At 39.6% G+C, this 72,089-nt stretch overlaps 1 long non-coding RNA gene across 1 annotated transcript; it reads right to left on the reverse strand.

The window, feature by feature from the left end:
* Positions 1-19,033: 19,033 nt before the first annotated feature.
* LOC121401355 lies at positions 19,034-42,461 on the reverse strand. The gene is made up of 3 exons (XR_005966180.1): positions 42,292-42,461; positions 31,123-31,275; positions 19,034-19,115 (listed from the first exon to the last, which is right to left on the reverse strand). It is a non-coding gene; the product is annotated as an uncharacterized LOC121401355 (long non-coding RNA).
* Positions 42,462-72,089: the final 29,628 nt, after the last annotated feature.

Raw genomic sequence — 72,089 nt, forward strand, 5'->3', positions numbered from 1 at the left:
TTGGCACTCTGCATATTAACCCAATTTTTACAGAAAATGGAAAATCAGCATATTAACTCCAGACTAGTCCCAGGGATGTACTGGTATGTGATCAGAAATTTGGATCCCATTATCCAGATAGCTCTGAATTACGCGATGGCCATCTCCCATAGGCTCCATTTTAAGAAAATAATTTTTAAAAAAGTATGTCCTTTTTTTGTTTGATAGTAAAACTGTGCACTTGATCCTAACTAGGATATAATTATTCCTTATTGGAGGGTAAAAAATCATATTGTGTTATTAATGTTTAAATTATTTTTTTATGTTATAAAGTTATGGTGATACAAATGACAGAAAGATCCTTTATCCAGAAAGCCTCAGGTACCAAGCATTCTTTATAACAGGTTCCATATCTATATATGATTTTCAATTCTTTGTTGGAATGTCAGGCTTGGATTTTACCAAAGGACATGTACTATGAACAGTCATCATTATAAATAACCCTTGGCTATGTGGTGCATTGAACAAGTTGAAGTTACCAGATATTTAGGACTTCTAAAAGGACCCAAGATAGCTGTACAATTTATAACACAGTTAAAATAAAAAAAATATATAACGGGAATTTTAACCCCAGATGGAAATTCGACATTCTTCATCAGTTTTGGACCATTCCCCTCTCCCGATCAGATTCAGGAAAAAAAGTTTTTTCAGGCGCTGCGCAGCACCATCTGTGCATGCGCGTGGCACCTGTTGATTTAGGAGCGCCGCGGCGCCTTCATGAAGGCGTGCGGGGAAGTGCCTTCATCCATGCGTGCTCGGTGCATCATAGTAGGGGGGTCGGCAGGGGGTTGGAGGGGGCCCTGAACATTAGTCCCGGTGGGCCTTGGGCCCCCCAGTCCAACCCTGTTCTTCATATTACCCCAAGACATGCCAGTATAATTTGTACAGAAAATGGTTAATCAGTAATCAGTAAATTAATCTAAGGTGTGGTAGTATAGTTTTTGCAGAAAATAATTGAAGATAATTTGCATATTAACCCATGACAAGCCAGTATATTTACTACGTAAAATGGATAATCGCATATTAACCACAGACAAGCCTTTATAATCATTGTAGAAATTGCCAGTGAGAATTCTATTAATGCCAGACATTCCAGTAAGATGAATACAGAAATGAATAAATTGAAAGCATTGCCTCACCTATGCTTGCACAAGCAGAGCAACAACAACAGCTACTCCCATGTTGCTTCTCTCCCTCTCTCTTTGCATCCCTCTGGATGGCTCCTGTAAAAAATCCAAGATACGTTCCACAGTGGTACACACAGCCATGTTGGATGTTTTGTTCAAGAAGCAGGGAACTAAGATCCAAGAACAAGAAGGGCAAGGTTGAACATTGAAACAGCGTTCTGGGCTGTGATGTATGCAAAATTCCTGCGGGGGGGGTCAATTTGTGGATGCCCGTGTTCACCCATGAACCTTTGAGGTCTGTGGGAAGTAAGAGAAGAGATCATTTGGTGTTGTTGCACATCTGTCTACATTAGAGCTTTCAAGGAAGTAGACTGAGACCTATGAAATGTATGGGGTGGGAAATACTTATTTTTCTGCGACCAAGGATTTGACAGATGCCTTTAAAGTTTATTGCTGCTGTTTGTGATCATATCACGTATATTTTAAGCACATTAAATTATATCAAACTATGCATGTGCTTATATTTTTTGTATGGTACTGTTACTTGGTAGGAAATTAGATGAGTGCATGGTTACCAATACAAGTGGAGAGGGAGTGACATTTTTCTTTGGGTACACAAGTACTATTGAAGCTGTTCTGTAACAAGTAACAAATACAAATATCACAGCACATAGTTTAAAATGCAACATAGGTAGGTAAACAGTTCCACAAAATTCCCGGACAACCTCCATATCAAGCCTTCTCTATACTAGCAAGCAATACAAAGCAGTTAGCAAATAATATACGGCCCACAGAATGTTTCTCAAACATTTGGTTATTGCCCTTTATGACTGATTAGAAGCCTACTTGTGAAGAAGTAAAATGACAGTTGACTACAGTTCTCCATTTTATAGATATATTGAAAGTTAAAGGCAATAAAGGGACATGGAATTCTATTTGCCATTCATTAATAGTTTACATAGGAATAGACCTATCAAGACCCTTCATTTATATATGCCATCCACTAGCTAGAAGGAAAAGTCAAATGAGCATTGCATAAAAAGCAAAGAGCAACTCTTGTTTGTATGTGATCCTAAGAGATAGTTTTTAATAGTATTTAAATTGCATGTAAAAAAAAACTTTTTCCACCAAAGCTCAGACTGGAAGTTTTGCAAAGTTGTGATCTTAAACTTTTTGAAAAGGCAAGTGCTTTTGTTCTGAAATAGAGCAGCAGTAGCTCAGCAGCAGATAGATAACACTTGAAATAATCAGTTATAACAATTATTTCTTTGCCTTTTTTTCTAATCTTATATTTATAACAAAATTCATTCATTAGCAACTTGAGCCATCTGGATATTTCCAGCAGAGTGCTAGCATGCTACCACCTGCTAATAAAAATGATTATTAAGGTCTTTGATAAAACTGTATTAACTTCAGAAAACTTGGAGTTAGGCCAAAGGAAAGCATCCTGACTTTCTAGATGTATGGGTTTCTATTAAGAGATAGTCATTTGTGCCATTTTGGGTATGTTCACTAATTAATGAACCTAAATTAACAACCGTATATTGGAAAAAATTAAAATGATAAAGGTGAAGTGCCAATATGAAAAAATAAACTTTCGAACATCGTTTTTCTCTCATTAACATTAAGATTATATGGTGTATAATGTACCCTCTACTGTAATTTAAACATATTATAAGTCACTGAGAAGTTATGTGACCATATAAAGGCACAATGCTGCAGGCCGTGTGCTATTATACAGGACATGCAAGAAATGCCTAGGGGGGTTCCTTCTCCTTTAAGCCTTCATCTTGTTTATTGCAGACATTGTGGCTCAAGCTTTCAGGGACAAACCCCCTTCCTCAGGTGCAAATGCTGCATTTGCACCCAATGAAGGGGTTTGTCCCTAAAAGCTTGTGCCACAATGTCTGAAATATGCAAATGCTGCATTTGCACCCGAGGAAGGGGTTTGTCCCCAAAAGCTTGTGCCACAATGTCTGAAATAAACAAGATAAAGGCTGAAGCCCGTGTGAATTGGAGTGCTTCTTCCCGTTACATAGCTTGGATACTATTCTACAGGTCATGTAACTCTGTGGTGACTTTTAATATCTCTAAATGTTATTCTTTCATTATAATCTACAGTTAAATGTATATAGGTTATTCAAAAGCTTTCTCTCTTGGTGCATAAAAATGGCTGGTACAAATGTAGCATATGGTATGAATTTCCAGCCATTTTGTTTACAAAATAATTACTTATATTAGGCTTTTAGACAATTGACATGCAGTGTTTAAGGGGAGAGATTTCTAGAAGAGATCACCATGTATGTTTATAATGCTGTAGGAGTGTACTGTTTATATACTGAATAAAGTACCCCCTTTTGTAAAATATAAGGATATTATAAGTTACAGAGGATTTCCATGCCCGTTTAAAAACACAAGGCCGAAGGTGGAACTCTCATACAGATATTGAAAAGATATACCTTTAACGCTCTCAGTAAAACATGAAAAATACAGCAATATAACTGGAATGCACATATAGCATTTCAAAAAAATACTTTAATATATACGGCATAGCTGATTTAAATTGAGAAGGCCTTTTTTTACTTGGTTGGTATCTCTTATAGGGGCTTTCATTTAAATTCATAACTCTCCCTGAAATGGAATTTTTTTTTTCAAAGAGAAAATGGTCCTTTTATAACCATTGCTGCGCATCAGTAAAAAGGTTACAAATTACTGTTTTAACATTATATCACATTGAAGCTAGGTGTTTTTGTACCATGAAATAGGTTTTTGTTTTATAGTGTACTTTATTATACTGCACAAATATGTCATTTGCATTACAAACATGCAATTATGCAAAACACCTAATAAATCGACTGCTTTCATTAGCGCATTCGTCAGTGTATTCGGCCCTTCTAAATAGGCTTCAAGATGGGGTCAAAAACCACAGGGATGTTCCACAAACAGATCGGTTTGCCCCTCAGCCTGGCACCTCATTCAGGTTTAAAACAGGGGCAGAGAGTAATTTTGACACTGTTAAACGTATTGCACCATTATTTCTCTGAAATGTACTTAAATGTTGTTCTGGCATCTGTTATTTTTAATTTAAGTTTTTGCTAAGAGCTTTTCTATATAAAAATATTTGTTTTAAATTTAAAATACACAGGTGGTGCAGTGTGTTGGAGGCATGTGGAGAAGCATCCCACACTCCCACTTTGGAATGGTGAGAGTAGGTGAGGTTGGGGGCTGGGAACTTGTTCTTCTTACAACCTAGATGTGTGAAATGCTTAAATGCCTAATGGTAAGGGGCCAGGATACCCTTGCTTAGTACTGTTCAGTTTGGGTCCCAGGATGTAGGGGTTCAGACTGAGAGCTACCTTGCTATTACTTCCCAGTTGGAAAACAGCTGTGCTTGGTGAGTGGCATGTTCACTGTTTTTTGCCAAGCATTCCCAGGGTGATTTTTCACCACTAACTTACTATTTTGTATTGCAATTTTTAAATTTTAGATTGTACAATTCATCATTGTTATAATGTAAAAAAAAAGATGTGGCTTTTACATTCACCCACCTTTCTGAGATCATGTATCTATTAACAGAAAAAAAATAATTTGTTTGATATTAGCTTGACTGTTATTTTTTACTTTAAAAATTAAATCTACAAAAATTATGTTTTCAGAAGGCAGAACATCAAGATTTTTTTTACATTTGTTTGTATATTTGTCAACATATTGCAGATGGTGACATCATTTTTTTAAAAAAAATAAGAACAAAAGATTTCACACACTTTACAGAGACTGCCCTCTCAGTCAACAATAAAGCTTTATTTTCCTACAGTACTTTCCATTTTTTTCGTTTTCCTTGTCATTTTAGTAAAAGTTGGATTTTTTTTAAAAATTCCATTCCAAAATTACAATTTTTAAAAAAAAATCTCTATGGATTTCTTAGCACCTGATTTTCACCTCTATTCAAAGAGGGATATTGTTCTCAGTCCAGTTAGTCTGACCTCACTGGTAGGAAAGATTTTTGAAGGGTTAATAAAGGATAAGATACTGGACTTCCTGGTTGGAATATTTCTGTCAAATCTAAACAAAAATAAAGATTATAAAAAGATACTGGACTTCATAGCAAATCATAATACTATGAGTTTGTGCCATAATGGTTTTATGCATACTAGATCTTGCCAGACTAACTTTGTATGAGAAGGTGAGCAGGGACCTAGATTCTGGGATGGCAGTGGATGTTATTTACTTTGACTTTGCTAAAGCATTTGATACAGTGCCCCACAGAAGGTTACTGGTTAGATTAAGGAATGTTGGCCTGGAACATAATATGTGTCCCGGGATAGAGAATGGGCTAAAAGAGAGATTTTCAAAGAGTGGTGGTAAATGGAACATTTTCTAATTGGACCAGGGTTATTTGTGGAGTTCTGCAGGGCACTGTACTATGTCCTTTGCTTTTCAACTTGTTTATCAATGACCTGGTAGTGGTAATTGTACATTTTCTATTATGCTGATGATACAAAATTGTGCAGAACTATAGGTTCCATGCAGGATGCTGCCACTTTGCAGAGTGATTTGACTAAATTGGAAAAATGGAAAATGAGGTTCAATGTTGATAAATGCAAGGTTATGCACTTTGGCAAAAATAATATAAATGCAAGTTAAAATGTATGTGAGCACATGGAGCAGTGGGTGTATGGATGCTGGGTTTCATTTGGAGGGGTTGAACAAGATGGACTTTGTCTTTTTTCAACCAGATTTAACTATGTAACTATATAACATGGAGCAGCACATTTTCAAGTTACAATGATAGTAAGGTAGATGGTTAGAGTGCTTCTGTATGCGGTCATTTGCTGCATACAACCTGTGTGCCAAATGTTTATCCAATGTTTCCAGTTTGGACTGGCATAATTGCTATTATCTTTGTATTTTTGTAAATGTGTGTGCCTTCTAAAACCCTCAACTAATATAAAAGTGTCACAGAAATTGATCTTTTCTGAAAATAAAGTTATACCTGTATATGGCAAAACTAAAAGCAGTTGAACTTGCATAGGGTACGGCTGAACTTGCGCAGGGTATAGAGAATCTTAGTAATTTATTTTGCTTCATTATGTAGAAAACATTCTACTGAAAACAATATGACATATGGCAAAACAATGTTACTGGCTATAATAGAGAATGTAGTTTTATTATTTGAAAAAAGTTCCAAACTTCTCTTAAATGTATTTATGGCATGATAATGAACTACCCATGTTTGTGCACTGTGTTTTTTATGTTTGTGATTTATCAGGAAACACAAGAGCAGGAAATTTCCTGTAGAAAAGTATATGAACCAGGTACTAGAGGTTCCAGTAGGGTTGATTGTCCCTATTAAATGAGAAAATTATGCTAGGTTACATATGTTAAATGCCCTACCAACAAATAAAGATGAGTAAATAAATATAGTGGCAATTACATGGAATACTTGTACAGTAATATAAGTAAGTAATTATAAAATGTTTTGTTATAGTTAATTTTTTAAGTAATGCTTGTAATTATGTAAGTATATTGCTTATTTGTTTTACCCCCCATGACATTGTTATATTAAGGCATATATTAAGGATAAGGGATCCTTATCTGGAATGCCATTATACATTAAGCTTCAAGTTACAGAAAGTCTATCTCCCATTGAGTCCATTATAAGCAAATAATTATGATTTTTAAAAGTATTTCCTTTTTTCTCTGTAATAATAAAACATGAACTTTTATTTGATGGTAACAAAGCTGCATGAATCCTACTGGATTTATTTAATGATTACATTTTTTTATTTTTCACCAGCCTTGTATGGAGGTATGGAGATCCAAATTACAGATGAATCCCTTATCTGGAAAATCCAGGTCCCAAGCATTCTAGGTAATAGAGCCTATTATACAGAATACAGTACACCTAATGTATCCTTCTCCAACACATAAAGAACATATTCCAGACACATAGAGGTAACAAGCTTGACTGAATGATCAGCGTCGGACTGACCCACCGTGATGCCTGGAGAAGTCCCGCTGGGCCAAGGTGTAAGTGGGCCCTTATGCTGCTAGACATTTGGCATATTTCATGGCCATTCCCTATTTCTATGATAATTAAGAGGCTAAATAGATGGAATAATAGACTATAGTATGTAAAGAAAAGAGACTAGGCGAATAGAGGTTGAGTGAGGAGAGGAATAATAATAGTACTAATAGTGGACCCCTGGTCTACGATCAATTGGTGGGCCCCTAGTCGAAGGTTTTTGGGTGGGCACCTGATGTCCCAATCCGACACTGTGAATGATTGATTGACTTTCACAACTCTACCCCACAGCTAGAACATGGAGCTTGGTGCAGTGGAGAGTAGATGGTGTGAGAAAGACACCAGCAATGTACCAGAGAAATAAAAATGTATGTAGATTAGGGTTGAGATAGGCAGCAAAAGTTCAGAAAGATACATGGCGAGTTGGTAACTAGGTAGGCTTGGGGGCCTGGGGGGAGGTGAACAGCTTCGGTTGGAGACTTTGAGAGGGGACCACTGTATTAATGTCAAGGTACGAGTGGTCCTGTTACAACAAGTTATGGTTTGTCTCTTCCAAGGTGTTTGTGTGGTGGGGGTGGAAAAATGGGGACAAAGGGAAATAACAGATCTCAATGCTGCATTTTTATTGTACATGTCAGTAGTACCCCTTTATAGCCTGCCACTAATCACCTCTGGGCAGTTTGGGAAGTTCCCAAACCATCTTGTACCGTTGATGGGTCAGAAGAATGAGGTATGCGCATGCCTCAGTTGGACCAATTAGTGATCTGCCATACTGTTGGGTATGATTTTATTTAGGCTCTTAAATACCTTCAGTCTAAATGCAACATGAATATGAGCTCTATAATATTTTCCAGCTGCAGAATAATAATGCCAAACCTTTAAATCTACAACAAAATATGAAATGTAGAGACTTAAACCTCTTTGACAACAGAAGTACTGTATATTAGGGTTGCTAGTAAGTGGATAAAAGGTGTACATTATTATCAAGAGACCACAAATAAATGCTGAGTTTGCAAGCTCCAGAAAATAAAGATCTTTAAAATGAAGATCAAATGGAACAAGTAGACATAGCTAAGAGGCCTTATAAAAGCTTTGCAACATATACTATCATCTATATTTATTTGCCATTTGCTCAGATAAGCAGAAATCAGGGCAAGCACAAATTTAAAAACTAGGGGCTGCAACCAAGAATTATTTTTTACTTTTTGCACAGTAAAATATAAAGTTTAGTGATAAATATTACTCAACAATAATGTGCACAATAAAGTCCTTGAGTGACTCAAGGACCTCTCAAAAAAAAAAAGCAAACCGCCACTTGGAAGTTTTTTTGATGGGCGATAACCCCCGAGCTCCCTTTCACAAATACATCTTGCTCGCTTACATGCATATTAAAAAAATGAAAGCATTTCCTCTGGTAAAAGGGTTAAATAAGCGTGTTAAACTTATTTTTTTCTGTGTTGGTAGTGATCTTGGATTTGTACACTTGAAGAGAATCTCATTAAAACTAAATTCAGATTAAGCCTTTAACATTTACTTGCTAATAAAATGAAACCATGTTATCAATATTTAAATCCAGCACCTTTCCAGTTTTCCTAGAGGATATTACATAATGTTGTAAAATACCTTGCCAAACTGTGCACTGTGTTTGTCCCATTTTTATTCTGCAGAGGACATAGTGATTGAAACTTTGTTACAGCTGAAATGTTGCCATGCGCACAGTGGCATAACTAGATTTTACTGAGCCCCACAGCAAATTCTTTTTCAGGCCCCCAAAATGTCCAGAGATTGACCTGTTTTATCAATATTGATTGAAATTGTATAAGAAATAGAGCCCCATGGGGCCCTTATACCTCCTGAAATGGAAGGAATGTTGGTCATTGAGCCTCCTGTCTACACACAAAAAACACACCTCTTAGAGCTTGCTCACTACCTTATACCTTGTTATGCTACAATTTTAGCATCATCTTTGTTCTAATCCCTATTCAGGGCTATTCAGGTGTAAAGTCACTAACAAGAAATTCACTGTAGGGCAGGGGTGTCCAAACTTTTTGCAACAAGGGCCAGATTTGGTGAGGTGAAAATGTGTACGGGCTGACCATTTAGCCTGACATTCTTTGAACCATTAACATCATTTAACTCATTTAAACAAGGAATCGCATAGCAGTAATATTTGGGCACATTACTGAAATGATCTGCCACTTGGTCAATACTGCTGCCTGTGTACTGAAGGTGTTAGCAATAGACATGTACTGGCACGTAGTAACGCAACACTCTCACATACTTCTTTAGTTTACTGTACAGGCACGTCAGTACGTCAGTACGTCTATTGCACCTTCAGCCCTAAAGAAGTATGTGACAGTGGCGCGTCACTACGTGTCAGTACGTGTCTATTGATAACACCTTCAGCACACAGGCAGTAGTATAGACCAAGTGGCAGATCATTTCACTAATGTACCCAAATATTACTGCTACGGCTACGCAATTCCTGATTGCACTGTGCTGACGGGCCACAATATTATTAATTTCATGGTGGAAGCTGAGGGCTGGTGTAAATTTGAAAACGGGACACAACTGGCCCCTGGGCCTGACTTTGGACATGCCTACTGTAGGGGATGCGGCTTTCATACTGAAAGTGTCTCGAACACTTGTAACAAGGAGGAACCAGGAACAAGGCAATCAGGAACCAGTATCAAAGCAATCAGGAACTAGGATTAAAGCAACCAAACAACTCACAGACCAGGTCCGAAACAGACAAAGAGCACCAGTGACTGTAAGGGTTGTAACAAGATTGCTTGCCTAATTACAGAATAATTTAACTGAGTGTGGCACTAAATCACCCACATTTAATCAAGTTAGAAGCACAGGGTGTACAAGATAGTGATAAGCATAAAAGACCAGTATAGATAACCCTATCCTTCTCACTGTGATTAAATACTAAGAAGCAGAGTATGGTGTATCCTGTAGCTACGTCTTAAATAGTCCAACAGGTAATGGAGGTGTGGGGGACAAATGCAGAATAACTGCTATAGTGTAATTTTATTGCAAACCACACAGCATGTTTTGGGCATCGTATTTGAAGAAGGGCCCATGGTGCCCCAAAACATGTTGTGTGGGTTGCAATAAAATTTGCACTACAGCAGTAATTCTGCATTTGTCCTTTTTGTCGCCCTCACCTAGATAACCCTATCCTACCCTATTGGCACATGCACACAGACTGTATAGTGCATGCACTAGTGATGTGCGTTTTGACTAACCTGCTCCCAACCTTACCTGGCAAGGCACCACTATGTATAGACCCATGCCTGCCCTGCCCCATGTCATGAAGGGGTGGGATAGGCAGGTGCGAGCCTATAAATAGAGGCTGCTGGAGGAGGAACCTGGGGAGAGTAAGATTGCGGATGGAGACCAACACACATCACCAGCATGCACAGATGAGTTATGGGAGGGGTGGGAGCTTGCCCATGCCTAAGACAGCACAAACTGAGCATATTTCAGACCATCTTAACACAGTGCATAACTGTGGAAGGAATGCACTGTTGTGCCACTTACTATTCTAGAACTTGTTTCATAGTAAAGAACTCCAAATGCAAAAGGAAGCTGTTAAAATGGTAGATGAGGCTCAGTTTTGATAGGTAATGACAGATAATATGAGGCTCTAAACAGTGATCTATTTATATAGTAATAAATAGTAAATAAAAACTCCAGAGTTGATCCTGCTCTTATTGTACAAAAAATATAATAATGCTGTAACTGAAGGTCTGGAATAAACTGCCTTGTCCACACTAATAGTAAGTGATGTGGAACAGAGCAGTGGCAATTCATTGAATATGGAAGGCAAGGTGCATAGTGCCAAAAAATGGAATTTTGATAATCTCTACTGGACTTTTTCTGTGTATCAGGTGCTGGAAATGAATTGGTTCAAGTACCACTGTGCTTTTTCTAGCCCAAGACTGAGCACCATATTATTATCCAAATGCTATACATTTTTATCAATATGCTACATAAAAGTTGTCATTGATCAAAAACTGATAACAAGATGGTGCTACAATGCATGGGTCAAGAATGTCACTCAGTCTTGCATTTAAATTGTCATTGATCTGAAACCTTACATTGACATAATTACTGTATCTATCGACTATCTACACTACAGTATCTCCCTGCCTGTGTATTTACCTACTTGCATGATCTCAAAGGTAATTTAAATGTTATTTGTTCAATGCCATGTAAAATCTGCAGCTCTACTTAAGACTGGAAAAAATAAACTTGATTTTAGATTAATTACAATATTATTTTGTATATGAGGAGAAACAAATATCCCAGGCTTTCAAACAGCATTTTCTGTTTTTCTTTATTATAAGATGTAACATAAGATTAAAAGCTACCAACACACTTATTTTTAGATTTTTCTCAAAGTAATTTGCTGTCTACAAACTCTCAAAAGACATGAACAGTCATAAGAAAAGGAAGCCTTTTTTCCATAAAGTGGGTCATTAGTGTGCATTAGCTCTTTATATAATACTTTGAGACATCACATTAAGGTCTATTTAGTCCAGTGGTACACACATCTTTGAACTTCAAGGAATACTGGGATCAAAGTGCTCACTTGTTTTAGATTGAAATGAAATCAGCTGATTACATTCTTTGCCAAGAAAAATGTATAGTACAAATGCCTTTGAACATTGGCTGACCAAAGTCAAATTCATTAGCATTTCTTTGAACTTAATACATTTTCTGATTTGTGGTCAGGAAAGAGCTTTAGATATGTCAGCTTATCAAGACTCATATGTCATTTTATTTATCATGTCAGATATAAAATATTAAGAGCTGCATACATTCTAATAAATATGGTGTCCTGTCATTGGGAATACTGTCATTGGGGAAAAAAAAATTCAAAATGAATCAGTTAATAGTGCTGCTCCAGCAGAATTCTGTACTGAAATCCATTTCTCAAAAGAGCAAACAGGTTTTTTTATATTCAATTTTGATATCTGACATGGGGCTAGACATTTTGTCAATTTACCAGCTGCCCCTGGTCATGTGACTTGTGCCTTCACTTTAGGAGAGAAATGCTTTCTGGCAGGCTGCTGTTTTTCCTTCTCAATGTAACTGAATGTGTCTCAGTGGGACATGGGTTTTTGCTATTGAGTGTTGTTCTTAGATCTACCAGGCAGCTGTTATCTTGTGTTAGGGAGCTGTTATCTGGTTACCTTCCCATTGTTCTTTTGTTTGGCTGCTGGGGGGGAGGGAGGGGTGATATCACTCCAACTTGCAGTACAGCAGTAAAGAGTGATTGAAGTTTATCAGAGCACAAGTCACAAGACTTGGGACAGCTGGGAAATTGACAATATGTCTAGCTCCATGTCAGATTTCAAAATTGAATATAAAAAAATCTGTTTGCTCTTTTGAGAAATGGATTTCAGTGCAGAATTCTGCTGGAGTAGCACTATTAACTGATTCATTTTGAATATATTTTTTTTTCCCATGACAGTATCCCTTTAAGTTAAATTTCAAATATTTAGAGGTGTTTCTGTAAAAGGATATTTCATGCAGTTCAATAAAAAGGATCCAAACATTTGTGGGGGGTTTCTTATCCAGAAAATGTAATAGAATAATAGTTCAGGGGAAAAAATCTATATTTTTTACCCTGTTCATTGTTATGGGAAGAATTAATTTAAAAAAAAAAATCTGTCTATGAATAAATATGTGTACTTGAAATTCAGTTATGCAAATAACCCATATTTTAGTTGAATTAATATCAATAACAAGATATCCAGATTTGTATCATGGAGTTTTGTACAATATAGATTGATACAGGTGGGGTTTATGATCTGTGAAAATATTTCCTGACTTTTGAAGAAAACTTTTAAAAAGTATATCTGTATCACTCATAATGGAACCATAATTGAGTGAACATGTCCATAGTGCCTTAAAAGAGGAGACAAAACACACAAAAACTTAATTTATTTCAACGGGCAAAAGAAAACCAGAAAATAAACTGAACTCACATCATAAACAACTACTTTACAACTAACTATCACCAAACATGGAAAAATACTTGGGCCCATCCTACACAAAATCACAAAGACAAACAAAAACTCAAGGATAAAAAGGCGACACGGGAATCTGACCCAATGTACTCAGAAACTGAAACCAACACCCAAATATCCTCAACAAGAGAAATTGGATAAAACAAAACAGCTAGTTGATACACAACAAAGAGAAATCAGCATTTTGGCCGACAAAGTGGTTGACCTTGAGAACAGGAGCAGACGGAACAACCTCCATATAGTGGGCATCCCGGAAATCAATCAAAGCAACAGAACTGGAACTGTTTCTAAAATCCAAATTACCATCTATGATGGATGACAAAACCTCTCTGACAAAAACAATCTCACTTCTTAATCGAAAGATTTCATAGAATCGGCCCTCCACTGACCACAGACTCAAGGAATACTATGAGAAGAAATACAAAGATAAAGATCAAACCTAATCTGACAATTACACTAAATATGATGCACATGCAGTGGAAATATCCACACCTATATTGTAACACATGAAACTTGTAAGAAAACTTACAAATTACAAACTATATTCATCTTTAAACCTTGTCTCCTCACTATGAGTGAAATATTTAGGTTAAAAAATGCATACAGGGCAAGATGAGAAATGTTTATCTTTTCTTAACTTCTTTTCTTTTCTTTACTTAAATAATAAACTTTTGTTTTGTTAAGTTAAATGCTTGATAATTATTGTTTATGTCAGCTCAACATGATTTTAGATATTATTATTAACATGTATTTATATAGCGCCAACATATTGTGTAGCACTGTATAAGAAACTGACATGTGAAATACTGCCTAATTCAAGACCCTATGTGGATCATAACCAGAGGGTTCGGCCTGTTCGCTGGACAGACCAATCCTCTACTGCACCCAAAAATCAACTATTAACCATTTGAGAAAGGGAGTGGGTTAAATCATGTACTGTATATGACAAATACAGCATAAGGTAATAACCTACCTGAGAAACCCACTAATTATCTTAAGATAATCTCCTGGAATGTGGGAGGCCTTAACTCTCAGATAAAGAAGAGAAAGGTATTAGATAACTTATAAAAAAAAGAACAAATAATTATTTTACAGAAAACTCACTAGAAACGAAAAAATAACCAGACGCTAAAAGATAAATGGATACAAGTAGTATTACATGCTTCTAGTCAAGTCAAGATGGGTAGCAATACTAATTAACAAAAAAAGTGTGTCATGAATGGAGAAATGGTAATACAGGAATGGGACCTATTATCCAGAATGCTTGTGACCTGGGTTTTTTTGGATAAGGGATCTTTCCATAATCGCCATACTTTAAGTTAGGGATGCACCAAATTCAGGATTTGGTTTGAGATTCGGCCAGGATTCGGCCTTTTTCAGCAGGATTCGGAGTCGGCCAAATCCTCCTGCCCGGCTGAACCGAATCCAACCCCTAATTTGCATATGAAAATTAGGGACTGTGAGGGAAATCAAGGAAGTAAGAAAAATGTGCCCTTCTTACCCCTAATTTGCATATGTAAATTAGGAATCGGATTTGGTTCGATATTCGGCCAAATTTTTCGTGAAGGATTTGGAGGTTGTGCCGAATCCAAAATTGTGCATTTGGTGCATCCCTACTTTAAGTCTACTAAAAAATTATTTATTAAACATTATATTAACCAAATAGGTTTGTTTTGCCTCCAATAAGGATTAGATATATCTTAATTGTGGTCAAATACAAGGTACTGTTTTACTGCAGAAAAAAATAATTTTTAAGAATTGCAATAATTTTATTAAAATGGAGTCTATGGGAGATAGCCTTCCCTTAATTCAGAGCTTTCTTGTTAATGGGTGTCTGGATAACGGATCCTATACCTGCTCTGACAAACCTTCTCAACAATGTGGCCCTCTCAATCTAAAAAGTTGGACAGTACTATTTTAAAAAGTTCATTGTTTACCTACTGGTTTCCACCATCATAAACAAATAAAGACCTCATGCTTCCTATAACAACAACCACTGCTATACACTAACTCCTTTCCCCGTCCAGACAAATATATTGGAAGCATTAGTAGTAAGATCCTATGTACTCATGATAGCTTAGTTACCATGAAAAAAAAAAGAGATTTAAAAATGTCATTGCCTAATACGGGAGCTTTTTGAATAAAGATCTGAAACCTGAATGATTACCATTTCAATCTTTTGTAAGTCTGCCCCTGAGTTTAAAAGAGATATTACAGTTAATAAAACAGCAACATCCGGAACTTCCGGGGGGCGGACCCATGAGATGGTCACTTTTTACTAGAGCTCCGTGTCGCTCTTACAAACATTAGACTGAGAAACAGTATAAACCAGATTAAAAGTCTCCAAAACATCGAGCGACGAAGAATAAACTGAGGGGAGAAGAGCAACATCACGATTCAGCTCGGCCTCGACCTTGCAACCCCGGGAGAACCTGCAGTTAAATCCGGACCCAGACAGGCAAAATCCTATTTCGCAAAATAATAAGACAGCTTACCGACACCAGAAGCTGCAAAGACTGTTGCGCCACTGAATCTGTAAGTTCGGGCATGGGAGGGAGAGTGTGAGAGACATGCTGCGGCTTCCCCCACAGATTTCAATAGGCCAAACTGTGCAACTCAGACCGAGTATTAAATTGAGACGCCATTACACCAGCTGATTGTTTCAAAAACAGCAGCACTTACGGGACAAAGGCATAGAGCTGAACCTGATTATATAGACCAAAAACTAGCTTCAATAAAGGTATCAATTTCGGAAGTCTTACAACAAGTAACCAATCACTCACAGAGACTGACGGAGGCAGAGGACCGCATATAATCTTTGGAGGATGATCTTGATAAGGCACAGAACACAATTGATACACAACAGAAAGAAATCTCTATTTTGGCGGATAAAGTGGAAGATCTTGAAAATCGCAGACGAAGTAACAACTTAAGGCTCATAGGGGTTCTGGAAACAATTAAAGGTAAAGAACTGGAGGACCATTTAACAGATTGGCTACCCTGAGCTCTCCAACTAACACTTTCACCAGCTCCATTTCATATTGAATGCTATCACAGGATCGGCCCACCTTTGAAAGATTCCGTAACTCGACCAAGACAGGTGATTTTTCATATAATTAACTTTGCAGATAAAAGCAATGTCCTGGAAGTGTACAGGAGAACAAAAGAACTGCAATATGATGGCCACAGACTTGCCCTTTTTCAAGATTATTCGGCTATTGTTTTGGCAAAAAGAAGAGAGTTCTCACCAATATGTGAGACCTTATTTTCCGCTGGATGCAAATTTTCTCTCCTCTATCCGGCAAAACTAAAAATTCTCAACAAAACAGATGGCAAGCCACAATTCTTTGAGGATCCAAAAAAAGCATTGGAGTACGTTAAAACCCACCAGGATACCCAGGAAGGCTGATTTTCCATTCTTTGAAAAGTGACCAACAGCCACACTAAAAATGATGGTTAGATATTTATGACAAAACCCATCAAGATACCCAGGAGGATTACTTCCTCATAATCAATCTCACATTCAATATGATTACTAGCCTCATGCCGGCTTCTCCTTTCAACTAACCACGGACATTTATTGATGTAGTTAAGATCAGACGAACTTTACCACTGTAACACAAACTAATCCTCCTGGAGAACTACAGAATGAAACATCGAGACCAGAATAAAGTCGAGACTTACTACAAATAGATGGTATTTTGTGGGGGTAAAACTCAAGTTACATGGACCAGATAAAGCAAAGGAACAGTTTAAAATGTTAATTTAATTTTGAGCACTACAAAATGTTGCTAGTACTGCTGAATCATTCAATACCACAGTTGAGTTAACTTGGTTACTCAGTCATTGGGTTTATAGCTTACTCAATAGTTTAATATACAGTGAGACCATGGGTGTGGTACATTAATAGCATCTGAGAATGCTGTCACAAAACTCTGAGTTACATAAATTGCTTAGTTATTTTGTTTATTATGCTACTTATTGTGTTTACTTTGATATATCAGGGAAATTGGAGGATGACTTATACCTAGCTGATCCAAATTTTCTCGCACTACATATCTACCTCAGATCCTGGCCTGCTTGCTGGGACAGCTAGACCGGGAATTATGTGAAATTCAAGCATGTATTCTTTAAACAGGGTATAGGTTAAGTTAATTTGTATTGTACACATGATGGTACAGCTACCGTAGCTGACAAATATCTCAAAAATATTAAAATCATCTCATGGAATGTGGGGGGGTTTGAATACCCTCATGAAAAGAAATAAGGTGTTAGATCACCTTAAACGAGAAAAAGTATATACTCGAGTATAAGCCGAGTTTTTCAGCACCCAAAATGTGCTGAAAAAGTCTACCTCGGCTTATACTCGAGTCAGACGCAAAAGGCTGCGCTTCAGGACATCTTCAGCAGAACACACACTCCTGCGTGTACTCTGCTAGGGAAGAACTCGCCTCTTACTCATGCTGCTGTGCTTCTGGTCTTTGTGACATCACTTCCGGAAGTGATGTCACATAACAACCGATCATTACTGGGACGCGGCTTCAGATTCTTCAGTTGCTACTTGCGCTTCTTTGAACAGGCATGGAAAGGAGTCTGGACTGTGCAGCACATTGGGATCCTGGGGCTACTGAGGGTGCTGCTAACTCTGTTCAGACCCTGTGTGTTGTAATGAAGCCCCCCATCTCCCCCAAAAAAGGCTGAGGAGTGAGTCCAAGTTATGAGGTGGGAGATTACAACAGCAAGTGTGGACAGCACAGAGGTGTGACTGCAGCCTCTTCAGATCAGTGAGTAGGAGCGTGTGTTCTGCTGAAGATGTCCTAAAATGCATTTCTCACTCTAGGCTTATACTCAAGTCAATAAGCTTTCCCAGTTTTTGGAGGTAAATTTAGGAGATTCCTAACATCATAACAAAAAATTTTAGAAACTATCTCAAACAAAATTGGGCAAACGATAATTTAACACATTGGGATGATAAACATTTACTTTCAGCCACAGCCAAACCAGTACTACGAGGTCACATAATATCATATTTGATTAAGCGGAAACGATCATTTGATGAAAGGTATAGAGTATTACAAGAGGAGCTTACCCAGGCATACAAAAGCTTTAAAATCACTAACTCATCGACAGCTAAACAGAAGTACACTGACACAAAAGCTCTTTTTAACACTTTATTGACAGAACAAATGCAACATAAACTGAGTCATACAGCAAACAGATATTATCGTTGGAGGAATAAATCTGGGAAATTATTGGCAAACATAATCAAAAGACAACAATCAAATACAATTATTCAGAAGCTCACAACACCCATGGGATGTGCTAGGGACACTTTAGACATCGCCAAACTGATGACAGATCATTTCAAAACACTATATCAACAGACATCTGATAATCCTGAATGTGGTCTCAGATTCCTCCAAGATGCCCATCTGAAGAAATTGACAGTTCAAGATAGGGTGATCCTAGATACACCTATAACAGAAACTGAAGTCTCAATGACCATCACTAAATTCAAAAATGGCAAATCCCCAGGTCCAGATGGTTTAGGAGTAGAATTCTATAAATTATTACTATAAAACTACCCCATTATTAACGTCCCTATACAATGACATCCTACAAGGTGATCTTTGGGATAGAGCGACAGACGCTAGAATTATTTTATTACATAAAGAAGGTAGGAACCCTATGATACCATCTTCATATAGACCTATATCCCTGTTAAATCAGGACTTTAAGATCATGACAAAAATAATGGCAAATAGGCTACATAGAATTCTCCCCTCCATACTTACCCCTAACCAGATGGGCTTTCTCCAAAACAGACATCCGGTTCAAGCAATCAGGAAGGCCATAGCGACAATCTATCAATGTAACCTAGAAAAAGAGGACAGGGTTTATTAATAAACTGGGCAGCAAACTGGAAAATGAGGTTCAATGTTGATAAATGCAAGGTTATGCACTTTGGCAAAAATAATATAAATGCAAGTTATACACTAAATGGCAATGTGTTGGGAGTTTCCTTAGATGAAAAGGATCTAGGGGTCTTTGTAGATAACACGTTGTCTAATTCTGGGCAGTGTCATTCTGTGGCTACTAAAGCAAATAAAGTTCTGTCTTGCATAAAAAAGGGCATTAATTCAAGGGATTAAAACATAATTATGCCTCTTTATAGGTCCCTGGTAAGGCCTCATCTGGAGTATACAGTGCAGTTTTGGACTCCAGTCCTTAAGAGGGATATAAATGAGCTGGAGAGAGTGCAGAGACGTGCAACTAAATTGGTTAGAGGGACGGAAGACTTAAATTATGAGGGTAGACTGTCAAGGTTGGGGTTGTTTTCTCTGGAAAAAAGGCGCTTGCGAGGGGACATGATTACACTTTACAAGTACATTAGAGGACATTATAGACAAATGGCAGGGGACCTTTTTACCCATAAAGAGGATCACCATACCAGAGGCCACCCCTTTAGACTAGAAGAAAAGAACTTTAATTTGAAGCAACGTAGAGGGTTCTTCACAGTCAGGACAGTGAGGTTGTGGAATGCACTGCCAGGTGATGTTGTGATGGCTGATTCAGTTAATGCCTTTAAGAATGGCTTGGATGATTTTTTGGACAGACATAATATCAAAGGCTATTGTGATACTAAACTCTATAGTTAGTATAGGTATGGGTATATAGAATTTAATTAAAAGTAGAGAGGGGTGTTTGTATGGATGCTGGGTTTTCATTTGGAGGGGTTGAACTTGATGGACTTTGTCTTTTTTCAACCCAATTTAACTATGTAACTATGTAGATGCAGATAAAGCTTTTGATAGAATATCACATATCACACATACGGAGACTCCTAAAATTCCAACACTTTGGAATACACATGCTCAACCTCTTCAAAACCTTATATGACTCGGCTCAAACCTTCCTTACAGTCAATGGATACAACTCAGACACATTTACAATTCAACAAGGGACCAGACAGGACTGCCCACTTTCCCCTTTACTGTTCAATATTGTGCTAGACCCCCTAATAAAACATCTTCTCCTTAATAAAACCTTTACGGGAATCCCCCAAGGACATTTAAGACAGAAAATAGAAGCTTTTGCTGATGACATCCTGTTGTTTATCCATCATCCCCAGAGGGAATTACCCATAATATTGGAAACCATCCAGCTCTTCAGTACGTTTGCAGGCTTTCGAATCAACCTAGAGAAATCAGAAGCATTGGATCTTGGAACTCAGGGAACAATAAACAGGAACATCAAATTTCCCTTTAAGATAGCACAATCATATATAACTTATCTAGGGATCAAATTAACAAAAAAATATACCGACATATACTCACTCAATATCCGTCATACTATAGACAATATACAACAGGAACTAAAAAAATGGGAAATATTGAATTTAACCTTTCTGGGTAGAATTCATTTAATAAAAATGGTTTTCTTCCCCAAAATATACAGATGCTTCCTTATAACAGAAAGCCTTCTGATTACAAAAGGCTACTCCAAATGCTACGTACCTTTATATGGAAACAAAAACGACCTATGATAAGCCTGTTTAAGCTGCAGCTAACTAAAGAGCTGGGTGGGGTTAATTTCCCAAATATACAAGAATATAATGATGCATCACTATTACGCTTTGCGGGTGACTGGATTTACAACAGAAATGTCTATACCACAACAGAATTAGACCAACTACTGACAGGAGGACTTTCACGTAATTTCCTGATTCATTCTCCATTAAAGAGATTCCCCAAAATATGCAGGAACATCCTTTATTCATAGACACTTACAAAATTTGGAACACGGTAAGACACAGGTTTAAATTTATCTCAGGTTATTCTATTTATCTTACATGGCTAGGTAACCCAACATTCCCAACGGGGAAAAATAAGAAAACATTACTGAACTGGCACAATAAGAATTTGAGGATAGTCAAAGATGTTATTACTGAAAATTTCACCATACTAACTAAGGAAAATCTATTTCAGAAATTCCCCTTTTAGCTGAAGATCATTTACTTTTCATTCAAATTATTTATTATGCCACAAAAGTTTTACAACACCTATCTCAATTTGACAAAAGTAATCCTATAAACACATTGTGGCCCAGAGATACCTCTGGAAAAACCACATCTCAAATTTACCGTACAATTAGGACCACATTGTCACTCGAAACACCAGATACCTGGATGGATCTCTGTAATCCAGCAAGCAGATGCCACCAACATACTTCAATATCATGCCAAAACTATGCAAACATTATCTGCCAGCAAATACCAAGAAATGTCTTTACAGATTTTAAATCACTCTTACCTTACACCACTTCGGAGACATTATATGGGTTCCACAAACTCGACAAATGTCTGAGATGTCAACAACCCAGGGCTGACCTTGTTCACTGCCTTTGGTTGTGCCCCAGCATCCAACAACTAGGGGGAGAAGTTCAGGAATATTGGGAATCCCTAACGCAACAGACAGATGCTTTCACGTTGACATGGGCAATCTTTGGAATACCTCCCCACAACTGAAACTCACACATTCAGAAAGGCAAGTAGCAGAAATATTAACAGCAGCAACCAGGAAAACTATTTTTCATCACTGGCTTTCTTCGTCCTCCCCTCCACTCTCATTAGTCAAACAAAAACTCCACCATATCTTTTATATGGATTGGTTGGAATCGATGACAAATAAAGAACAATATACTGTATATACTCGAGTATAAGCCGACCCGAGTATAATCCGAGGTACCTAATTTTACCTACGAAAACTGGGAAAACTTATTGACTCGAATATAAGCCTAGACACAACTACAGCCCTGTCTCCCAGCAGCGCACATTCCGCCAAAGCGACCCCCCCGAGCAATCAACCGGACTTCTTTGTAAGTTGATGGTGACAGAGAATTGACAAACAGATTACTGTGTGCATTGTCCCACTGTCCCACTACCATGTGCAGAGGGTGCTGTGTGATATTGCCATCACTGTTAATCTTTCGTATAACCAACAGAGGGCGCTGTGTGATATTGCCATCACTGTTAATCCTTCATATAACCAACAGAGGCCGCTGTGTGATATTGCAGTCACTGTTATTCTTTCATATAACCAACAGAGGGTGCTGTGTTATATTGCCATCACTGTTAATCTTTCGTATAACCAACAGAGGGCACTGTGTGATATTGCCATCAGTGTTAATCCTTCATATAACCAACAGAGGGCGCTGTGTGATGTTGCAGTCACTGTTAATCTTTCATACAACCAACAGAGGGCGCACTGTTATTCTTTCATATAACCAACAGAGGGTGCTGTGTGATATTGCAGTCACTGTTATTGTTTCATATAAGCAACAGATGGCGCTGTGTGATATTGCAGTCACTGTTATTTTTTCATATAACCAACAGAGGGCGCACTGTTATTCTTTCATATAACCAACAGAGGGTGCTGTGTGATATTGCAGTCACTGTTATTGTTTCATATAAGCAACAGATGGCGCTGTGTGATATTGCAGTCACTGTTATTCTTTCATATAACCAACAGAGAGCGGACTGTTATTCTTTCATATAACCAACAGAGGGCACTGTGTGATATTGCAGTCTCTCCCCAAGCGAACTGTTGGTATAGGAATGATTATAAGTGACTGCAATCTCAGCTACTGCCCACTGACTTGAGTATAAGCCGAGGTAGACTTTTTCAGCACATTTTGGATGTTGAAAAACTCGGCTTATACTCAAGTATAATTCTTCTCAATCTGGATGAGTTACATTGCCTCACTCCCTACGCACATTAGACTTCTTACTATATACGCATTTAGACATATGGCCTGGTTTGACACCGAATTACTATATGACACTAACATCGTACAAGAAACGGATGTATACATCCAGAACCTTTACTGTTCAAGGGAGCAGAATCTCTGATCACCCCCCAGGAGTCACCACATCAACCGGATGCTGCATACAGCTAGTAATATCCCTTAACTATGATGAAGGAAGTATTGATTCAATGTTTATCACTTTACCGATGTTGACTATACTAACCTGTACTTTTGGATAGGATTAGACATTTGCAAAGAATGTGTTAACTATGGAAATTTCTTTTATGTACCTCCAATTTCCTCTATGTTGTTTACGTTATGTTGATTTGAAAACTAAATTAAAACATACAGTATGTTAAAAAAAACAGCAATATCCTTTATTATTATTAATTGTAATAGTATTCATCCTGTTAAAGTTCACATTTATGTCTTTGTTTTATATCCGTCGACAAAAAAATCCCAATTTAGTTTACAAATGAAGTTTATCTACTTCATGCTTTCAACACTGTTGACATGCAGATATAACAAAACAATATTCTCTTAGCTTTATTAGAGTCCCTCAACATTTGAAATGGTGCCACTTGCTATAGAGGCTGATGAATTCTTACTTACAAGTGACATTCCCAATTGACAATTGTTATGTTTTGGTAGCCGAGGATGAGTATAACAGTGCTTTATTAGCAGGTTCAACAGTAGCTTCAACTCTAACACTTTAAGTAGTATTGAAATTACTATGTATACATAGTATAACTCTTGTGCACAGTGACACCTACAGGCCATTTGTATAAATACCACATATTCCCCCTATAGTAGGAAAGCATTTGGGCAAATGTAATAAACAGCAACAATTAAACAGTATGCATTATTCCCATCACATAGTCCTTGGTCCATGCAGGTAGTTTTCTGATTCTCTCATTATGCCTTATAGGTTCACTTTCTTCATGTCTATTGCAGTTGGCATCAGGAGTAAGAAAATGTCCTTCATCAAATGGGGCTTCTCCAAAGTCACATCTAACAGGAGCAAGATGACTTGCATTCCATATGTGCCCATCAGACAGTTCATATGTGTATGGTCCTTGCTGGTGTCTCACTTCAAGTGGTGTAGTAAATTTAGATTGTCCTTGTTTCAGTATTCCTGGTTTCTTAATTCTGACTAAAGATCCAGGCTGAAAGTGCACTTCTCTTGCACCACTTTTGTCTGTCAGTATAAGCCTTGCATTTGGCTTGTTGACATTTGACAATGTCAGCAGTGGACGATTTTGTTAGCACAGTATTTGTGCTAAAAATGGAAGTTTAATATCTGCAACATGTAGTAATGTCTGCAACATATAGTAATAATTCAGCTGGAGATGATTGGGTTGTTGCATGGTGCGTTGCTCTGTAGTTATGTAGGAACTCTGTTGTAAATACTTTCCAAGATTTCCCAGTAAGATTTGCTGTCTGTAGTGCTTCTTTCCGACTTCTGTTGAATCACTCGATTTCTCCATTTGCTTGTGGGTAATACACTGAAGATTTCCTATGCACAATATTTCTCTCTCTCAGAAAGAATTCAAACTCAGATGAGACAAACAGTGATCCATTGTCTGATATTAACTCCTTCGGATTACATTCTCTGCTGAAGACTGTAGACAGAAATTTTATTACTGTAGTTGGTGTGAGAAACACATGCAATTTCAGGCCATTTACTGTAATAGTCTATCAAGGTTATAGCAAATGTACAGTCTATAGGAGCATCTGCAAAAGGACCCACAATATCAATAGCAAGTTTTTTCCCATGCTGAATCAGGAAATGGTACTGGCTGAAGTGGTGGTGTATGTGTGATAGCTGTTTTGTCATGATTATAACAAGTAACACAAGAATGAATGGCAGTTACCACATCGGCATCCATTGCTGGCCACCAGTATAGTTTGCCTAGTCTTTGTTTTGTACGTAGAATTCCTTAATGACTCTCATGTGCAAGTTGTATGAGCTTTTCTCGCAAGGTCTCTGTTACTAGTAAGTGGTGAGCTCCACGGACCACATAGCCATCTACTAAGGACAGTTTGTGTCTAATCCTGTAGTAAGGTTGAAGATCAGTACTGAGTTTCTTCTCAGCATTTGGCCATTTGCTTTGTAAGATGTCCCGTAGTTCTACTTGAATTGGACATGTGAGGCAGGTAAAGGTAAACGTGACAAACAATCAGCAGTAACATTTTTCAAACCTGGTTTGTATTGCATTTTGTAGTTGAAATTCAGTAGCCTTGCTGACATCTAGCTATACACATTCCAGCTCTTCCTAGTCCCTTTGTTGTAAGCAGTGTAGTTAAAGGGCTATGATCAGTGCATAAGGTAAATTCTCTACCCCATTATCCATTTTCCTGTTGCCCAAACACATCTTTTTCAACAGTTAAATACTTACGCTCTGCCTCTGTAAGTGTTCTGGATGCAAATGCAACAGTTTTCTCTGTATGATCAGCATGATCTGTGTGAGAACTGCACCAACGCCATGGTCTGAAGTATCTGTAGTTACCATATTGGGTAGTGCAGGATCAAATAAAGCTAGCGCTGGACTGTTCCACAATTAGCTGTTTCACTATTTTCAAAGCTATGTTAAGCAGTCTCTGACCAAACCAGGCTTAAAGTTCCACGTAGTAGTGCTCTAACTATTGAGGCTTTTCATGATTCACCCCTTCATAAGAAAAATCAAACCATTGGATCCATATTGGTAAAGTCAGATATAGGAGGTAAAAAGTTAAAACAAGGTGTACTACGTCCAAAAAATAATGGCACTTTCCCCTGTTTATCTTGTAACTGCTGTTCCAACTGCCAAAAGGGAGATATATTATATCATCCACGAAAAGGGAACCCCATTAAGATCAGGGGATATTACACATGTACATCTACTTTGTAGTATATGCTATAAAATGCCCGTGCAGATATTTATACGTGGGACAAACCACACGAATGATAAGAGACAAAATAAGGGAGCACAAATCTGCTATTAGATTAAAGAAAGTGGAGCAGGCGGTGGCATATCATTTCATTGAGAAGGGTCATGGGGTTTAACAACTGAAATTCCAGGTTATAGATAATGTTCTGATATTCCATATTGGAGGTGACAGAAACAAGGAGTTACTTAAAAAAGAAGCCTGGTGGATACGATATTTAAAAACAATGGAACCCCATGGCCTGAATCGGGAATATGATTTACACTCTATATTCCGATAAAATGGTTTTTAATTTGGTTTTATTTATGTTTTGATTTTATTGATATTGGGACAAAGAATCTTCTTTATAACTAGTGGACGGAATTGTTCCACCAACTAAATGTGAATAATTGAAAATGTATCTGTATTATAATGTTTTTTCAGTATTTTGCCACAAGTTGGCGCTATGATACATAGTATAAAATGTCTGAACATGTGTGTAACATTAGCTTGATAAAGGGCCATTGTTTGGCTTGAAACGTTGTAACTGTCCTGATCACAAAGCCTAAGAAAAGCATAATAAAGGCTTTTTAAATAAATATTCCTGTTGGTGCTGTCTGCTACAGTGTGTGTTGATCATCATCATCATTTATTTATATAGCGCTGTCAAGATACGCAGTGCTTATTGATATTCAAAGTAGGTTGGAGTGGACCCCAAATGACGTGCACCTGATTACTAAATGGGAGATTGGAGTTCCTGGTGAGTGCTGGCTTAATTGTATTTTTCTTACATGTCATGAAGATCCATAGTTGGAGAGTAGACAATTATATCATCCAAGTAGCATTGTACACCATGTATGCCATGGAGTATAGAAGACATCAGTCTTTGAAAACAACTCAGTGCTGAAACCAGTCCATAAGGTACACAAACCATCATGGGTGATAAATGCAGTGAGGTCTCTGCTTTCCTCATGCAGTAATACTTGATGATAAGCACTCTGAAGATCCAGGGTAGAAAATAATTTTGCTCCTCGGAGTTCTGAAAATATATTATCTATGTGTGGCAAGGGATGATTATCCATAACAACTGCTTTATTTGGTTCACGGAGATCAACACACAATCAAATAACTCCAGTTTTCTTCGTTGTTACAACAATTGGTGAAACCCATTCGGAAGATTCAGATTTTTCACATCTTGCTCTACCATTTTCTTTAGTTCCTGTGAGACTTCCTTATAGAGGCAATCTCCTCAATTTCTGGCATACTGGTTTTGCATCTGGTCTCAACTTAACTGGGTGTACAAAGTTCTTTGCACAGCCCAGTGAAGTATTGCTTTGTGGTGAAATTTTAGACACAGGCTGTGTGGCAGGCACTGGTGCTGTAGTAATGAGACCATCAACTAATTGTAGGTTTAATGCAGCAAAGAGATCCTTTCCAAGTATAGCAATACCCTTATTCACAATGTAAAATTCACATTTTGCAGTATTTGCAGTATGGACACTGACAGTGCATATAAACTTGTCTGGAATAAATGTATCAGCTTTATCCACGTTACATTTGAAGCAGTGACTTCATGAACATCTTTAGCAGAACTACGGCAGATCTTAGCAAAATGTCCTACTTTTTTGCATTTGCGGCACTGTACAGCTTTTGCAGGACATGTAGCATAATTTGCAGTGTGTTGTGTTGAACCACAGTGGAAGCAGTATTTTTTATTTGTATTTGGTGCACGGTTTTGCCGTGTAGGTGAATCCCTTTCCCTAGCAATGTATTTTGCCTGTGACTGTGCATTATTTGGCCACATTGCTGGATTCACAGTCTGTACATTCCCAGCAGTTCCCTGACTGAGAGATTTAGCTTCTGCCACTGCTGTTTCAATTTGGCTAGCAACTGTAATATCCTTCGCAAGGGTTAAATCCTGCTCTAGGAGCAGTCTCTCTCTAATGTGAGGTGAATTTGTTTTTTCCACTATTTGGTCTCTTAGCATTTCATCTGTTAGATTCCTAAAGTCACAGGTGACAACCAGCTCTCTCAAATTGTTCTGTGGATTCACCATTACGTTGTCCACGTTGGTGGAATTTATATCTTTCAGCCACCACATTTACTCTTGGAACAAAAAAGTTCTTTATAGCAGTAAGAGCAGTTTCATAAGTATCATCAGCTGATGGTAATGTATAGAATATACTTTGTCCCTCTGCTCCCAGGCAGTGATTAAGTAAAGCACACTTTCTAACAGCAGAAATCTCCCCTTGGTCAGCAGCAATAATGTAATTTTCAAACATATGAATACAAGCAGTAAAAGGTATGGTAGGCTCACCAGGGTTTGGGAGAAAAGCTGCAGGCTGCTGCAGATGTAGAAGAGACCTCTCATCGCCAATTTGCTATGTTTTGGAGGATGAGTAGAGTATAACAGTGCTTTATTATAAGGGTCATGCAGCCATTACACTTCAACAGTAGCTTCAAGTCTAACACTTTAAGCAGTATTAAAAGTACTATGTATACAGAGTATAACTCTTGTGCACAGTGGCACCTACAGGCCAATTGTATTAACACCACAACAATCGTTCTGTATCTGTATAGTAGGGTGTAGTCTTAATATTTTTTTTACAGTAGAGACGGTTCAGTTGCAATAAGAAGGAAGGGTTACCACTAAAACCTCAGCAGTGAGTTTAAACACTCAATTAGCCTTACTATACTGTTTAATGGATCATTCCCAGATGAAGAATATTATTGTCCTGACACTCACCATTATTATGTGACCACATGAACCACTGATTTTATTTTTCTTGTAAATATCAATAGAATGGTGAATGCATTAATATATTTGGTACATCCTTGAATATACATCCATATTCTTTACAAACCGTGTTATTGTGGAACACTAAACTGGAAAGAGAGATGGGTTGAGAAACAGGCTAATAGGCTATCAAAATAGAATCGGTATTTGCAGCAGAGGCATATGAAAAGCAAAACCAGCTGACCTTCAGCCACTATTCATAAAAAACGTATCTGGTTTTTTTTTGTTACCTGTTGGTTTATTTTTTCATTGACAGGTGGGTACAGGTGGATGAAAAATTTGCTCCATTGTCTATCTATGAGGCACACACTGGGGCAGATTTATCAAGGGTTGAATTGAAAATTCTAATTTGAAATTTGAATTTTCGAGTTTTTTATGGTCAAAACTGTCAAAATCGACTTGGGAGCTATTCAAACTTGATCAGAGTTTTTCAAAAAATTCAAATTCGATTTTTGAGATTTACCATTTACTGACACTTTAAGAACTCAAATTTGACTATTTGCCAACTTAAACCAGCAGAATTGTTGTTTAAGTCAATGGGAGATGTCCAGGGATCAAATTGGAGTTGTTTGCAGCCTTCCTGACTTTCGAGTTCTTTTTGGGAAAAAAAAACTCGAATTGAGTTATTAAAATTTGAATTGAATATGATTCTAATTCAAGTCTAGTTTTCGGATCCATCCTATTCACCCGAGTTTAAAAAATTAAATTTTTATAATAAATTTTGATTGGTCTAATTTCAAGTTCATGGGCATTTATGGGAGTTCGAAATTTGACCCTTGATAAATGTGCCTCTGAGTGATTCAAATGCTTAGAATGTTAGAATATAAAAATACACACAATTGGGGAATGTATCTCCTGAGCAAGAGACTGGACTCACAGGGATTGATCCTCCCACTCCATTAGCTTTTAAGAGAGAGCCCAGACCAACACCCATTTTTAAAGGCATAAGGTCTGGGCAATCTCTCTTGGTCCTGGCAGTCTCTCACCTTTAAAAGCCAATGGCATGTGAGCCCTGTGAGACCAGTGCCTTGGTCAGAAGACACTTATCCCAAGAAATTCTGTGCCAGCCTATGAAAAATGTCCAGAGGTAAATATTTAGGACCACCATATGGTGGCATGGTATGGTGGCTTGTCAGATTTATGATAACATTGTAACTAAAAACCCTGTTTTTGAAAATTCATACACTTGCATAGATACAGTACTAAATAACGTATGGAACAGGGGACCAGGGAATGTGCATTGATCAATCCCCTCTCTTTTGTATGTTAAAATATATCATAACTATTTACTGAATTATGAAAAAGTGACACCAAGATTCAGTAAATTTTACCAGTTGGTACTGATAGTTTGATATATGTGTCATTTAATTAACATTGATTAACACAGCACTGTCAGTTCAATAACCCCATGTCTGACATTGGCCTTACTGACATTTGAGTTATGCATCTTTTTTTCATTATGACTTATAGTTAACCTGCCCTTACTAACCCCAAAGTGATAATTCATACTGTAATTAATAAATTTGTGTTTTTAAAAGTATTCCTTTAGCTTGCACTGCTCTATTTTGGTTGCTGTTCTGCCTCTACCTGCTAAATGATCCCATAGCACTGAAGAGCTGGCTTGCAAAGAGAATTTTTAATACATGTTGGTTTCTGTTTTTTTTATTGTATAAAAAAATATAATGGAATATTATTTTAATGTGTGTAGTCCAGGTAAACATTTAGTATTTCATACACTATGACTACTGAGTTCATTTAAGCTCATAAAGCAATAATTTTTTAGATAGTTATTATAGAATAAATGTGAAGGATGCATATGCTAATTGCTGTGGCAGTTCTGCTGAGTGCTTGTGCACTGTGCCTGCCCTCACAACAGGAACACTAACTATATACAAACATGGAGTACTTAGAGCTCAGTCAGGTGCACTCTGTAAAAGGAAGTCAAATTACAAACATTTATAAAGATCTGTTTTTACACAGGTGGTTGACAAAAACAAGCCACTGCTATTTGTCATAATCACTGTCACCTGAATAGACAAATCATCCCAGATTATATTCCATTTCAAATGCACAATTTCCTTGAATCATTAAACTGCGCATAATTATGATCTCTTGCAAAGGGTGGAAGATTACTATAATGAAGCTTAGTACATTCTAGCGAATAAGTTGTTAATTGTGTATGTTTTCAGTTGCCCTATTACATTTCTTTTTAAGCTTTTTAGCCTTAAGGGGCTCAAATGAAAATACCGACTGTACAAGAGCAGTTGTGTTCTTGTACAGTAGGTGTTGCCACCTCAAGGGCCCCTACACCTCCCTCCCAGCCCATCACCCCAGCTGCAACCCCCCTATGGCAACCCCACCCATCCCACGTACCTTGTTTCTTCTTCTTCTTCTTGATCGTGGCTAGTAGTAAAGGTCAGGGAGCAGATCGTGGCTAGTAGTAAAGGTCAGGGAGCAGATCAGGTCTTGGTTGTCGAGGCTCACAAGGGCCAAGGCCTACTGGATTTTCCCATTTTCCTGCCAGCCCTATTAAATGAAGCACAGTGGGAATTGTACAATGCAGCAACAGTTTGTATATGATGAGCAACAGTGTCAGACCGGCCTGCCAGGGTAACAGGATTTTTTCTGGTGGGCCCAGACCCGTGTGGGTCTTTTGCCCTTTTTTTGGATCACAGACAATAAACTCTACCTTTTCCAGAATACTTGTTTTTTCAGTTATTTTAAGCAAAGTGAAAGTGTTAGTTTAGGAGTCTGTGGTCAGGGAAAAGGCAGATGCCAAATGTATTGCTACAAATAAGAAGGAGTATCCAGGGAGATTGTAAATATTTAGGGCTGGCAAGGACATTTTTCTGAAAGAATTTGCAAGAAGAAAACATTGAAAGGCTCCAGTTGGTGGGCTCTTGATGTCATGTTCTCTGATGGGCCCTTTATGCCCAGTCTGACCAGGCAAATAACTTACAAAGGGGGAAACAGTTACAAAGGCAGACAGTTACAGAACACTCAGAGGCTGGCACCTGTGTAATTGCATCTAATGTTGTACATTAACCCCCAACTGTGCATGAATGAACCAATACACCTCTTAGTCCAACTGCCTTTTCTAGCTCTAGTGTAATGGTGTTTAAAACTCTTTGGTAAATCTGTATCAGAAAGTTGAAGCTTTTAAATTACACACATAATACAGTTTCATCCAGATGCAAAAATGTTTCAAGAAGAAATTAAACACTTGCTTGTATATATAAATATATATGTATATTTCCCCCCCCCTCATGTTTATGTTTCTCTTCTTTCAATAATTATCCAAGCTGAAAGCTTTCCTTTTTAGATCTATTTATTGGATGGATGGACTTATTCCAAAGATTTCAGACGTCTGCAGTCATATAGCAGAATGTATAACATATAAAAGATTTGGGAGGGATGTACATGCAAATGAGCTTCTGTTAAGAAATGTGTCACTTTGATAGTTACTTCCCCTTTTTTTCTAGCAATATTTGGGTTTTTACCAAGTTGCAGCGGCACAGACTTGCCAGCCTGATGGTGTTTTTTTTAAAACTCCAGATTTGTTTTCTGAGAAACATAAAAGACCAAATGCTGTGGGTAATTACCAACGTGCAATTCAGAGCTGAGGTGTATATGCAAAGTTTGCTTGCAAACATGATAAAAATGCGAAGAAAAAAAACAAACTTGCTATAGCGCATATGGTGTATATGTCTTCAATCTATTTTCATGTTCATCTTTAACAGTCTTAGTGCTTTGTCTCAGTGTTACACTTATAACGACTCAGCCACGAGCAGAGAAATTGGAGGACTAGACATCCTGTCCCTTTCTTACTGCAATTATTTTCCCTGGCATTTTCTTTACATTTCAAGAGAGCTAACTTTGCTCAGCTGCCAGTCAGTCTGTAATGCAGTAGATACAGTAAAATCACTTGGAAAGGGTACATCTGCTGATTTTGCAGAGTGTAACAAAGTGTATCTCAGTTGTTTACTCTTCCTGCTAATTTAATTATTTACAGCATCATAGTTAGATTCAGAATATGAAATGACATTGAATCTATTTCTGTAGCCCTGCACATACATATTTCATCTACTTTCTGTCATCTTTTAGATGTCTGATGCTGTTTTTCCTGCTGCTACACAGATAATATGCAAGGATAGTTTCATATTCTCAAACATACAAAAAAACTAATATTTATTCATGTTTTAGGCAATCTCATTGTATTTTGTATCTTGGCTTATTTTGATATGCTGACCCTGTCCGTATTCAGAATTCCAAATGCTTCCAGCACAACGTTTGAAAAATTCCCAAAGGCTATTTATATGTTTAGTTTTATTGATATACAGTAATTACTGGATCTATTCAAATGCAATACAATGGAGGTTTTATAATAACAGCAAGGTAGAATGAATACATAGATATATTTTTTCGATACTTTCTTATACAGATATATTCTTGGCTTTGTCTTGTTTAACACTTCATAAATTATGTAATGCAAAAATGCAAGCATGGTTGAACTTCATCCAAATATACTTTATTTTAAGCTCTATTTGCAATAGTGGATGAAAAGGGGAATGAACAATGGCAGCATTACATTCAAAAAGCTTTTAAAGCTTTTTGGCAGGCAACATTAATGATCAAGAGTTAACATTAAAAGAGGCTATGATCATAAAATTGGTAAGCCACCATACCATGTTAAGGTAAACCCAATACGGTGGTCCTTAACTGTTTACCTCTGTCATAGTATAAAAGTAGCATTCCTTGGGATCAGTGTCTCCTGGCCTTGGTGGCTTGCCAATTTTATAATCATAACTTTGTAACTAAAAACCACTGTTTTTATAAACACTTATATACATATATACTGAATTACTTGTGAGACAGGTGACCAGGGAATGTGCATTGATTAATTGGACAAATCAGTTGCACTTCCATTATATTTGAACACATTTTTACTTAGCCTTGGAGTGCTCCCACAACCCCCTTTGTATTTTTTGTTTTGCAGCCAGAAGCAGGCTAGGCTTCCATGTGGTTTCTAGCACCCCCACACTCGCCCCTTCAACAAAGGTGGTCTCATGCCTTTAGAAATGGGCATTGGTTTGGGCAATCTCTCTCTTGAAAGCCGCAAAAGTTAGTGTTGGGAGGATTTAGCCCTCTGATTGAAACCAATGCCAAGGTCAGGAGACACTGATCCCAAGGAATGCTGTTTTTATACTATGACCAGAAGTAAACAGTGTATTTAAACACATTTTTACTTAGTCTTGGAGTGCTCACACAACCCCCTTTATATTAACTGCTAGTTGAGCCAGGGGAGGGTAAAAACCCCATCTAAAACCTCAGATGTTTGAGATGGCAATAAGACTAGTCTCTGGATCAAATTTGTACTGTACTAAGAGCTATTTTCAATAACCTTGTATTTTGTCACATCACGTGCAACCTCTTATTGAAGCTATCTAATGTATCTGCTAGTACATCTGATACAGTAAGAGAATTCTAAAGCTTCACAGCTCTCACTGTAAAAAAAAAATCTGAATTTTAAAATGGAATTTCCTTTCTTTTAATTGGAATGGAAGCCTACTAGTAAATAATAATACATGCAACAGCATTCATGCTTAAACACTGGAGTATTAAAATGGTCACAATGTTGCGCTGTGAATAATGTTAATGTATGATTGCAATGATCTATGCTGTTGTATTACTGCACTCTGTTGTTTCTGTTTCCTTTTTGTTTATCCACCATATTGTCCTTGATCTTCCACACTGTTAAATGTGCTCTGTATAATCCCTGAGTGATACACAAGTAAATCCTTTCCCAAGTTGCTGTGCTGAGTGTTCCCTGCGTGATCATCATAAAGACCACCTCTGCCAACAAATAAGGCCACCACTGGCCACCAATTGTAGTCAGAGAGATAATCACGTTTGGGAGTTTCAACCCTGAAAGCAGAAAGTTGCAGGTAAAACTTAGTCCCTATGTAAAGTGTGTAATGGTAATGGGTTGAGATAAGTGGACCTCTTGTATTTGTCTGTAAGTAACAACAGACCTGCATTGCACCTATTGGCACCTAGCTCTGCACCTTGAGCTGGAATCGTAATCCTGTGCAAAATGCAGAATCAGTTATGCTTGGATGATGTGCCCCTTGCCTTATGTCACATAGTTGTAGTTTTGCACTAGTTCATTAGCCCCTAGCAGTCAAACAATAGTCATTCAGTCTACATCAGTAGGGATAATACAAGGAAAAACCTTGTAAATTGATATGGATTAATTACATGGATGGAAAGATTACTCCATCAGTATATTATCCCCATAGCATATTGAAAGGAGAACTAAAGCCTAACTAAAGTAGTAGGCTAGAAATGTTGTACATTATATTTTGGGCTTCTGTACCAGCCCAAGGCAACACAGCCTTTTAGCAGGGAAGACCTGTGCCTCCAAAGATGCCCAGTAGTTCTCCATCTTCTTTTTCTGCTAATTTGCTGCACATGCTCTGTGCTGCTATCAGTTACTGAACTTAGGGACCCACTCAAAATATACAGTACCCTTAGAATATAAATGTCATAATATAAGACTGATTAGTAATAATACAGATAATTACTACATGGCAGCACATAAACCAGTGCTACTAGCATGAGAATTGAATAATCAGCCTTGTAGCATCAGCTTATATAACAGGTCAACTTAATTTTCTGCTAGATAATTTGCGACGACCCCTAAGCTTAGATTCTTAATAGCTGCTCAACGCCCACTGAGCATGTGAGTCGCAGACCCCCTGTGACAAGTTTGAAGTCCTGGTCCTGGATCATTGCTGCTATTGAGAAGCTGAAACTTTAGGCTGGTGCAATAAGTTCAGTATATAAAATAGGGCATTTTTAGCCATATTCACCATCTAGCCATAGGGTTTATTTCTCCTTTAAAAAAGGGGAAATGCCAATGCCCACTGAGTGTCTGAGCACATACATGCACTAAACACATTTGAAAACATATTTTTGAACACATTTAAAAAAACATTATCAAAAGAAATAAATTTTTAGATGTATGATTTATTGCTTTTGAGAGCTTTTAGAAATGCTAAGTTATGAATCCTTTGTATACTTATTGTGTTCATTCCGTTATTTGAAGAGGAGATAAGGCTTCTGCTGCAAATAAATGTTATCTTAATATATGCCTTTTTCATATTAGCTTTAAAGGAGTTTATATATATAAACACCAAGAAGTCTGCTAACTGCCATAGTAACAGTAATAGTAACAGTTGGTGTTTTTTTCTAGGTGGGGGGTTATTTAGGTCTGCTCTTTGTTCAGCACTGTAACCTTGATAAAGGTCTCTGTTGAGACCAAAATGTCAGTTCAATAAACTTATATTTCTTTGTTCATCACCAAAAACCTGTGAGTGCAGTATAATATGATGTTTTTATAATCTACAGGCACCCAGGCATTTAACCTTGTTTAATGGAGCGCACACTTTTAGCTGTTATATATAGATATACTGACCCACTGTTCCAGTATATCAGTATGCACCCTTCTTCATGAGCAACTACAAAATATTGTCTCTTTTGCTATTGAGCTCAAGCTTGCTGACTTTTTGATAACTCCCTACAACCTATGCATTTCTGATCAAGCAATGGAAAAGCTGGAATTTCAGCACAAGTGGACACAACTTCTGAATATGAGTTTCCAGTGGAAGCCATTGACCAGATTCTGTTTGATGTTATTGTCCCAGAGGACGCAGTAAGTAAGGTACCGCTTGATATTTGCCATAATTTTCTACATTTAAGAAAGAGGGTAACTGACTTACATTTGCATAGACTTTATTTATCAAATTAGTACCGTAAGAAACAAATCCCTAGGGGGTTCTGTATAAACAACATTCCAACATTACGTCGCTCCTCCCCCGATTTCTGATTCCTGGCTAGATAAACTATAGATCTCAGTAGATAAATACAAACAGGAATTGATTGTGTTTAAACAGCAGAAACTCGTTTAGCAGCTTACTATAAGGACAGACGGGTATACATGTGGTTACTGGGACAATGGGGTCCCAGTATATGGGATATAGATGCAAACACACTATTAATGTTGATACTGTTGATAGTTTTGTACATTCATTTAACTCTGATACCCCCAGCACTTCACGCAATACTGACACTACTTTTTTAGGCGTAAAAACAAGAGCCCAAAAAGGCAGAGAACGCGCACCAGAAGAGGGGTAACGGTACTACAACAAAACAAAACTTCCAAGAGGGAGGAAACACTTTTAATTTAAGCCATCACCCCCTCTACTGGTAAAACATCTCTCCAACAGAGGGGGCCTCAATTTTGTCCCCACTGTGGCCTCTGATACACTCTCAGATCGATATTGCAAAATGTAATAAACAGCTGAAACTTTGGGAACTTTTTGAATTACAGTAGAAAGAAAAAAAAAGGAAAGCGTTACATAGTAGATAAAAAGAAAATTCTGACGTGTATTAGTGACGTATATTATTGTTAATATTAATGTTATTAAAGTGCATATGCATTGATGTGATATATGATATATATATATAAGAGAGAGTCCAGTCCTATAGTCCTACACAGAGAGAGTCCAGTCCTATAGTCCTATACTTGGTTCAGGGACCGAATAGCTTGAGGGAAGAAGCTCCTCCTCATTCTCTCTGTGTTTGCCTTAAGGGAGTGGAAATGCTTTCCTGTCCTCATCAGTGAGAAGAGCCCATTATTGGGATGGGAGAGGTCTTTCATGATCTTCTTGGCTTTTGTCTTGCACTGCTTAGTGTAGATAGACAGCAGGTCAGGAAGCTCATGGCAAATGATGCGTTCAGCCGAGCGGACCACTCTTTGAAGAGCTTGTCTGTCCTGCTTAGTGCTGTTCCCATACCAGGTACAGATATTTCCCGTCAGGATGCTCTCGATGGTGCATGTATAAAAATTCTTAAGCACCCCCAGAGGCAGATGGAAATCTTTTAGTCTTCTGATGAAGAAGAGTCGTTGACGGCCTTTCTTCGCCAGGGTGTCGATGTGACAGGACCATGACAGGTCTTGTGTGATGTGAACACCCAGATACCGGAAACTGCTCACTCTCTCCACTGGCGCTCCACAGATGTATAAGGGCTCGTAATTCCTCACCTGCTTTGTGCTAAAGTCCACAATCATCTCCTTAGTCTTGCTGATGTTTAGGAGGAGGTTGTTCTCCTGACACCAGTTCTCCAGGTTCCTTATCTCCTCCAGGTAGGTCTTCTCTGAGTTATCAGAGATCAGGCCCACCACCACAGTGTCATCAGCAAACTTGACAATGGAGGAGGTGTCTGCTGTCGATACACAGTCATAAGTATACACTGAGTATAGAAGAGGGCTTAAAACAGCCCTGAGGTGCTCCAGTACTGAGCGAGATGGAGGGAGAAAACGTGTTCCCCCACCCTCACTGATTGGGGTCTGTCTGTGAGAAAGTTGAGGATCCACTGACACAATTGGAATTATTGTGTTGAATGCTGAGCTATAATCTATGAACAGCATCCTAACATAATTCCCTAGCACATAATTTAATTTAAACATAATTTACCTAGCAACTGCATCCTTGCTACTCTTGACGTAAAAAGCCATATACTGTCATTCCACACAAATGTGCCACCTGAGTCTAGGTGACTCAGGGAAGTGTGTAGCAGGTGTGATATGGCATCACATGTTGACCGATTTATCCGGTATGTGAACTGTAAAGGGTCGATGGTGGCAGGGAGTGTGGAAGTGATGAAGTCTCTGACAAGTCGCTCAAAACACTTCATCACTACTGAAGTCAGTGCTACTGGACGATAATCATTGAGAAAAGCTGGCTGTTGTTTCTTCGGAACAGGAACAATAATAGACTGTTTGAAGCATGCGGGAACCACTGCTTGAGCAAGGGAAAGGTTGAAGATCTTCGTGAACACCGGTGCCAGCTGGTCAGTGCAGGCTCTCAGGACTTGACCTGGGATTGCGTCTGGTCCTGCTGCTTTCCTGGTGTTTACCCTCCTGAAAGCATTCCTCACAGCATGCTCTGTGATGATAAAAGCTTTGTCTTCACTGGTGCACTCCGTACGCATGCAACTATTTGTTGTGTTTTTTGCTGCGGCATCGAATCGAGCATAAAACGTGTTTAGTTTGTCAGCCAGTGAAGCATCAGCATTCATCATCGGAGAGGCTGATTGTTTATAGTCAGTTATTTTCTGCGGTCCCTTCCATAGGCTCCTAGAGTCACACTGTTGTAGCTGTGACCTTAGTTTTTCTCCATAGCACCTTTTTTACCGAGCAGCACACATGGTAAGATGCAGTTTTGTATTGGTCCATGTTACATTCTAAATGCTAACATTTATCATCCTCCACATACTATTAAAGTGGTACCTTACCCGCAGTTCTGCAACACGAATCCCGATACATACCCTATATACAGTACCCCCTCTGGGTTTAAATGAATCATTACCCATATCTGTTTTTTTCTAATGTTGTAATCAGTTCTACAGCCTACACAACTTCCTGTAATTTCATGTGACGCTAAAGGTGGCCAAAATTTTTGTACGATATTGGGTGCGTGTATGGTGGGAAAAGAGCCGACCAATATCAGCAGAAGACTTTGCTATTGGTGGGCTCATCGATCGGGCTGGTCAGAAAATTTTGATTGGGTGGCACATTTGTGTGGAATGACAGTATATGGCTTTTTACGTCAAGAGTAGCAAGGATGCAGTTGCTAGGTAAATGTTTTGTGTGGAATGACAGTATATGGCTTTTTACGTCAAGAGTACCAAGGATGCAGTTGCTAGGTAAATGTTCGAGTTGTACCAGGTGCTGAATCAGATGGCTAGTGTCTCTAGTGTATAATTCCATTTGGGTGCCTTTGATGGCACCCAAACATCGGCCATTGTTAGTGCTGAATCATCAGATACAGATAGAATTCTATTGTTTCTACCTGTATATCTGGTGATTCAGCTCTACACATGTGTATTGAAAGGAACGATCTTTCTTGGAAAGATCACTTCCAAGAAAGATCATAATTGTTACGTCTATGGCCACCTTTAGTGTATTTAAAAGTGGCCAGTAGTCGCCCTGACCAGTGGAATTCATAATAATTATGGCATGTTGGTTAATCTGATGTTCTACTAAAGTCCCCACTTACCTGCAGTAGGTTTGTACTGACTGCCTATTAAGTAATAACCTTTTTGTTTAATCTTTTTGTTTTTTTGGGTGTAATTGTCTATGTTCCTGATATAATTATGATAATTATGAGGCACAGTTGGGGAATTTTACATTCTGGCTCTTGCCATAAAAGCCCCCCTAGCCTCCTCACTGTCTGTGAGCCCTGTTTTTATATAGTAATACCCACGCCTGACATTGCTACTAATACATAGTAGCTTAAGCTACTTTGCAGGTGTGAATCTATTCAATGTTACATGTTATAACTGTACTGCAAATAAGTAACACAGCTTGGTGGTACCACACCTCTAGTGTTGGGCGAATTTGTGCGATTGTTGTCTCACCGCAAATTTAGCAAATTTCCTGCGAAATTCATGAAACGGGTGAAAAATTAGCGAAACTCAGATTTTGACACCGACGACAAATTTGACGCCGCAAATTTGGAAATCTATTGACTGGCAGCAAAAAGCACAAATTCACAATGAATAAATTCGCCCATCACTACACACCTTGATAACCAACTAGCCTTACCCATGTTCCCACATTACTGGTCTAGGTAATCTACACCAGTAATGTGGTAATCTACCCTTCTACAACTAAACACTGGACCGATTGTTACCCATAGGTTTCCTTGGCCGGATTTGACGAAGTGGAGCCTCGAGGCTGCATGGTCCCAGCACTGGCCGCTTCCACTCATTCTGCCCCCGCCCCCCTCCCCCGTGGCTGCAGGGTTCTAGTGCCAGCCATGGTGATCTTAGACACAGAAGCACTGGGAAGCTTCGAGTCCCCAGTGCTCCTAAGGATGAGGCTGGATGGCATGCCACCCCTAAAAGTTTGCCGTCCTAGGCCTGGGCCTTTGTGGCCTAGCCACAGATCCGGGCCTGTAGGTTTCCATATGTTATTCCCCACTTACCAGGGAATCCACATCTGTTTGAGGTTAACATTATCATGTAAACTTAACCTTGTACTCCTACTTGATGCATTGTTCTTAACCTGCTTTTATATCACAGTACACTATATGGTGGAGTTAATGTTTATTTTGTTTGCACACTACATTAAGATAATAATACTATTGTGTGTGTTTTGACATGCTTAGTAAGGCAAGAACACACTTTTTTGCTTCTGTCCAGTTGTTTCTGACCTTCACTGTCACATTCATTTACATATGGGTGTTCACTACTGTTATTATGGCAATTAACAGTGTTGGTGTTTTGTAGGTGGTGTGTTTGTGTGTGTGTTCCAATGCCTGATGCAGGTTAAAATCTAAAGGGAATAGTAGATTTATCTAAAATTTTCTTCTAGCTACATTCAGTTTATAGGAAAGTGTGTAACTCCCTTATGTAACCTTTGATGAAAGACCTGCTTTTATCACAAGCTCCCTTCTGCTTCATACTCATTCATGTTACGTTTAAAACCTCCAGAGGGATTGTGGTGGCCTTGGTAACAACATGATATAGGACTTCTTTAGAAAGCTGAAATTATTGATCTTCTCTTTTAGGAATTTTATAACAGAGCTGCAACAAGACCATACATAGATATAACTTCTTGTTCATTGTATAATTAGGAAAAATATAATTTATATATGTTTTTAAAGATTTCTCAAAATGGTCACATCTACATAACTATTAATTAGTTGATATGAAAATATATGACCCTGAAACTCAGTGGCTGTATGTAATGTAGTATTTTTCACACAATGTAAATTGTAATTAAGCACCCATGCTAGTTAAATATCACTTTGGTCCCTGTGTGACACCCTATCCCTTTAATCATTTTGGTCTGGGTAGCACCTGTCATTCCCGATTAGCATATACTGTAAAGACAGCATGCTGTCAGAAACAGTACTTTCAACTCCTCCTATTCTTCAGGAGTTTATCATCATCCCATTTATTTATATAGCGCTGTCAAGATATTTGCTCCCTCTCCAGGTCTCCTGTCACCCTACTGCATTCTCCCGATTTTTAAGCATTCTTCAGAATTTATTTTAAAGGTTCCCTTAAAATTCCAGGCGCACCTGCACAGGAAACATTCAATGACATCATAAGGAGCAGTCACTTGCGGTGGTTTGCGGCTGCATGTGATGTCACAACACAAATTTTCAGAGGCCCAGAGAAACTAGATTCTAAGGCTGAGAGCTCTGTAGAGAATACATGTTAAAAACTAAAACCACCTAATAAATCTTTTTTTGCTTTTCCTATGTTTAAAAACCTGTTCTGGCTATTCATGAACTGAAAGGAGAAATGTGAAAATATAATACATTGTAATACCTGCCAAATAATTGGGGAAATATACCCCACTTTAGGAGCTCATTCAGTTGGGTGATGTAGAAAAGGTGAATTAAAATTATCTGGACTTTCAAAAATAAATATAAATGTTTTTCTTTTATAAAACAGACAACATACCTGATTTTACAGAATGAAAGGAAACCTTGATAGTCTCTTTCTGCTCCCCCTCCACTTAGACTCACAGTTTGATCTACCCCCTTCCTCATCTTGTAGCATTGTGGAGTGACAGATCCTGGATTTAAAGTTCTTCTGCTTTCCAGTGACATGAACTCTGTTAGTGCATTCTTATGTACCTGTTATTGAGGTTGAGACACTTATTTGAAAAAGTTGACACAGTTATTACATTTAAAACAACATTTAGTATAATGATTAATGTACCCCATATTGAAACATTTACTGTACAATACAGGATTACACTATCAATAGTTGATCAGGTTAGAAAAAGCCATCTTTTAGGCTGATTGAAGACAGGACATTTTGTCACCCACACTTAAAGGGGAACTATCACGAAATTAAAAATGATCAAAATTAATCATTGCATCAAGTAATTTAATTCCATAAATATAATATATTTAAAATGTTACATGGTTTTTAAGATATTTCAGTTATTAAACTGGTACCAGCAGTTGCTGCATCCCTGTTACCTGGCCTCTGGCAGGCTCTGCGTTGGCATCAAATTCATTTGATTCACAGGCCTTCCCCAAGAAAGGCAGTAAGTCAGCTTCCTTCTCTGTTCTATAAGACATAGAAAAATCTCCTGCTCTGTATCTACCCCCCCCCCTTTCCAGAAAGACATGTGGAAAGCCTGCTGTGGTAAATTTACTTGGAAGGTTAATAAACTCTCACTTAACTCCACCCCCCTTCTCCCCTGCACACTTATTGCTTCTGAGTCTTGGCATAAACACAAGGGAAAGTGTCACATAGATAGGTACAGTAAGGGACTGTGCAACTGATTTTGCTTTTTTATGGGGAGAGGGAGGGGTGAGAGCAGTCCTCTTTGCATCAGAGAATGGTACTTTTGAAGTTCCTTTACTAGGATGCTGCTGCCTTTCCTCCTGCCTTTCTGGGAGGGAGGGAAGGGGCAAGGAAGAAGAGAGCAGGAGATTTGTGTCAGGAATGGACAATTGACTCTTTAAAGCCACTCAGCTACCAGTCAGCAAGGAGGAGATAACAAAGGAAACTCTATATAGTGCATTACTAATGATAACTGTGGAAAATAAAATATATCAACTCTATTTCTATTATAATTAAAGTATACTTCATAAATGTGTAAAAAGCTATTTTTGGTTAAACACCACAGTCCAGTGTTTCTACAACAGACAGTGTTCACAATGATAAGTGATAATGTGATGTGAACCCAATCTGTTGTAAAAGCGCTTGGACTGTGGTGTTTAAACTAGAACAGAACTATAACTCTCTGCACCAAAAATAGCTTTTTTTTTTTTTTGCATTTTCTCAAGTATGATTTAATCTTGATAGAGTTGATATATTTTATTTTTCTACAATTATCGTGAAAACACTGCATTATATAGTGTTTTTTCCCCTAGCTCATAGCAAGCACCAATCAGTCTTGTTGAATTTTAACCCTTTAGTTGTCACAGAACGTAGAATATGCAGCACTTCTAGTGGAGGAGGGCTTTTAACCCTTTGCCATCAAGCACATACTGCATCTGTGCTGGCAGACAGGGGCTTTATCTGCCAAGAATGTAATAGGTACTTTCTTTTGCAGATGAGCTGTTCTATCTGCATGGGAGGCGTCAGCTGCCTCCAAAGAGAGTGTGCAGCAGTGACAGTGCCCTGGGAAATGAGGCTGGGGGAGTTGTCATTTCAGTCCTGCAATGCAATTGTCACAGGGCCGACCTAAATGCAGCATCTACTGTGCTGTCCAACTTCCTCTTACTCCAGTCCTGCCCTCGAAATTCTTGCTGTGCTGCACTCCATAGGCACCGACCTCCATGACCCCTCGAGCAATTTCATCGTCCCTCCTGCTCCAAGAATGGTAAGTGGCCTTTATTTACACATTTACACACACTTATACACTCTTACACATGCATTTTAGTGGATTCACTTTTTTTTATTTTGCACACTTATATACACTGTTGCACAACTTTTAGAAGTGTGATTTTATTGTAATTATTTCTCTGCATTATTCTTCCTAACGTATATAGCTCTGCTGTCTGGTACTTTGGTATAGAATGGTGTCTTTTGCCTTGTTGGATTCGTCAGAATCTGTACTTTCCAAAAATATATGGTTTTCTGGGGGGCTTTGTACAGTTAGGTGCACGTAATACACCGCCAGGGTACTCTGTTTTCAGCAGCTGAGTTGGCAGGTGTGAAAATTCCTAAAAAGGTTCAGTTTAAGGGGTGAAAGGCAATGGCACTGGCCTAGCCATATGCCAGCAATTAATCCAAATGTAGAAAAAACGGCAATACCTTACTTTATATGCTGCAACAGGGGTGATCCCAATTTATTCCATAGTGCTGCCAGACACTGCAGTTACAATCAAACGTTTCGGGAACACCTGTCCCTTCCTCAGTGATAGTGCAATTACGCTGCTATGCAGCTTTTATAGGAAATAAAACAGTGACCTCTATTGGTGAACAATTATAATGTCCCAAAAGTATCTAACAATATTATCTAGCAATAAAAAGTCCATTACAGTGAATGTCCATATAAAAGGTTCATGGTGAGTTCTTACATTTTGTGCATTATAATTTATATAAATTTATACAATATTAGAAAAATAGAAAAGTAGAAAACACGTAACAAAATCTATAAAAATATTTTTTACCTAGAAGACTAGGATTTATATGCAAAAGTACATTTGCTAAAGATACTATAACAGACATACATGTGTTTTTAGCCAATAATTACTCACTGATTAGGATACAGAGAAGGACATCTCTATCTCACTTGTACAATGCAGGGCTTCATCCTTCTCTGCAGCTGTGGAGGTAGAATAAATGCATGAAGGACAAATCTCTGGAGAAGTTTTCTATCATTATCAGCATACCCCAATTTGACCTCTTCCAGCACCTGCCACTGTAATTGAGATACACTGTGCTTACAATCTACCCAATGCTGGCTAACGGATGTCACTTTTGAATGTGGATTGCGGATTGCACTCCGGTGCTCATTTAATCTTATCCGCACCATCCAATTGGTTTTCCCAACATACCCTTTGCCACATGGGCATTTCAAATAGTACACCACGTTTTTTGACATACATGTGTGGTAGCCTTGTAATTTAATTTGGGTTCCTTTTGTCGGATGTAACACTGTTTCTCCTTTAATGATAGTATTGCAGTTTTGGCAGGATAATCAAGGGTAAGTCCCTATTACAGGCTTCCCTATAAACCATTGTTTCTCAACTTTTGGGGATTTAATATCTGACCTCACTAGAATATCCCCCACATTCTTTCCTCTGTTATATGCAAACAATGGATATTATTTAACAATTTTACATGTAGAGGGATCGTTCATAACTATTGGCCAGTATTTCTTTATCACCTTCCTCACTTTCTTAGAATGTATAGCATATGTTGTCGCAAACGGTATTCTTTCAATCTTTTTTCTTTTATCTTTAGTAGTAAGCAATGTTTCTCCACTTCCCTTTCTGTTTTCTGTAGCACTGCACGAGGATAACCTTTGTTTTTGAACATATTTATAATGTCACTTTTCTCATCCTTATATTCAATTTCATTGGAAGCTAATTACATCTCATTAGTTGACTTTTAGGGAGTCCTAACATGGTGTTTGGTGGATGGAAGCTATCATAACGGAGCATACTATTTTTTTTATAATTCTTTATTTTTTCAGAAAGAAAAAGAAAAAAGAGAAAACAAGTTTTCAACTCTTAAGAAAGAAATACAAAAAATAAAAGGGATAGGGGAAGGGGAGGGGAGGTGTATACGGAAAAAAAAGAAAAGCATAAGACAAACGTTGGCTTCATAATATTCTCTTAACATCCATTATTATTTCATATATACATTCGCTGTGTTGATTACTCTGGCTTAACCTCTCATCTGTTCCTTTTCCTCAGCTTTTTATCTCCTTGTTATACGCCTTATTAATTTACCCCTTGATCCAGTGACTCTAAGAATCTAAGCCAAGGGGCCATATTTTCCAATACAATACACTTTTGTTTTGCTATAAGTATGTTAACTCTTCCAATTGTCTAATTTCTTCTACTGCCCCCAACCACTTAATGTAAGTAGGGGCCTCCTTCGATTTCCACTGCTTGGGGATAAGAGCCTTTGCTGACTGGAGCAGATGAAAGGTCAGTGGATCCTTCAACATTGTGAGATTATCTCCCTTAATATTTAATAAAATTAGAGCATGCTCACCCCTGCTTATTTTGGATGCTGTTACTTTGTTGATAGTATCTAACACCTGGTCCCAAAACTCCTTCAAGGCTGGGCATGCTACCCAGATGTGTATATGAGTTCCCTCACTTTCGTTGCATCTCCAGCAAACAGTACAGTAATGCGGATACATATTTTTTAACCTTACTGGTGTGGAGTGCCATCTCGTTACCAATTTGTATATTGTCTCTTTTGTCTAAAGGCCCTCGACATCTTATGCCCATATTTGAATATCTCTGCCCACCCTTGCTCTGAGAGACTAATGCCCAATTCCTTTTCCCATAGCGAACAAAAGGTAGGGATTTTAAGTTGTTTACTGTTTAAAATCATCCTATAGAGTTTCGACAATGGTTTCATTATTACTGAGTCTTCCTCTATTAATTGTTCCCATTGAGTCAGGATTCTTTCCCAATTTTGATGTCCCAACAATTGCATATAGTGATTCACCTGGTTATATCCCCATATATCTCTGGGGTGTTTTCCCCATCTCATCTGTATCTCATTAAGGGGTATCATCTTATCCCCCTCACCAAATCTTGTATTTTTGTATTTCTATCTCCCAATTTCTCTCACCTTGAGAAGGACCCTCTTTCCATACTTGGTTGAAAATTCAAATTACATATCAAGGGTTGGAGCACATATGGGGGACTAATAAGGTGTAAAGCTATTTTATTTGTATGCCAAACTTTCATTATTGCTTTGATTAATGGATGTTGATTTACTATTTTAGGCTCTGCCCAGTTATCTACCCACTGTGCACTTTCTATCGGGTATTAATACCACTGTTGTTCTAAGAGAGCCCACTCTTTCTTTTCCTTTCTAGTGGTCCAATCCAGAATCCTCCCCAGGTGTATTGCTATATAATATAATTGGTAATCCCAAGCCCCCTTTTTCTTTTAACCTAGTTAACATTTTATATTTTAGCCTAAGGCATTTCCCATTCCAAATATATCTAGTTAACATCGATTTAAACGAATTAAAGAAAGCTTGGGGCACTTCTATAGGTAACACTTGAAGTATATATAATGCCTTAGGCATAACCAAAATTTTTATGACTTGGACTCTTCCAAACCAGGACATCCTTAAATTTTTCCAATTATCTATTGTCTTTTGTAAGGTTGTCAAGAGCGGTATATAATTGTCCTGATAGACTTTATCCACATCTGCTCGTATTTTAACTCCCAGGTATTTGATCATGGAGCTGCTCCATTTAAATAAGAAATTATTTTTTTATTAAATCTGCTATGTCTTTAGAAACATTGATGTTTAATATCTCTGACTTTGAATAATTTATTTTAAAATTGTATAGTTCCCAGAATTTATTCTATAGCCTCACTAAGTTAGACAGGGTCATCTGGGGTTTCGTAATATACAATATCAAATAATCTGCGAACGCCGCTCACTTATATTCTTTGCCCTTTATCTCCAATCCCGAGATATCCATATTTTTATGTGGGAAAGTAAAACTTCCATTACTTATATAAACAGGATTGGGGATAAAGGGCATCCTTGCCTCGTTCCATTAAATATCTGGACCCTTGGCAATAACGTAGCATTAATTTTTATTCTGGCTGACGGTCTATCGTATAATGCAAATATCCTCTGCCTTATTTTTTTTCCTAGACCAAAACCATCCAAGGTTTTCTCCAGGAAAATCCAGGATATTCTATCAAATGCCTTCTCGGCATCTGTGGTAAGTATAAGCGTCTGTATTTTTGTTCCTTGAGCTTGTCTCATTATAGATATAGTTTTTGCTAAGTTGTCTTTTGCCTCTCAATTCGGTACGAACCCAGCTTGGTCTGGGTGAATAAGGTAGGGTAGGAACTGTTTTATCCTATTTCCTAAAATTTTAGCATATAGTTTTATATCTATATTTATCAATGAGATCAGTCTATAGCTAGAGCACTGTTGTGGGTCTTTTTCCTGTTTGGGTATAATAGTAATATGAGCTTCCTGGGCTTTTATATGGAAACCCCCTTTATCCGAAATATAATTATAGTAAGATAATAACAGTGGAGTAAGATCGGCCTTAAAAGTTTTATAAAATAAAGCTATTTGGCCCTGGACCTTTCCCCGGGGAAAGGGATTCTATTCCCTCTTCGATTTCTTTGACTGTGAAAGGTGCCTCTAATTCCTGGGCCTGATCGCTATTTATTTGATTTAACTTTGCCTCCTTAATAAATTTCTCAACTATCTCTAAATTTTTAGGGATGGAGTTATCCTTCTGTAATTTATATAAAGATTGATAATATTCATGAAATGATTCTGCAATTCCTTTGGTATCATATTGTATATTTTTGTTTGAGTTTTTTATTGCCGTTACATGTTTCCAAGGCTGTCGATTTTTTAAAGTCCTGGCGAAATGTTTGTTACATTTCTCTTCCAGCTCATAATAATTATACTTTGATCTTAGATATGCCTTCTGAACTTTATGATTAAGGAGTGTCTTTAATTGAACTCTTTTATTTTCTAAGGATATTAATGTTTTTTAAGCTAATGTTTCTTTATGGACTTGTTCTATCTCCTTTATGATCCCATTTATTTCCTCTTCTTTCTTCTTTTTCAGATTCGACCCTAAGGCAATCAACTGACCTCTCAAAACACATTTGAGCGTCTCCCACATTGTGGCTGGTGAGACAGTCGAATCACTATTATTTTCTACTATTTCAGTAATCCATTCCTGTATCATTTATCTATTATTTTCCTTATGCAATAAAAATTCATTAAATCGCCAATTGAATTCTGGTCTTATTGTGTTTGTTATGTTATAGCTTACTATCACCGGGGAATGGTCTGAGATTGTAGATACCCCAATATAGGCTTGTTGGAAGTGATCTACCCATTGTTGCGAAAATTACCAAAATATAATCAATTCTAGAGTATACCTGATGTGTTTTGGAATATTGTATATAATCTTTCTTTTTGAAGTTGGTTACCCTCCATATATCTACTAAATATAATTCCATAAAAGCTTTCTTTACTCCCTTAAGGCTTTTATATGAAATATTACTTTTGCTGGAGGAGGAGTCTGTTAGTGGGTTCATCATAATATTTAGATCTCCTCCCATTATAGTTAAACCTTCGTTGAATCTATCTAAGACCTGTACAAACTATTGTAAAAATATGGCTTGTTTTTTATTTGGAACATAAACGTTCGCCACCATGCATATCTGATTAGCTAGTTTGCCCTTTACTATCACATACCATTAAAGGAGAGGACCTTACATTCCATATTAGATACCTTATTCATACTATTGGAATACATCAGATTTATATTTCTGATTTAACATTTGTTTATCTATATGGAATGTTGACCCCATGGAGCAATCATTACACACTTCAAACAAATCACATAAATAATACACCTCGTTAAAAGGGGAAAAGTGGAAAAAGGAGGGAAAAAAACAATAAAAAATACAAAAAGGGGAAAAATACCAAAAAAAGATGCCGCTCCAACTTCCCAGGAACTGCCTGTTATTACCAGCGGCTAAAGTGGAATAATTTTTTGGGGGATTTGCAGTTGCTTAGACCACAGAGAGATAATAAACTCCATACTCTCCGGGGCTTTACCCCCACATGTCTGATCCTAATACTGTTCTTATACTTTTATTTTTTACTTAATTTTATATACATTATTTTTCTATAATACTATATATATATATATATATATATATATATCTGCACATATATACCTACATATTTTTTTTCTCCTCCCCTTAGTAATCTACTAAAGGTATTTTAACTAATTTAAGCTGATAAAGAAAATAGCATAGCCCTTGCCAGGAACTTATACCATTATAAAAATCAAATTTATACATTACCCAGCCTGGTTCCCTTTGCCAATATTACTGTCCCTTGTCTTTAGTCCCACATTAAAGGGTCCCATCAAAAAAGAAAACATAATAGCTTCATGCAAATTTTCTTGTTTACAACCAAATGTCCTCTTCCTGCTCCACGTTCTGTTGATTCTATAGCTTGGGTTTCTCTTTAGCTGTTATCGGTGTCAGCGCCGGATTTCAATGACGGGCGCCCCTAGGCCGCACGGTCCAACCAGGCGGCCGCGCGGTCCTAGCGCCCAACTCACCTCCCCTTCCCAGCGCGCCGGTGAAAAAACGCTGGCGCAGCTGCTGTAATTGAATGGGGACGCACACGTCCCCATAATGTGGCTGGGCGGCATGCCGCCCCTATTTTTTTGCCGCCCTAGGCCCGGGCCTGTGCGGCCTTGCCGCAAATCCGGGCCTGATCGGGGTAGGGTTGGTTTTTCGTGCAGTCGAGTTAATGCTCCGCTCTTCTAGTAAATCCAGCTTCAGGTCAGGGGTACGCATAAAATCCAATGGCCAATCAAGTCTATCTCCGGAAGTAGTGATGGGCGAATTTATTCGCCAGGTGCAAATTCGCGCGATTCGCCGGCAGCGAATAAATTCGCGAAACGTCCGCGAACATTCGCGTCAAATATTCGCCGGCATCAAAAACGAATTGTTCGCCGTTTCGCGAATTTCGCACGAAATTCGCAAATTTTTCGGCGAACTGAAACGGCGCAAATTCGCCCATCACTATCCGGAAGCTTTAATTTTTTTAAAAAGTTGGCAGTGTCTTTCGGATTGCGAATTATCGCTGTTTTCCCATCTTTAATTACCGTCAGTGAGAAGGGGAATCCCCAGCTATAGAGGATCTTTTTCTCCCTCAATATGTCTGTAAGAGGTTTCAGTGCTTTTTTTTTATGGAGTGTTAACCTTGACAGGTCCTGGAATAATTTAATTGTATTCTCTTCATAAATAATATTGTCCAATTCTTTTGCTTTTTGTAAGATTTCTTTCTTTATATTGAAGCTTTGCAAACAGCAAAAATGTCCCTTGGAATGTTTAGGGGTACCGTTTTCGGTTTCTGAACCCTATGGGCTCTCTCTATTTGTATGTCCATGGACTTTTCATTGTTTAACATATTATTGAAGATCTGCTGTAGAAAAGCCTTTATTTCTTCTTTCTGTATTTTCTCCGGTACTCCCCTTACCCTAATATTATTCCTCCTACTCCTATTTTCCTGTTCCTCCAGCTGTCTGTGGAGATCTAGGATGATGTTATCTTGCTGTTGCATCCTTCAGTGTATGGCCTTCTGGTTAGTGTATAATTTACATACATTGCCTTCAAACTCCTTAGTGCACTGGACCATAGCGGCCATATCTTTTTTAATACCCTTTATATCTTCATTAATGGACATTGTTACTTCCTGCAGCATATCTTTTATGTCTGCTTTTGATGGCAGTTTTGCAATTTGTGAATATAGGTCGTTCTCCCCTTCGCTTTCACTGCCCGACACTGCAGGCTCTCTAATGGGGGCTATCCGCCCTCTCTTTTCTTCCTCGTCTTGTCAAAGCCCCTTTTGCCGCTCCCTCATGTTCTTTCATTTTCTTTTGAAACATAGGTGCAATGTCCTTTTGTGAGGTCTGCGGACTCCTGGTGCCTATATTTTCCTTTGCTGCATTCTCCCGGCTGTGTTTTTGTCGCCCCCCCATATCTAGATTCGGTTAGGGCTAGGATCAGACTGTGGGTGCCTTGTTATTTGTTTACACAGGCATTCTTCCTGTCTTCTTGGCTAAGCTGTTTGGAGCTAACAGCTCCCTGTTCCCTTCTAGGTACTCTAGGTGCTTGGCAGCTGTACTCAGCAGCTGTATTCTCTGGGCCCTGGGCTCTGAGCTCAGACAGCATTGTTAGCCCCAAGTAGTTTAAATTGGAGGTGCTTACCCTCCCTGTAGTTGCCTCCGATCTTCTTTTGGGGCTCTGATGCTGGATTGCTGTTCACAATGGTGTGCCGCTTGGCCCCGATCCGGCCTCCTCTCCAACTGCCGCAGCAGCATCTCCCTCTCAAGCGTCCCAGTGGCTCCCGCCCTCCAATCTCTCCTAAGGACATGGGGCACACTCTGGTGCCTCTAGGGTATGTATTTTGCCTACTTTTCTGGCTATAGACCCCCGGAAGAGCCAGGAGTCACATCTTACCTGCAGCCTAGTTAGCCACACCCTGTTGTGTGTTCTATGAACATGCTCTGAGAATTGTAGTAACTTCTATTTTGTACCCTTCCAAACAAAGAAAATATCATCCACATAACGACAGTACCAAAAAATGTACTGTGAGAACATCTAATTTTGTAAAATAATTTTTTCTTCAAAATTATACATAAAAATATTTGCATAGTAAGGTGCCATATTTGCACCCATGCTGGTACCTTGCTTCTGTAGAAAAAAACTGAGTACTGTCTGCAACAGTAAACATAAAAATGAGACAAAATGAGGTTCATGTGGATAGTTTCTATGTAGATGTTGTTCATCTGCATCAAGGCCCTCACTATGGGGTATACCAATATAAAGGTTAAAAAGATCCATGGTACAAAGTAGAATTTCCTCCCCTTCTGATAATGTAATATGTGAGATTTTATTTAAAAAATCTGTAGTGTCGTGTAGACATGTTGGGAGTTCTTGAACTATTGGCCCCAAATAATTATCGACAAATATGGCTAATGGTTGGAGGAGGGAATCATTACCAGACACAATCAGTCTGCCCGGGGGTTCTGTAGTTTCTTAGGGATACTAGACATATGTGACCTTTGGATCGCATTACTCCTATCAAAAAACCATGTTTTTAACCTTAATGTTAGCATAAATTTGAAAAAGTCCACCTGGAAATCAAATAGTCCTACATTATGTGTTGAAACAAATGTAAGCCCCTTATTCAGTACTTTATGTTCAATGTCAGTCAATTTCCTTGAAGAAATATTATGCACAAGGTTCTCACCTAATCTTTGTGCTTCCTCCGAGCCGTGCGAGATATGCTGGCTGATATGTGGACGATATTTTCTCAGTTTGGAAGGGTACAATAGAGAAGTTACTACAATTCTCAGAGTATGTTAATAGAACACATAACACCATTAAATTTGTCCTCCACTATGATAGAGAACAGAAAGAGTTCTTAGATATTAGATGTGTATTAAGAAAGAGAATGTAAGTTTGTCTACCCCCTTGTATAGAAAATCTGTGGATAAAAATAGTATGCTCAGTTATGATAGCTTCCATCCACCAAACTCCATGTTAGGACTCCCTAAAAGTCAACTAATGAGATGTAAACATATAGCATCCAATGAAATTGAATATAAGGATAAGAAAAGTGGCATTATAAATATGTTAAAAAACAAAGGTTATCTCTGTGCAGTGCTACAGAAAGCAGAAAGGGAAGTGGGGAAACATTGCTTACTATTAAAGATAAAAGAAAAAAGATTGAAAGAATACCGTTTGTGACAACATATGCTATACATTCTAAGAAAGTGAGGAAGTAGATAAAGAAATAATGGCCAATAGTTATGAACGATCCCTCTACATGTAAAATTTTTAAATAATATCCATTGTTTGCATATAACAGAGGAAAGAATGTGGGGGATATTCTAGTGAGGTCAGATATTAAATCCCCAAAAGTTGAGAAACAACAGTTTCTAGGGAAGCCTGTAATAGGGACTTACCCTTGTTTATCCTGCCCAAACTGCAATAGTATCATTAAAGGAGAAACAGTGTTACATCCGACACAAGGAACCCAAATTATATTACAAGGCTACCACACATGTATGTTGAAAAATGTGGTGTACTATTTGAAATGCCCATGTGGCAAAGGGTATGTTGGGAAAACCAATAGGATAGTGCAGATAAGATTAAATGAGCATCGGAGTGCAATCCACAATCAAAAGTGACATCCGTTGGCCAGCATTGTACAAGTGAGATAGAGATGTCCTTCTCTGTATCCTAGTCAGTGAGTAATTATTGGCTAAAAACATATGTATGTTTGCATATATGTCAAGTCTTCTAGGTACTGAGGAAGGGACAGGTGTTCCCGAAACATTCGATTGTAACTGCAGTGTCTGGCAGCACTATGGAATAAATTCAGATCACCCCTGTTGCAGCATACTAAGGTATTGGTGTTTTTTTTCTACATTTGAATTGTGAAAATTCCTATGCACGTTTTTCATTTGTGGTCTGTATATAACACATACTTCGGTAAATCTATACATATTGTGCATCAAAGTGTTCTGTAGACCTCTGGCATTCATATTTAAGGTAGTTTCCTTTTGTATGTAAAACATAGTGTGAAATAAATGTGTTTAATTGCAACATTTGTACATACGTGTACCTCCCAACATTTTGGAAATAGAACGACAGACAAAAAGATTTGCTTCCACAGAGTGCAGAGAATTTTTTTGACCATGCTCAGTTTTGTGACCACACTCCCTAATTACTAGAGATGTCGCGAAGTGTTCGCCGGCGAACTTGTTCGCGCGAACATCGGGTGTTCGCGCTCGCCGGAAGTTCGCGAACGTCGCGCGACGTTCGCCATTTTGGGTTCGCCATTGTTGGCGCTTTTTTTTGCCCTCTCACCCCAGACCAGCAGGTACATGGCAGCCAATCAGGAAGCTCTCCCCTGGACCACTCCCCTTCCCTATAAAAACCGAAGCCCTGCAGCGTTTTTTCACTCTGCCTGTGTGTGCTGAAGAGATAGTGTAGGGAGAGAGCTGCTGCCTGTTAGTGATTTCAGGGACAGTTGAAAGTTTGCTGGCTAGTAATCGTTTTGATACTGCTCTGTTATTGGAGGGACAGAAGTCTGCAGGGGTTTGAGGGACATTTAAGCTTAGGTAGCTTTGCTGGCTAGTAATCTACCTTCTACTGCAGTGCTCTGTATGTAGCTGCAGTGGGCAGCTGTCCTGCTTCTGATCTCATCTGCTGACTGCTGCAATAACAGTAGTCCTTGTAAGGACTGCTTTTATTTATTTTTTTGTTGTTTTACTACTACTACTACTACTACTATAAGAGCCCAGTGCTATTAGTCTAGCAGTGTTGGGGAGTGGGACTGGTGTGCTAATCTGCTGCTCCTAGTAGTTCAGCAGCACCAACTTTAATTTTTTTTTTTTAATATTCATTTTTTTTTATTTTACTTTTTTTTATTTTACTACCGCTGTAGTAGTGTATAAGTTGACCTTTTAGGCATTATTTGCCCTGTAGGCATTATTTGCACACTGTTTTCTTCAACCCGCCATCTAGCTGTGTGACCTTGTTCACATTCTGTCTAAATATCCATAATATTACCGTCTCCAGAAAAAACACCGGAGTGACTTTTTTCAAGCAGCCATAATATATTTTACGTAATCCGTATCCACCGCTGTAGTAGTGTATACGTTGACCTTGTAGGCATTATTTGCACAGTGTTTTCTTCAACCCGCCATCTAGCTGTGTGAGCTTGTTCACATTTTGTCTAAATATTGATAATATTATCGTCTCTAGAAAAACCACTTGAGTTACTTTTTTTCAAGCAGCATTCATATATTTTACGTAATCCGTATCCACCGCTGTAGTAGTGTATACGTTGACCTTGTAGGCATTATTTGCACACTGTTTTCTTCAACCCGCCATCTAGCTGTGTGACCTTGTTCACATTCTGTCTAAATATCCATAATATTACCGTCTCCAGAAAAAACACCGGAGTGACTTTTTTCAAGCAGCCATAATATATTTTACGTAATCCGTATCCACCGCTGTAGTAGTGTATACGTTGACCTTGTAGGCATTATTTGCACACTGTTTTCTTCAACCCGCCATCTAGCTGTGTGACCTTGTTCACATTCTGTCTAAATATCCATAATATTACCGTCTCCAGAAAAAACACCGGAGTGACTTTTTTCAAGCAGCCATAATATATTTTACGTAATCCGTATCCACCGCTGTAGTAGTGTATACGTTGACCTTGTAGGCATTATTTGCACACTGTTTTCTTCAACCCGCCATCTAGCTGTGTGACCTTGTTCACATTCTGTCTAAATATCCATAATATTACCGTCTCCAGAAAAACACCGGAGTGACTTTTTTCAAGCAGCCATAATATATTTTACGTAATCCGTATCCACCGCTGTAGTAGTGTATACGTTGACCTTGTAGGCATTATTTGCACACTGTTTTCTTCAACCCGCCATCTAGCTGTGTGACCTTGTTCACATTCTGTCTAAATATCCATAATATTACCGTCTCCAGAAAAAACACCGGAGTGACTTTTTTCAAGCAGCCATAATATATTTTACGTAATCCGTATCCACCGCTGTAGTAGTGTATACGTTGACCTTGTAGGCATTATTTGCACACTGTTTTCTTCAACCCGCCATCTAGCTGTGTGAGCTTGTTCACATTTTGTCTAAATATTGATAATATTATCGTCTCTAGAAAAACCACTTGAGTTACTTTTTTTCAAGCAGCATTCATATATTTTACGTAATCCGTATCCACCGCTGTAGTAGTGTATACGTTGACCTTGTAGGCATTATTTGCACACTGTTTTCTTCAACCCGCCATCTAGCTGTGTGACCTTGTTCACATTCTGTCTAAATATCCATAATATTACCGTCTCCAGAAAAAACACCGGAGTGACTTTTTTCAAGCAGCCATAATATATTTTACGTAATCCGTATCCACCGCTGTAGTAGTGTATACGTTGACCTTGTAGGCATTATTTGCACACTGTTTTCTTCAACCCGCCATCTAGCTGTGTGACCTTGTTCACATTCTGTCTAAATATCCATAATATTACCGTCTCCAGAAAAAACACCGGAGTGACTTTTTTCAAGCAGCATTCATATATTTTATGTAATCCGTATCCACCGCTGTAGTAGTGTATACGTTGACCTTGTAGGCATTATTTGCACAGTGTTTTCTTCAACCCGCCATCTAGCTGTGTGAGCTTGTTCACATTTTGTCTAAATATTGATAATATTATCGTCTCTAGAAAAACCACTTGAGTTACTTTTTTTCAAGCAGCATTCATATATTTTACGTAATCCGTATCCACCGCTGTAGTAGTGTATACGTTGACCTTGTAGGCATTATTTGCACACTGTTTTCTTCAACCCGCCATCTAGCTGTGTGACCTTGTTCACATTCTGTCTAAATATCCATAATATTACCGTCTCCAGAAAAAACACCGGAGTGACTTTTTTCAAGCAGCCATAATATATTTTACGTAATCCGTATCCACCGCTGTAGTAGTGTATACGTTGACCTTGTAGGCATTATTTGCACACTGTTTTCTTCAACCCGCCATCTAGCTGTGTGACCTTGTTCACATTCTGTCTAAATATCCATAATATTACCGTCTCCAGAAAAAACACCGGAGTGACTTTTTTCAAGCAGCCATAATATATTTTACGTAATCCGTATCCACCGCTGTAGTAGTGTATACGTTGACCTTGTAGGCATTATTTGCACACTGTTTTCTTCAACCCGCCATCTAGCTGTGTGACCTTGTTCACATTCTGTCTAAATATCCATAATATTACCGTCTCCAGAAAAAACACCGGAGTGACTTTTTTCAAGCAGCATTCATATATTTTACGTAATCCGTATCCACCGCTGTAGTAGTGTATACGTTGACCTTGTAGGCATTATTTGCACAGTGTTTTCTTCAACCCGCCATCTAGCTGTGTGAGCTTGTTCACATTTTGTCTAAATATTGATAATATTATCGTCTCTAGAAAAACCACTTGAGTTACTTTTTTTCAAGCAGCATTCATATATTTTACGTAATCCGTATCCACCGCTGTAGTAGTGTATACGTTGACCTTGTAGGCATTATTTGCACACTGTTTTCTTCAACCCGCCATCTAGCTGTGTGACCTTGTTCACATTCTGTCTAAATATCCATAATATTACCGTCTCCAGAAAAAACACCGGAGTGACTTTTTTCAAGCAGCCATAATATATTTTACGTAATCCGTATCCACCGCTGTAGTAGTGTATACGTTGACCTTGTAGGCATTATTTGCACACTGTTTTCTTCAACCCGCCATCTAGCTGTGTGACCTTGTTCACATTCTGTCTAAATATCCATAATATTACCGTCTCCAGAAAAAACACCGGAGTGACTTTTTTCAAGCAGCCATAATATATTTTACGTAATCCGTATCCACCGCTGTAGTAGTGTATACGTTGACCTTGTAGGCATTATTTGCACACTGTTTTCTTCAACCCGCCATCTAGCTGTGTGACCTTGTTCACATTCTGTCTAAATATCCATAATATTACCGTCTCCAGAAAAAACACCGGAGTGACTTTTTTCAAGCAGCCATAATATATTTTACGTAATCCGTATCCACCGCTGTAGTAGTGTATACGTTGACCTTGTAGGCATTATTTGCACACTGTTTTCTTCAACCCGCCATCTAGCTGTGTGAGCTTGTTCACATTTTGTCTAAATATTGATAATATTATCGTCTCTAGAAAAACCACTTGAGTTACTTTTTTCAAGCAGCATTCATATATTTTACGTAATCCGTATCCACCGCTGTAGTAGTGTATACGTTGACCTTGTAGGCATTATTTGCACACTGTTTTCTTCAACCCGCCATCTAGCTGTGTGAGCTTGTTCACATTTTGTCTAAATATTGATAATATTATCGTCTCTAGAAAAACCACTTGAGTTACTTTTTTTCAAGCAGCATTCATATATTTTACGTAATCCGTATCCACCGCTGTAGTAGTGTATACGTTGACCTTGTAGGCATTATTTGCACACTGTTTTCTTCAACCCGCCATCTAGCTGTGTGTATTATCGTTTCCAGAAAAACCAACTGAGTTTTTGTTGTTGTTGTTGTTTTTTTAAAAATAATGCCAGGCAAAGGCAGGCCGCCACGCAGAGGCCGTGCTAGGGGCCGTGCTGCTATGCAATCCTGTGGCCCTAGCAAATTGCCCAGTTTTAAAAAGCGAATGACCCTGAACTCCCAAAATGCTGAAGAGGTAGTTGACTGGCTTACACAGCACACCCCATCCTCTACCGTTTCTAACTTTACCACAACATCCTCCTCATCCTCCACTGCTATGGCCACCCCACGTAACACTTCCTCCACCACCGGTGCCCCTTCTTCACTGGGGTCAGAGGAGTTATTTTCCCATGAGTTTCTTGAACTGAGTAATGCGCAACCATTATTGCCAGAAGAAGATGAAGGAGATGAGGACCTTACACCAGATTTAATTCTGGCAGAGAACACGATAGAGATGGACATAATGAGTGATGAGGAGGAGGTCCCCGCTGCTGCTTCCTTCTGTGATGTGTCAGAAGAAATTGATGCATCTGAGGAGAATGATGATGAGGAGATTGATGTTTTGTGGGTGCCTAGTAGAAGAGAGCAAGAGGAGGGTAGTTCAGATGGAGAGACGGAGAGTCAGAGAGGCAGTAGGAGAATAAGACTTAGAAGAAGCAGGGAGGACAGCCCGCAGGGATCAGTAGGGCAACAACATGTATCGGCACCTGTGTTCAGCCGGCCAACGCACCCGCCATTGCCGCCAATGCCGCCAACTTCTACTGTTACCGCCAGATCGCACACTTCCAAAAAGTCAGCAGTGTGGGATTTTTTTAATGTGTGTGCCTCTGACAAAAGCATTGTAATTTGCAATGAGTGCAGTCAGAAACTGAGCCTTGGTAAGCCCAACAGCCACATAGGTACAACTTCTATGCGAAGGCACATGAGCGGCAAGCACAAAGCACTTTGGGAGCACCAACCCCAAAGGCAACAAGCAAACTGATAGCCACACTCCTTCTGGTCCAGCATCTTACTGCTCTACCTCTACTCTCCTTGACCCGTCTGAACCACCCTCCACTCCGCCTTCCACCTTGACCACCTGTTCCCATTCCCAGTCATCTGCCACCAGCCAAGTTTCTGTGAAGGCCATGTTTGAGCGTAAGAAGCCAATGTCTGACTGTCACCCCCTTGCCCGGCGTCTGACAGCTGGCTTGTCTGCACTCTTAGCCCGCCAGCTTTTACCATACCAGCTGGTGGACTCTGAGGCCTTCCGCAAATTTGTAGCAATTGGGACACCGCAGTGGAAGGTACCCAGCCGCAATTTTTTTTCTAAAAAGGGAATACCACACCTGTACCAACATGTGCAGAGCCAAGTTACCGCATCTCTGTCACTTAGTGTTGGGCCAAAGGTCCATATGACTACTGACGCATGGTCCTCCAAGCATGGTCAGGGCAGGTATGTCACCTACACTGCCCACTGGGTGAACTTGGTAATGGCTGGGAAGCAGGGAATGGGTAGCTCAACAACAACAGTGGAGTTGGTGTCACCGCCACGGATTGCACGCGGTTCTGCCACCACCTCTACTCCTCCATCGCTCTCTACCTCGTCTTCTTCTTCTTCTTACTCTGCTGCTGGGTCCTCCTTCTCCTCCTCCACACCTGTGCACCCCCAGCTCCCCCTAGGCTATTCGACGTGCCAGGTACGCCGTTGTCACGCTGTCTTGGGGATGACGTGCCTGGAAAGCAAAAACCATACCGGATCTGTACTCCTGTCATCTCTGCAGTCACAGGCCGATCGGTGGCTGACCCCACACCAACTGCAGATCGGAAAAGTGGTGTGTGACAATGGAAGCAATCTGTTGGCAGCGTTGAGACTAGGCAATTTAACACATGTGCCCTGCATGGCACATGTGTTAAATTTAATAGTCCAACGTTTTGTCTCCAAGTACCCAGGATTCCAGGACGTTCTCACCCAGTCCAGAAAGGTGTCGGCCCATTTCAGACGTTCCTACACAGCCATGGCACGCCTTGCTGACATTCAGCAGCGCTACAACATGCCAGTCAGGCGTTTGATTTCTGACAGCCAGACTCGCTGGAATTCAACGCTCCTTATGTTGGAACGTCTGCTGCAACAACAAAGGGCCGTCAACGAGTACCTTTTTGAACTGGGTGGTAGGACTGGATCTGCACAGCTGGGGATTTTTTTCCCCCGTTACTGGGTGCTTATGCGCGATGCCTGCAGGCTCATGCGACCTTTTGAAGAGGTGACAAATATGGTCAGTCGCACCGAAGGCACCATCAGCGACCTAATACCCTTCGCTTTCTTCCTGGAGCGTGCCGTCCGACGAGTGACAGATGAGGCTGTAGACCAGCGTGACGAGGAGCTGGAAGCGCACGATTTCTGGTCGGAATCACCAGAACGAACCCAGGCACCTGCTGCAACGCAGGGAGAGGTGCCAGAAGTGGAGTCAGAGGAGGAAGGTGGCTTTGTGGAGGAGGAGGACCAACAGGAGCAGGCTTCCCAGGGGGCTAGTGGTGACCTTTTGGGGACCCCTGGTCTTGTACGTGGCTGGGGGGAGGAGACCGTGGATGATGCAGTCCTTGATAATGAGGAAGCGGAGATGGATAGCTCTGCATCCAACCTTGTGAGAATGGGGTCTTTCATGCTGTCATGCCTGTTGAAGGACCCCCGTATCAAGAGGCTTAAGGAGAAGGACCTGTACTGGGTCGCAACGCTACTAGACCCTCGGTACAAGCATAAAGTGTCAGAAATGTTACCAACATACCACAAGTCCGAAAAGATGCGGCATTTACAAACCAGCCTGCAAAACATGTTGTACAATGCTTTTAAGGGTGATGTCACTTCAGGAACTCATCAACATTCCAGGGGCAGAGGTGCCAGTAATCCTGCCACGAGCACACCTGCAAGGACAAAGCCCTTTGGCCAGTCTGTAACGTCAGACATGCAAATGTTTTTCTGTCCAAGGCAGCGCCACAACCCTTCTGGATCCACCCTCAAAGAACGCCTCGACCGGCAGGTAGCGGACTACCTGGCATTAACTGCAGATATCGACACTCTGAGGAGCGATGAACCCCTGGACTACTGGGTGCGCAGGCTTGATCTGTGGCCAGAGCTGTCACAATTTGCCATGAACCTCTTGTCTTGCCCAGCCTCAAGTGTGCTCTCAGAAAGGACCTTCAGTGCAGCAGGAGGGATTGTAACTGAGAAGAGAACTCGCCTAGGTCACAAAAGTGTCGATTACCTGACCTTTATTAAAATGAATGAGGGGTGGATCTCGGAGGGTTACTGCACGCCGGAAGACTTGTTCTGACTTCTATGCAGCTGTCCTTCTCTTCAAGCCTCATGACTCCACACACAGCTGTCCTTTAGCGTCCTCCTCCTCCCTCCGCCACCGTTACAAACTAGGGTGCAAACCCTACTGGTTTAATTTTTTCTGGCCTCTGTGCTTCAGTGGCTGCAACCAAAAAAACTGGGCAAACAATGTCTACAAGGTCAACGTATGGCAAAAAATGACTATTTTCAGCATTTATATGGCATATTTTTTCTGGCAACTGTGCTTCAGTGGCTGCGTCCAAAAAAATGCATATTTTCTGCATTTATATGGCATAATTTTTCTGGCCTCTGTGCTTCAGTGGCTGCAACCAAAAAAATGCATATTTTCAGCATTTATATGGCATAATTTTTCTGGCAACTGTGCTTCAGTGGCTGCGACCAAAAAAATGCATATTTTCAGCATTTATATGGCATAATTTTTCTGGCCTCTGTGCTTCAGTGGCTGCAACCAAAAAAATTTATATTTTCAGCATTTATATGGCATAATTTTTCTGGCAACTGTGCTTCAGTGGCTGCGACCAAAAAAATGCATATTTTCTGCATTTATATGGCATAATTTTTCTGGCCTCTGTGCTTCAGTGGCTGCAACCAAAAAAATTTATATTTTCAGCATTTATATGGCATAATTTTTCTGGCCTCTGTGCTTCAGTGGCTGCAACCAAAAAAATGCATATTTTCAGCATTTATATGGCATAATTTTTCTGGCAACTGTGCTTCAGTGGCTGCGACCAAAAAAATGACTATTTTCAGCATTTATATGGCATATTTTTTCTGGCCTCTGTGCTTCAGTGGCTGCGGCCAAAAAAACTGGGCAAACAATGCCTACAAGGTCAACGACGTTGACCTTGTAGGCATTGTTTGCCCAGTTTTTTTGGCCGCAGCCACTGAAGCACAGAGGCCAGAAAAAATATGCCATATAAATGCTGAAAATAGTCATTTTTTGCCATACGTTGACTCAACGTATATGGCAAAAAATTACTATTTTCAGCATTTATATGGCATATTTTTTCTGGCAACTGTGCTTCAGTGGCTGCGACCAAAAAAACTGGGCAAACAATGCCTACAAGGTCAACGTATGGCAAAAAATGACTATTTTCAGCATTTATATGGCATATTTTTTCTGGCAACTGTGCTTCAGTGGCTGCAACCAAAAAAACTGGGCAAACAATGTCTACAAGGTCAACGTATGGCGAAAAATTACTATTTTCAGCATTTATATGGCATATTTTTTATGGCAACTGTGCTTCAGTGGCTGCGTCCAAAAAAACTGGGCAAACAATGCCTACAAGGTCAACGTATGGCAGTTGTTTAAAGAGAACAGTAGATTACTAGCCAGCAAAGCTACCTAAGCTAAAATGTCCCTCAAATCCCTGCAGACTTCTGTCCCTCCAATACAGAGCAGTATCAAGCAGATTACTAGCCAGCAAACTTACTATCATCTGTCCCTGAAATCACTAACAGCTCTCCCCCTACACTATCTCTTCCAAGCACACACAGGCAGATTTTTCAGATACATTTTTGCCCTTGATCCCCTCTGGCATGCCACTGTCCAGGTCGTTGCACCCTTTAAACAACTTTAAAATCATTTTTCTGGCCAGAAATGTCTTTTCTAGATGTTAAAGTTCGCCTTCCCATTGAAGTCTATGGGGTTCGCGAACCGTTCGCGAACCGCTCGCATTTTTGCGCAAGTTCGCGAATATGTTCGCGAACTTTTTTTCCGACGTTCGCTACATCCCTGCTAATTACCATGTTCATTGTACAAAATCTGCCAGGTTATGTAAATTTGAACACATTTCTGTGGTTTTTATGTGTTATCACAGTTTTGCTAATGAAGGTGAATTGCTGCAAACAAGTTTCCCTAAGAGACCTGTTTATCTTAAATTGTAACAATAGTTCTTTAGCTTATCATAAATTGTTACAAAAGTATCTAAGTCCATCTGGTACATATTCTGGGCTGCTGCCAAAAGCCAATTAAGTTAGAAACTTTGTATCCTTTTCTGGCTGTTCAGTGCAGGAGATCAAATAGAAAGTCAGGATATTTCAGTAACAATCCAGGACTGCGGCTGAGCTGTCAAAATCGGGACTGTCCTTCGAAAAATAGGACAGTTGGGAGGTATGTTTTTAGGAGAATTCAAAAATGTAATAAATTCCGCTGAGTTTAGGAAAGCATTGCAGTTTGGTGTAGAAGGAAGTATTTACCAGGCCCAGACTGTCAATCTGTGGGTTCTGGCAAATGCCAGAGGGGCTGCTGTAAGTTGCCATAGCCAGTCACTACTTATTGGGTTGCTGGGGGCTGCTTGGGCCTCTGTGTACTTGGAATGCCATGGCCTATTGTGAATCCCAGTGCAGACCTGGTATTTACCTTTGTGGTATATGTGTACTTTCCAAAAATATATGGTTTACTTGCACTATGCTATTCTGTCTTGCAGGAGTTGCATATTTTTGCACTAGCAATTTCTGTTGACTGGTACATCTATGTTGTGTGTAGCACCATGGTCCTAGAGGAACGTTGTTTCGTTTCACTGTGTACTATACAAACGTATATGGATGAAATTACAATAAACTCATTCTTGACTCTTGACTTGTGGTTTGGTAAAGTGCCAAAGCTGCTTTTTCATTAGGCTACATTAACTGCTTGCTCTTTTCCCGAGGAGTCTCGAGTTCAAATCCTGGTGTGGAACTTTGAAGGTTTTCATTTTCTTCAGGCTGCATTCAAGAGTGACTGCTACTTTAGATTAAGCAAAAACTGTCCTCTTTGCAGATCAATTATATGGAGCATGAAGCAAATTGCCTGGTTTCTTCCCCAAATGGCCTGGGTTCGAGCCTGTGCGTTAGTTGACAAATTATTTTTTTTTTTGAGTTGCATTAATGAGTAACTGATATTTATGATTCAGTGAAGCGCCGAAAGCTACCTTTGCTAATCAGCTTCTCAAATGTTTTTTTTCAAGCTATCTTCAGAAGCCTATCTTTGTTAAAGAGGACCTGTCACCTTGAGACATGAGTCATATATAGCTTTCCCTCCTTAGTTAAACCCTTTAGTCAGCTGTTTTTGTCTATATCCGAAACGGATTAGAAAATATCCTACATGTAAAAAGTGTTTCATAGGCGCTGCCATCTTGAAACAGGACCCCTTTGTTTTCTGTGTGTGGGCTGAGCCAAACTGCCAAATCTCATGCATGCTTAGTCATCTGTGATAGACATGTTCTGCACCACTCATGTCACACCAGGACTTGATATTCTATTAGGATTGTTTGAAACACATTCTGTATTAGCACATTGTGTGGCTAAAACCTACTAAGAATGTGCAGTCCTTGGGGCTCATTTATAAACACTGGGCAAATCTGCACCTGGGCAGTAACCAATTAAATGTTTGATTTCATCATTCAACCTGCAGCTGCCTGTAAAAAGCCAGTCACAGTTGCTATGGGTTACTGCCCAGGTGCAAATATGCTAAGTGTTTATACATGAGCCCCCTTTAACTTAAGGTCAACCCCAACATAAAAATGTGCCTAACAAAAGAAAACATCATTCTTAGCAACTTTGTAATTTATATTTATTGAAGATGTTCAGTGCTTTTAAAGTTATAGTATTTGCTTAACACCCGGTTGGTACTTTTTAAACAATGTTGCAAAAGCCTAAGGGGCAAATTCACTAAGATGTGAAGTTGCGCCAGGCGCAACTTCGCCGCACTTCGCCACACTTAGTTTCGCCAGGGCTCCGCAAATTCACTAAAATCCGAAGTTGCGCACAGGGGTAGCGTAAGGTTGCGAAGTTGCGCTAGCGTTGATTCGCTATATAAAGCGAAGTTGCGCTAGCGAAGGCTAATTTGCATAAGGCGCGAAATTCAAATTTCAATGGAGGAACACGTATCTACACTACAAATGCCTAGAAAACCTTCAAATCAGCAAATAAAAATTTTATTTTGCCCTACACATGTGCCCACTGTCTAGGTAAGTTGCCATGAGTCAGGAAATGTAGGGGGGAGGAAGGGGAGCCCCAAAAAATTTTCGATCCTTTTCAGCCTATCAGCCATCATGTAGAAAACACGCCAGCGTTTTTTGGGACTTAGAAAAAAATTTGACTTTTTTTTAAACAATCCCTATCTACTCTATTGCGCTTCGCCAGGTCTGAGGTGGCGAAGGAAGTCTAGCGTAAAAGGTAGCGTTCACTACACTGCGCAAGTTAGTGAATTTGCGTAGTTGCGTCGCTAGCGAAGATTCGCCTGGCGTAAGGTTGCGAAGTAACACTAGCGAAACTACGCCAGCGTTCGTTAGTGAATTTGCGCAGTAGCGAAAATGCCAAACGCTAGCGAATTAACGCTAGCGTTCGGCGCTTCGCGCCTTAGTGAATTTGCCCCTTAGTTCCCCAGCAGCAAAGGCAGTTCTCCTAATCAGCTGCCTTGTCTTAAAGGACCAGTAACATCAAAAAAATTTTTTAAAAAATTAGTTAGAATACAACGAAAAAAAAACACCAAGACAAATTAAAATTTCAAATTGCAAAGCATTTATTAAGAAATAACTTACCGAAACTCCACTTCCTGTCCACTTCAGAAACGGCGATATGGCGACCATCCATAGTGCGGTGCTGGATTTGTCCTCCCTGGCTAGCTCCCAGGAAGACGATGCTGGAAAGCGGCCCGACTGGATGAAGAGCTGAATGTCCAGTGTGTGACTCCTTCTACAGGGAGCCCATTATCCTCCCCTGCTCCCACAGCCTGTGCCTATCCTGTGTGCCCGGAACAGCCTCCTACTCACCCGGCCCTGTAGCAGCAAGCGATGCTTAGCGAGAGTGCCCCAGGCAAGTGGCAGGGCACACAGACATCGCTGGTTGTCTCTTCATCCCGTGGGAACTACCAAGGAGAGACCCCCTGCTCCCAAACATGGACCACCAGAGCTGGGCCAGAACTGCAGCTGTCAGCCTTAGTACTAGCAATCAAAGAATGGATCCAGCAGAATGCAGGCGGCGATATGTAAAGTTGGGTGGGAGGCTGTTCCGGGCACACAGGATAGGCACAGGCTGTGGGAGCAGGGGAGGATAATGGGCTCCCTGTAGAAGGAGTCACACACTGGACATTCAGCTCTTCATCCAGTCGGGCCGCTTTCCAGCACCGTCTTCCTGCTGTCAGTAGACTATGGGAGCTAGCCAGGGAGGACAAATCCAGCACCGCACTATGGATGGTCGCCATATCGCCGTTTCTGAAGAGGACAGGAAGTGGAGTTTCGGTAAGTTATTTCTTAATAAATGCTTTGCAATTTAAAATTTTAATTTGTCTTGGTGTTTTTTTTCGTTGGAATTCTAATTTTTAAAAAAATTTTTTTGATGTTACTGGTCCTTTAAGCTGGCCATAGACGCAAAGATCTGATTGTACGAATCGAGGATTCGTACAATTTTCGAACCGTGTGTGGAGAGTCCCGACATTTTTCGTCCGTCGGAGATCGGTCGTTTGGTCGATGGGACAGGTTAGAAAATTTCTGTCGGCTGCAGATAATATCTCTGTGTGTATTACTGATCGTACGATTTTCAGTGGGAGACTGTCACCAGCTTTGGTTGGACATAGATATCGTACGATTGCTGTCAGGGGCAGAACATTGCTGATCTGTTCTTTAACTAATCTGACTGGTAAGACTTTGATCTGAATGGTTAGTGGCGGGTCGGGAGATGGGAAAGTCCGATCGTACGATGATTCGTACGATCGGATCTTTGCATCTATGGCCAACTTTAGTTGTATCCACAGTCTGAGCCATCAGGGCAGAGAATAGAGAAGGACATCCAGTACATATACAAATAATTTGAAAACCCTAGAAAAATGTATATTTCAAAGTTAGAAGTACATTTTATTTTATAAAGCAAAAAATATTAACCTTATAATATTATATTAATATTAACCTTATATTTTTGTTCAGCTTTTCTTTTATTTTACATATTTTTCTTGCTCCTGCTCCTCTATTTGTCTTCTTTGTATTTTCTTTCTTCCACCATTTCTTTACTTTTTATATATTCCACAACCTCTTCTTATTCCTCAGCTGGCACCCCTCTTTTCTTTGGATTCCCCCTGAGGTACACACACTGAGGCACACACTGAGGCACATATACACACACACACACACACACACACACACACACACACACACACACACACACTGAGGCACATATACACACACACACACACACACACACTGAGGCACACACACTGAGGCACATATACACACACACTGAGGCACACACACACACACACACACACACACACTGAGGCACACATTGAGGCACACACACTGAGGCACATATACACACACACTGAGGCACATATACACACACACACACATACACACACACACACTGAGGCACACACACTGAGGCACATATACACACACACACACTGAGGCACATATACACACACACACACACACACACACACACACACACACTGAGGCACATATACACACACACACACACACACACACACACTGAGGCACATATACACACACACACACACACACACACTGAGGCACATATACACACACACACACACACTGAGGCACACACACTGAGGCACATACACACACACACACACACACACACACACACACTGAGGCACATATACACACACACTGAGGACACACTGAGGCACACACACACACACACACACACACTGAGGCACATATACACACACACTGAGGACACACTGAGGCACACACACACACACACACACACACTGAGACACACACTGAGGCAAGCGCACGCACACACACACAAACACACTCTGAGGCACACACACACACACACTGAGACACACACACACACACTGAAGCACATATACACACACAGACACTCTGAGGCGCACATACACAGACAGACATACACATCAAGGACACACATTTCACAGAAGCCAGTAAAACAACAGCAATCACTCATCGCTTGCATCCCAATGCCCCCTCCCCCTGCTCACATCCGTTGTCGCACCAAGCACTCCCCTGCTCCTCTCCCTGCCACTGTCTGCTCCTGCTCTCAACTCACTGTGCGCGACTGTGAGTGGATCGGATGGGGGAGGGAGCCCACTGCCCAGTACAGCAGGTACCTTCCGGCAGCTATTTTCAAATAAAAATTGTAAAAAAAACGCTGCAAGAGGGACTAGGCTGGCCAGAGGCTTTAAGAGGCGCACAGATACTGTACTTACCCCTTCTTCCTCGCTTCAAGCCATAACACTGAGGTGAAATCTCACGAGATTTTGATTCAGCATATTTTTCCCATGAGGCTTTGCACACCGACTTTCAGAAAGTCGGGGCTTGTGGAGTCTCGTGCACACTTTTGAACCTCTGTATTAGTTACATTTATTTAAAAAAAAGAGAAGCTATGTGATTACTATTAACTCTTTATTTACAGTTCTACTATAAGTAAAAAAGTGACAGGCTTCCTTTAAACAATTGACAAAGGTCCACTGCGAGCTGATTCAAGGCATGCCCCAAGAAGGGCAGGGGGCATCTTACCAGTAACCCCTGTAAGAAAAATGGGCAATACCCTTTTAAACAATGGGTATTGCCAACAGACATTTTTTTTAGCTAGGATGCTGCTTTCCATCACAGGCAGGTTAGCGCCAGCCCTCTCTTTGCAATCAACCTAGGAGCAGACTGCTTGCCCTTCCATCACTCCAACTGTCCACCATCTGAGCTTTTGGCATAGGTAGGCATTGTGATTTGTCTCCACCTCTTGATATACAGCTGTCCATCCAATCCATCCAGTCCATCCAGTCCATCCAGTCCATCCAGTCCTGGCACGAAGTTTCCGGCACAGGCGGGAATCGATCTCACGACCTTCGGTATCATAGGCACGCGCCTTAACCATTTGGCTATTGAGGAGGACCCCTTTTGTAAGGTAACTTGGGTTCGTATTGACTCTGTTAGGCGGAAGATGGATTGCCGGTACTGCCAGTCAATGAAGAGGCCCAAGAGGACCTTTTCTGGAACTTTGAGGGTTGACATTTTCTTCAGGCTGCATTCAAGTTTGACTGCTACTTTAGGAGATTGGGTTGTTCTGGTCATCTGGAACTGTTCCACACAGGAACCATCTCGGTGGCTCAGCGGCTAAATCGCACGTTGGTGACCCGAGTTCAAATCCCGGTGTGGATAATTTCTCCGACCTGTGTGGGTTGTCATTTTCTTCAAGCTGCATTCAAGAGTGACTGCTATTTTAGGACATTGGGTTATTACGGTCATTTGGAACTGTTCCACACAGGAATCATCTCGGTGGCTCACCAGCTAAATCGCTCGTTGTTTCCCTGAGGAGACCCAAGTTCAAATCCCGGTGTGGATACTTTCCCCGACCTTTGAAGGTTGTCATTTTCTTCAGGCTGCATTCAAGAGTGACAGCTACTTTATGACATTGGGTTGTTATGGTCATCTGGAACTTTTCCACACAGGAACCATCTTGGTGGCTCAGCGGCTAAATCGCCCGTTCTTTCCCCAAGGAGACCTGAGTTCAAATCTCGGTGTGGATATTTTCCCTGACCTTTGAGGCTTGTCATTTTCTTCAGGCTGCATTCAAGAATGACTGCTACATTAGAGTCAGAAAAAACCAGGCTCCCCACATGTCTGTTTTATGGCACATGCAGCAAATTGCCTGGTTTCTTCCCCAAATGGCCTGGGTTTGAGCCTGTGCGGAAGTTTACAATTGTTAAATAATTGACCAAGGTCCACTGCGAGCTGATGCAAGGCATGCCCCAAGAAGGGCAGGGGGCATCTTACAGGTAACCCCTGTAAGAAAAAGGGGCAGTACCCTTTTAAACAATAGGTACCGCCAACAGCAATCTTTTTTTTACAAGGACGCTGCTTTCTATCACAGGCAGGTTAGCACCAGCCCTCTCTTTGCAATCAAACTAGGAGCAGACAGCTTACCCTTCCATCACTCCAACTGTCCACCATCTGAGCTTTTGGCACAGGTAGGCATTGTGATTTGTCTCCACCTCTTGATAGGCAGCTGTCCATCCAGTCCATCCAGTCCTGGCACGAAGTTTCCTGGCACGAAGTTTCCGGCACAGGCGGGAATCGATTTCACGAACTTCGGCATTGTAGGCACGCGCCTTAACCATTTGGCTATTGAGGAGGACCCCTTTTGTAAGGTAACTTGGGTTCGTATTGACTCTGTTAGGCGGAAGATGGACTGCCGGTACTGCCAGTCAATGAAGAGGCCCGAGAGGACATTGGATTGTTATGGTCATCTGGAACTGCTCTTCACAAGAACCATCCTTGTGGCACAGTTGGTAAAGCACTGGTTGTTTCCCTGAGGAGTCCAGGGTTCAAATCCCAGTGTGGATACTTTCCTAGAAATTTGAGGGTTGACATTTTCATCAGGCTGCATTTAAGTTTGACTGCTACTTTAGGACATTGGGTTGTTCTGGTTATCTGGAACTGTTACACACAGGAACTATCTCGGTGGCTCAGCGGCTAAATCGCCCGTTGTTTCCCCGAGGAGACCCGAGTTCAAATCCTGGTGTGGATAATTTCCCCGATCTGTGTGGGTTGTCATTTTCTTCAAGCTGCATTCAAGAGTGACTGCTATTTTAGGACATTGGGTTATTATGGTCATCCGGAACTGTTCCACACAGGAATCATC

This window comes from Xenopus laevis, chromosome 1L, assembly GCF_017654675.1.
Source record: "Xenopus laevis strain J_2021 chromosome 1L, Xenopus_laevis_v10.1, whole genome shotgun sequence".
Taxonomy (NCBI): domain Eukaryota; kingdom Metazoa; phylum Chordata; class Amphibia; order Anura; family Pipidae; genus Xenopus; species Xenopus laevis.